General features: G+C 41.3%; 2 protein-coding genes across 2 annotated transcripts; one reads left to right on the top strand and one right to left on the bottom strand.

Moving 5' to 3' along the window:
• Window positions 1-29,226: 29,226 nt before the first annotated feature.
• On the top strand, window positions 29,227-29,646 carry LOC130884360 (small nuclear ribonucleoprotein Sm D2-like). The gene has a single exon (XM_057785456.1). The coding sequence runs from the start codon at window positions 29,266-29,268 to the stop codon at window positions 29,644-29,646; it is 381 nt and encodes a 126-aa protein (XP_057641439.1). The 5' UTR covers window positions 29,227-29,265.
• A 1,533-nt stretch (window positions 29,647-31,179) lies between these two features.
• Window positions 31,180-31,644, bottom strand: LOC130884242 (H/ACA ribonucleoprotein complex subunit 3). The gene has a single exon (XM_057785276.1). It carries the CDS (start codon window positions 31,589-31,591, stop codon window positions 31,397-31,399), a length of 195 nt encoding a protein of 64 aa, XP_057641259.1. The 5' UTR covers window positions 31,592-31,644; the 3' UTR covers window positions 31,180-31,396.
• Between the last annotated feature and the right edge of the window lie 40,445 nt (window positions 31,645-72,089).

The raw sequence follows: 72,089 nt of genomic DNA on the forward strand, positions 1-72,089 counted from the left end.
TTACCAATGAGGAAAACTCTACATAATAGTAAGATATTATAATTACCCCTAATCTATAAGATAGCTGTACACACACTAGACTTAAAACAGGACTTAACATGTTGAATATAATTTTTAATACTGTAAAATTCAACACCTCCACTTACCAATTAAATGAGCTACTGAAAAAAATCAGACAATTCTCAAAAGAATAGACACAAATAGTCCCTAAATATTTTAAGGCTATTGGACACTGCTGTCCATCAGGAAGATGCAAATAAATACTACTTTGAGATCTCATTTTTCCCCAGTCAGAATGGCTGCCATTGGGACAACGAAGACAGTAAATGCTGATAAGGATATAGAGAAGGAGAAAATTTTATTCATTGTTGGTTGGACTGTAAACTAATTGGTCCTTATAGAAATCAGTGTGGAGTTTCCTTTAAAAAATTAAAAATAGATCCATATGCTCCAGTTCTTCTCCTCCCAGACTCTTCACACAGCAAACCATGTTCATTAATGCATTATTCACAATAACGAGAAATTGAGAACAACCTGGATGTCTATTAACAGAATAATGGACACTAGGAAATGCGGAACATATGTACGGTGGAATTTTACCCAGCTGTAAAAGAAAATGAGATTATGAAATCTGAAGGAAAGAGGGTAGAGCCAGGAAAACACACTAGTGAAGTAACCCAAGCCCTGAAACACAAATGTCACATGTTCTTTTCACGTGTCCATCCCAGCTCTCAATGTGTGCATTTATGTATGTATGTGGGTGTGAGTGTAGGTACAAGTTAGGAAACTGGAAAGGTATTGCCAAAGGATGTGTTGAAGATGTATGAAGGGCAAGAACACACAAGTGACATGAGAGTGGAAGGGAGGAGTTGGACTTACAAGGTGTGGCAGGGGATAGGACCATAAAAGGTCAACAAGCAAGTTAGGTTGGAAAATGCTGTGATGAAATATATTGTATATTCTAACTAGAAGTTTAACGAGAAAAGAAAGGAGGAAAACCAAAGAAAGGAATGAAGAAAGGAAGGAAAATAATAATAATAAGGAAAGCTTCCACCAGATTTCCACATTTCACAATATTCATAGCTAGTAAGAAGCTAGTAAGCTTCTGCAGGACTGTCTGCTTTACCCCTTGGATATTCATTTTGTTTTCATGCATTATGAAATTCATGATTCCATTCAAGATGCATTTTGTTAGCCTCCTTTCAGTCTTTGAATATTCCCAAGGTTTCAGAATGGCAGGTATAGAATAACGCTCACAAGTTTTGGAGTTTGTGTTTTTGGATCTGTCATCAATAGATCACACAACTTTGGGTAGATGAATTAGCTTTAAGCCCTTCAGCATGCGGCAGCTGGATAAAGAAGTAAAAACTTTCTTACATAGTTGTTGTAGGATGATTTTTATATAAATACATATTTAAGTAAAATCCTTTTAAATAATAAAAATATAATAATAATTTAAAAATATTTTTAATAGTCCTGTTCACTGTGGAACTTTTCATAGACTTTATTAAATAGACAACACTTAAAACCAGGACCATTAATCGCCCATAGTTCTTTATTTGGGGCTGGGTGCTTGTGAGATTTTTCCGATCCACATTGTATGCCCACAGGTGTTTTGTCACCATGTGAATCTTGTTTAGATGTACATATTGCTAAGATTTCATGAGTACAGCTCCTTGTTGTCCACAGGGGACACGATCTCATAACAGACATCCCGGTCCTCGGGCTCTAACAATCTTCCTGTCCCCTCTTCCTCACTGTGGCCTGAGCTGTTGGTGTAGGGATTGGCTTACAGATTTTGCAGCCAGAGATGGGTACCCATGGTCAGTTTTCTTCATTGTGATCAGTTGTAGATTTCCATGATTATGTCTATGTGCTACAGAAGCAAGAGCCTTTGGTGACAAGTGAGAGCTACACTTGTGGGTATAGCACAGTTAGAAAGTTTAAGGAAGTAGCAGGAGCTGGATATCTTCTCGTGTTCATGACCTCATCAGCTATGGGTAGTTAGTTGGGTTTACAGTACCAGGCATGAATTCTCTCCTATTGAGCAGGCCTTATGCCCAATTATATGGTTGTTGGTTCCTTCCAAGATACAAGAACCACTCTATTGCACCCTTGAGTATATCTTGCCATGCTGGTAATAGCTGTAGTTTGCAAACTTTATAGCTGAGTAGGACTATTAATTGCTTTTTTCCCTGGGCAGCTTGCATAACACCTTTGGATACTGTGAGAGCTAGTCCTCAGGGAAGAGGCTTCCAGGTCAGTCCCAGCTTGATTATGCCAAGTCCTGTGTCTAAAGTGTGTGGTGTCTTCTTCAGCGATAGAATGTTACCTTCAAGTTCTAAGGCAACCAGGGACAATGTCAATATATTGCTTTTTTTGTACCTGAATGCTCCTGGAGAACCAAGGGAGGGGAAGTTTCCCTTGCCTGGTATTTTTTTTTTTTTAAAGACAGTCTGTAGTGCTTATGGTGGATATTCTTAAATTATTTTTGATCAGTGAAGCCATTTTCTCCACAACTAACACCCTGTGAGGCCATGCTCTGCAAACACATTTTAGGAATGTATAGAGAGCCAGTGTTCAAAATAGAAATGGTGTCTAATTCCTTGTTGTGTGTTTACCAGCTCCATGACTCTGGGATAGCACTGAGTTTGAATATCTTCTGTTATCAGTAAAGGCACAGATCAGATCTGGATCAGTAGTCCCCAGAACTATGGTCAGAAACATTTCCAGGTGTGATGACCCATGTCACAAGTTTACCCTGGAACCTGAGGGAAGAGAAAGAGGCACGTTTTCTTGGTATCCATTTGAAATGAAGTCTCTCACTTTTCTCATCACAGTTCTAGCCCTGTTCTCAGTTACCTGCCCTCCAACACACAGGCATCTCGAGAACAGACCAACGCTCTGCAGAACCTAGCCCGGGTTAGATACAAAGCCATATTTAGCAAGTATGTCTTCTGTGGATGTTCTCCTAAGATGTCCATCCGTGCGCTCCATGCTCAGCTCACCACTGTCAGCTGAGGGCCTGCTCTCTCTCCAAGGGGCTTATTCTCCTCACCACCTCAGTGTATCCTTATGCTGTTTAACTTTTACTTCATGGCATTTGAATCATCTGGCACCTTTTCTCTTGCTAGTTTTATTATGTGTTCTCCTTGACTCAACCTGCTCGATTGAGGGATCAGTCTGTTCTTGCTCTGCATTCTAGGATGATTCCAGTAAATACTGACTGAGTGGTTTAGGTCAGTGAAGAATGGATGAATGGTTATCTTTTTCCTTGAATTCACATCTATGAACAGGGCTAATGTAGCCTACCTCATCTGTTGCTGGGCTTATATAGACAGGTGTTTGTGGAGGGTCTTAGGTTAGAGCTTTGCCTATGAGTAGCATTCAACAAATGTACAATACTCACTCTGGATTTAGCTGATGAGTGAAACTTCCGTGGACGTGGTTTTTGAATAATGGAACTTCTATGTCAGATTTTCTGATACCATGAGCAGAATACTAGATACTGTGTGTCCTTTATTGAGGGGTGTTTTTATAAGTAGACTATTAATGAAGCAGAAGTCACACTTCCTTTTATTACAGAGTGTATATTTAATCAGAAGCCAAGATAATGTTTTTAAATCTCTGATCTCACATGTAACATGGTGTCAAGGAAGGCTGTGGCTTCCATAGTCTTAATATGCAGGCTTGAATCTGGGCTCTACCATTGACCAATGTCGCTTACTCTGATTTTGAGTCTTAGTATTTTTCCTTGTAGAACAACACTATCAATAGCTATGCCTTAGCATTGATGTAAGAATTTCAAGTTCTCGCTTTATAAAACACAGTAAATGCTAGCTGCTGCTGTTCTTTTTAATGATATTACTACAACGACCACCACTACCACTACCTAATATCTTCTGGGAGTTTCTAAGCCACGATATAAGGAAAAAGTCCACCAAACTATTTATTTATCTAATAAAGCTCTAGCAGATCTCAGAAGCCAAGGGGAGGCTGGAACCAGAACAAACTGAATTAACTGGCCACGTCTACCTGCAGAACACAGGGACTGCTCTTGCCACCTGTGCTTTGGGTCCTGTCCCTGCCATGACCACATCCCTTTGAACTGCTCTGCTGGATAAGTTGATCCCAATGTAGACTGGTGAATCTTTAGGACAACACTGTTCAGTTAATAAGCAGGTGGCTGTCATGTGCAGAAAGGGACGTAAATCACCCAAATGGCTGGCACATTGATGCATCATCTCTGCTTCCCATTTTTGTGTTTTTTCTGAGAGTAAACAGGCATTTTTACATGAATCAATCTTTCTGATTGAGCTGGAACTGTGTTAAGATGTCTAGAGGGGTGACCTCAGTCTCCTTGGAAAGGGAAAGTCAGTGAGAGGCTGAGTCTTTGAACGGGTGTCCAAGGAGCTGTTATGAAAGTGAATCATGAATCTTTAAAGTTATTTAAAGATTATACTGCTGAAAAAAAACAGTGTATTTGCTTATGCTATTTTTCTGAGTACTTAAAAAGCGAACTGCTTCCCCTGAGTTCTCTCTCTTGCTCATCTCTTCCTTTTACTACATTGTTTCTTCTTGGGGGGAGATCACAGAACTCTCTCTCTCTCTTTCTCTGTGTGTGCATGTGTGTGTTTGTGTGTGTGTCAGTAAGCACTGGAAAGAAATGATAGACCCTTAAAATAGAATTACTGAGAACATAACTCCTTAGAAGCCGAGATAACAGATTTCATTAAAACTGTGCTTTAATGGAATTGAAGGGAACTTCGTCATTAAGATGTGTTTGAAGAAGGTAAGTAGAAAGTAATTTTAATTATTGAATGTTTCTAAATATATCCACCCACTTCTCCCTAACCGCGTAGTGCATACCTGCAGTTCTAGGTGAAAGCATTGCATATCTTTGAAGCATGAGATAGATGTCCATACTGGCTATGGCTTTCTTAGAAGGTCCTCCTTCCATTACCTGAACCTGAAAAAAAAACCTAACATTTTCTGCTTGTAAATGGACTCTAGTGAAATGGTACAAGTGTGCTTGTAAGCTGACTGTGATCTACTTTAGCCAGTAGTCAAGGTTCTGCATCACCTGTGCTAGATCTTGTATTTAAAATGATGAAATAGACAATGTTCAGATTTGAGGATTCATAATTTATTAAATGAAAAAAAAATCAACTTTAGACACAGATAAGACCAAATAACAGGATGAATTCAGATTCCCAATCAATCTGTCTCTAGGCAGTCAAGCCCAGTAGGTAAGAATTCTTAAGACAACACTCTTTGGCCACTATGGCTTATGCTAGTAGATTTGCATCGTCCCATGGGGATGTGACATCTTCAAAATGTCCCATCTCTTCTTGCCACAGAGGGCAATGCAACAGTACATTGCTGATTGGCACTGGAGAAGCTCCCCAGTTGGAACAAGAACAATGATGGGAGGCACCAGATGGGCGCATGCATGTCTTAGCAGATGGATTGCTATGCATGATCTTGGTTTATTAAACTTCTCTTTTCAAAGGGAAGTCCTAATCACATGAATTTGTGACAACTGAAAACATATTTGGGGAATAATAGGAGATTAAATAAATCAATACAGTAGAATCTTGCATGCTTGATTTGATGCCTTGGCAAGAAGGAACGATTGCAGTTTTTATTGCAAGGGTATGACAAGGAGAAATGCTTGCATTGAAAGAATGTAGAAGATACCAGGTGGAGAAAAGACGTTCTGCTTTTTAAGAGTTTAAGGGGAGATTCTAACAATGGGGGTTTAATGTTTTCCAAACTTTCATCCCTGATAGCATCAAGTCTGGTATACAATTTATGAAGCACATAAACAGGAAAGGGAGTAAGAAAAACACTAATTGAAACATAAAAGGATTCCTGCAATCTAGGGGAGACATGAAGAATCCTTTTGTTGCTAGACATCATTTTTACATTGTGAAATGGACATTGGTGGAAAATGGGCAAGATCTGGGGACGTCTCCATGGTGTAGACTTGTTCTAGCCTAAATGTCAGAGGTACTTTTGCTGACTCTCCAACACTATGTTAAATATATCTGTGATGGTTACAGTCTATACTTGGTTTGATTAGGTCCTCTTCATCCTGGGATGTGCGAACTTCAATCCTCAGTGTGGTGATACTGAAGGAGGTGGGACTTACTCATTAATATTACTATCAATGGGGCAGGGCATGGCTCTGGGAATAGACCAGTGCTGATCCCTGCAAGAGTGAGTTCACAGCTAGCCTTTCTGTGTTCTCTTGCTCCATAAACAGAAAGTCTGGAGATGTGACTTATATCATTCTGGAAGTGGAAAGACAGACAAGAGTAATAGCACAGGACCAGTTACTGAAGTGAATCAGGAGTCTTTAAGAATAAAGATACTTCTGCTATGGAGGTGTGTTTGATTTTGCTCTTTTCCTCTCTTACTTATCCTGTGCATACATGACACTATAATGCTCTCTGCCCTGAGGTTGTAAAAAGAGCCCAGTAGATGCATAGGGTCACATGTATAGAGGTATCTGTACGCGTGTACGTGTGTGTGTGTGTTTTCTTTGATTTCTCTCTACTTGATTTATAGACATGTTCTCTTGCTGAAACATAACTCACCAGCTAGTCTAGCTAGCCAGCTTGCCCTGCAGATTTCCTGTCTCACTCTCCCAAGGGCTGGGATTAGTCGTGGGCCACGACAACTGCCCAGCTTCTGCATGGTTGCTGGGATCCAATTCTTGTCTTCACACTTGTAAAGAAGGCACTGGGTCCTCTGAGGCTCTTCCTAGTCCTCAAGACTGGTGGTTTTCCTTTAGCAATAATCAATTAAGGTTGTTTCAGCCTTTCTATGCAAGGCGTTTTTCTAGCTTCCTAACGGTTCTTTATAACAGACTTAAGTGAATTTTTTGTATTAGCCTGTTTTCTTTGTTATGGTTCAGATAGAACAATTATAATGAAAATGAATTTATCTATCTTAGCATTCTGAGGGCTCAAGGACATGGCACTGCTGAGTCTTTTGACTGCCTCACACAACACATGTACATATTAGAAAATGTATATAGAAAATATTCTATTCACAAAGGCTATAATCTATTTGATTCCAGTTCTATAGTATTCTGGGGAAGACATGATGACTAATCTTGTTTGTCAACTTGACACACTCTGGTAAGAGAGAACTTCAGTTAAGTAATTGCTTTCATCAGTTTGGCTTGTAGTCTTGTTTGTGGGGGCATTTCCTTTATTGCTAACTGGTATAGAGGATCCAGTCTACTGTGGGCAGTGCACTCTCTGCATAAGTAAGCCTGAATAGTATAGACAAGTTCGTTGAGAAGTCTAGCGGAAGTGTGTGTGTTAATAGCATGCTTCCATGGCCTCAGCTTCAGTTCCTGCCTCCGGGTTCCCGTTTGAGTCCTAGCCTTGGTTTCCCTCAAACAATATAAAACTTGTTTTCCGCAAGTTTGTTTTAGTCAGTATTTTATCACAGCAACAGAAAACAAATGAGGACAAAGATAGGAATAATTTTAAAATTCAGGGGTTTCCAGAGGTTGAAGTTGAAGAGATAAAAAGATGTTACAGAGGGGCATTTTAAAGCTGTAAGACTATTCTGTACAATATTTTCTGTCCAATATTCGGATGGCTGATAAATGCCATTATACATTTATCAATATTCTTAGAATTGGAAAGCATAGTCTGAAATAGGATGTGAGATATGGGTTCTGTTACTGATGACGTCATTGGTTCATCTGTTACTCGGCTCCCATCACTGTAACAATGGGAACCATTCTGGACTGACTGGCTTTCTTGCGCAGACCTGTGGTGTGAAAGTACATGATGGCAGAGGAACACTTGCTGGAGCAAAGCCACCCCACCCACAGTCAGTATCAGCAAAGAGGAGAATCAATGGGAGAGCACACCAATATCATTTTCAAAGGCATATCACCGATATTCAGAAGGGCTCTCACTGGGTACCTCCTGTTAAAGACTGTCACTTTCCAATAGTGTTATAAGCTAAAGAGCACGCCTTTCATACTGGATTCCAGGATACTTATGCAAACAAAAGAAGTTCATTCAATGGAGCATAAGCTTCCCACTAAGATGGTAACAGTTGGGAAACTGTGGGGGAGGGGGTTGTAGATAGAGAGACTGTAATGTTTTGCTCAATTTTTCTATAAAACTAAACTGACTCTTAAAGTCTTATCTTGATTTATGGACACTTAGAGGAATGTGGATGCTATTACTTTGGGGGATCATCTTGGCTTTATTATTGCAAGAGTAAGAACTGTTGCCCCTCCTTGATAATACTGCTTAGGAAGGATTCAGAATTGAGAAAGGAACCCACATTCTTTCTTGTTCTGTCACATAAATATAAAATAAGATATAGCAATCAGTTTCTTTCTACCTACTCTAAACTGATACAGGAAAAAAAAAAGACTATTCTTTGACTTTTCTCTCTGGCGTTGTTGGCTTGTGGTCTTGGCAGCTAAAACAACAGACAAGTGAGTGGCATACGAAAATCAAAGGGCAGGGTAGGGCTGAGTCCCATCCCCATTCAACATTTTACAAAAGCAAGCCTCAATATTCATAAGAAAGTGGAGATTCTCCCTCCCTTATCATGGTCTGTAGCTTTTGCGTCTGAATTTCCTTGGGATCAGTCCCAGGCTATCCTCATTCTTTGGATCCATGTTGGTTCTTCTGGTGATGCTCCAGCTGGCTGTATGATGCCAAATGGTGTTTCCAGTTTGTGTTTCCTTCTTGTCCAGCCATTAGAGTGGACCTAGCATTCTGTTCATTTTTAAAACTCTTGGAAATGGAGCAGATGGATGTGAATTCTTAATTTTCTTCAAAAAATCTGCCAAGTACTTGTTCCTTTGTTCCTTATTTTCCCCTTGACCAATTCCCATGGCTTTGACTATGTCCCTTTTAAAGGCATCTCACTAACTAGTTTTATCTCTCTCTGCTTTAGATGTGTCTTTGGAGAATGAACTCTCTACAGTTGACTCCACAGTTGTTTTGCCTCCTTGCCTTCCTAGTGTATGTAACTCTAGGCACACATGTCACTGAAGTAATTGTAAGTCAGGTTAAAATGCTAAAATACAAATCACACTTGTGATTGTTTAGGAAAAGGAGATCAAATATAGCCATTTGTCTGCTGCTTCATTGATACTAACCATAGAGATACAGTGACATTAGTAGCAGCCGACTTATATAAAGCCAGATAAATAGTAAGTAGACAGTCAGGAGGCAAATTCCTATTTATCTTACTTTATAGTCTCCTTTTCTTTTGATTGAAAGAACATTAGCTTTGTCATCTGGAAAGTTTAGGTATAGGTGGGGGTGATGAAGATAGGGCTATTGCTTGAACTTTAGTTTGTCTATAAAATGGGGGTGAGTTTTAATTTACTTTCTGTATTCTTTGCAAAATGTATTTATAATAAAACATCTGACTCTGTGAAATGTATAATGAACAGAAATGTCTCACAGTTCTGGAAACTAGGAGGTTAATGTGCCAGGCTCACATGTCTGGTTCTGAGACTGCTGCTTGGCAGTACTTTCTCCAGAGGGGAGGAGGACCATATTCTTCCATGGCAGAAGGCAGAAAGGGGTACACTCCCTGCACAAGACCCTTCTGCAAGAGATCTGACTCCATTCAGGGGTAGGAGCCCTTTTAACCATTCTGCTTAGCTCCAACATACCAGCCATCAGAGAAGCTTCCAACCCAGCATTTGTGAGCCACACGAGCCGTGGGTTCATGGCAGGTCGTGATTGTTGGGTGTGCAGTCTGTTACTGATAGCAGAAATCCCATTTCCTACCCTGTGACCAAAAAGTCATTTGCAGACCTGATTGCTTTGCTCTCTTCCCTTAGCAGCTGTGTTTTTCTGGTCCATGGCTACCTATAAAACATAACTTTCCGCTGTCAGACTTTCCTGTGCTGTCAGCACATCTGTCTGAAAGTTTCCTCTAGACTGAAACGATCTATTTTCAATCCGTAGACTCTCTTTGGATTAAAGGTCAGACGTCCGCATCGGCAGCTCCTGACTTTCTTCCACAGCTCTCTGTGCAAATAGTGCTATCTTGACTTGGTCTTCTCGCTTCCCTCTGCCTCTCTTGCTTCCCACAGACACTACTAACTATCACAAACAAGTGGCCAGTTCCCTACTTTCCTTCCGTAATATGTGTCATCTATGTTGTTTAAAAGCAAGCACATCTGGAATTTATTTATTTGTTTGCCTATTTACTTTGTGGTAAGGTACTGTTGCTTTGCATTCTTGAACTTGGAAGGTTGGCCTTATTTCCAGGAAAGAGAATCCGGAATCCGAATCTAACTGGAATAACGCAGTGCTATGGCAGGGCAAGGCAGAATAGGCTCTAATAGGTTTCTTTGTCTTAGCACTTTAGTTTTGTCAGGTTAAAAGAAATATTTGAATCACTGTAATGTACCAATGAAATTTGTATGCCACTGGGCATGAATTCACCAGACAGAGAAGATGAATTCACCAGACAGAAAAGACACACACACACACACACACACACACACACACACACACGGGTGGTGATGGCAGTGGAAGGAATTGTTTTGAAAAGGTTAGAAAGAATAAGTGTAATTAGTGGGAATAAAGGCGGGAGAAGAATACAGTTAAAATATATTGTATGCATGTACAATAATGTTGTAATTAAACCTATTATTGATGTGTATGATTCATGCTAATAAAAATCTCTCTCTCTTTTACTCTCTCTCTTTTCCTCTTTCTCTCTCTCTCTCACACACACACATACATACACACACACATGAACATATACACACTGAATTTTGATCACTGGCAGACAAAGAAAGAAAGATTCCACAATTTGCAGTGCGAATGTGACCATCGACATCATAGAGTGTGTTTTGGTGGTCTGAGAACAGAGAGAGAAGGAAAGACCATCCGGCTTAACCAGAACCAGGCAGATGCCATGCTGAGGCCCACTGGGGTAAGGGCTCAACCACTCCCTACTAAGTAGCTGTAAATTGGAAGGAGAATTATAGCAGATGGAAATACAGGTTTGCTACATATTGACTTTGCTTGTGCTAAGTAAATGGGGAATAAGCGAAAGATTCTGCAGTGAAAGCACTTCCCTAGGTTTTGTGAGCTGTGGCTGTTTGACCTGGGTGGTCCAGCTTGACCATAGCAGGTGAGGATGCTCAGAGGGCTCTCTTTCGTGCTTAGCCGTGGTGACATGATGTTCCTTATCAAGGTGGACCTCTGCTACCCTGCTCTTTCACAATAGCATTATGGAAAATCTGAAAGACACACCTCTTTCTCAGAAGAGCCTACTGGAAGTTAGGACTCTTTAAAATGTGACAAACATAAACCTTGCATTTAAAAAAAATTCTTATCAAAGGATTAAGGGTGCATAGTAAAGACAAAATGGAAAGAAAGCTATTGTCCTCTTTCTCACCACTCCAGCCTTGATACTAAGAACCAACCTTGTCAACTGTTCTGCTTTTATATGGTCATGGTGTTAGACACTAGAAAATACATGTAAGCCACTCTATCCAGGTTGATAAACAGTTATCTATTTCCCACTGTCTCCCACGATACAGCATCCAGCACATATGCTCACTTACTCCAAATGATATAATATTATTATTATACTTTTCAGATTACATTTATTTAGATCTCTATTTCTCTATTTTCTCAACTTTTCATGAAATTTTCTTTGTCTCATATTTTCTCAAACCTCCTTCATCTCATTGTTTAAACTCAAACCTTCACATACAAAGCTAAGTTTTCCTTCCTAGGAGGGAATTTAAGTCTTCCTTATTTGTATGTAGGTTAATTAAATAGCAATATAAAGTTATTTACAATGAAGTGCTGTATGTGTTGTCTGGGTTCCCTTAGTTACTTTTCCACTTCTGAAATGTGAGAAATCAATGTTGAGGACTGGCCTTGACAAAAATACTTCTTACCAGGATAGGGCGTGGGAATTGAAGAGATACAAGTAAAGAATATGAAGATGCATAAATATAATAAGACAGAAAACATAGAAAGCATCTGGAGGGCACTCCAGTGACTGAAATACTGCATTTATTTTTCCACAGCTTTTATACTCAACATGATGTGGGGGGAAGCAAGGTAACAAAAGACTTTATTAACATGATACAAAAGAAAAACTAATATAGTCATTGGTTTCATCACTCTGAGACATCAAATCATTAGCATTCTGTTGTCTAGGTAGCAAAGGTGTCCTAGATTGAGTGTGCTGAAGACAGCCCTTCCCTAGGTGACCTCATAGTTACAAAAGAAGGAACCGAAGAACAATTGCATATCCTGATCACCTGTCAAGATGGCTTTGAACTATCCCAATTTCAAAAGAACCAACTAATCACCTCCTAGGTTAGAACTTGCAACTATGCCTGTCAATTTCCAAACTCTCTGCCAGCAGGCAAGGTGGAAATGGGCCTGCGTTTTTCAGCCTCCATAAATCAGTAGAGGTAAACTAGATGGAGAAAAACTGGAAGAATTAGGGCAGGAACTGAGCCATGTAAAATTCAGGGGATTCAATGAATCTAGCATAGCAAGAAAACAAGACATTCAATGTCAGTAGGCAGGTGGCAGACATGTGTCCAGGCTCGCGAGGGGAAATCATGAGTGATGTTGAAAAGATAGTTGAGAACCAAATGATTACCTTCGAACTCCAGACTATTCATTCCTCCTCTAATCCCATTTATCTTTCTTTAAATTGTCCTCGGAATCACCAAAACCTCATCTAATTGTTTAAACTTATACCCTTTTTGTCTGTGGAACTTTATACTCTTGGCTACTGTGTGTGTGTGTGTTTATGTGTGTGTTTGTGAGTGTGTACACATGTATATATGGTTGCATATGTGTGCATGTGGAGGCTGGAGGTCAACCTTGGGCTTCCACTTTCAAGAGATAGCTATCCTTATGTATGTATGTATGTATGTGTGTGTGTGTATGTATTTATTTATTTGCTTATTATTTATTGAGATAAGGTCTTTCACTGGGACCCCAAGCTTGCTAATTAGGTAAGGCTGTCTGGCCAGTGAGCCCCAGGGATTCACAAATCTCTCCCTCCTTAGCATTGGAATTATAGCCACCATGCCTGACTCTTTCTATAGGTGCTGGGGATTGAACTCTGGACTTCGTGCTTGCAAACACTTTACTAATCAACAGAACCATCCTTACCTCACCTGTATAGCGGCCCAGTTCTAGGTCTGCCTCCTGTGCCTGACTCCATGACCTGTATTCTTGTTTCTCCTGCCAGCCCTGGCATCACTCCTCTTCTTTCAGTGTGTTTTCTTTGGAGGTCTGTGGTGTTTCTGCATCGGTGCTCACTTCTCTTTATGGGCTATATTAGTTTACTGTTTCCATATGCTACTGATACCCACATTTGTGCCTTTGACTCATATCCACCTCTTATCATCTCATGATAATGCCAGAATGGGATAGATTGGATTATACTGATTTTGACCATAGTTCTTCGGTGACTTCACATTTTTTGTGGAATAAAGGTCCTATGTTTTTATCTGGTTTCACCGTTAGGTAAGACCCACACTGATTTTACCCAGAACTGTTTCCTTACTATTCCCCCACCTCAACCTGTAGTTGAATAATAATGAATTTCTCCAATTCTTGCTCAGCTTGAATTTTTTTTATTCTTTCTCTGATTCTTATTTTTATGAACTCTTGACATCTTGTCTTTCACAAAAGGCTCTTTTAAATTGCTGCCTAAAAAGTCTTCTCTGTATTACAATATTTCCCTCCTTGTGATTTTCTTCCCACCGGGGTAACAACGTGTTCATTTCTTCAGTGATATAGATAGCATTTTCCCTGATACCACTGAAATCCTCTTCAGTGTATTGGAGCTGCTACAGCGAAATGTCAAAGATGGAGAAATTTATAGACAGAGAAAATTTACTTATCACAGCCCTGTCTAGAGGGTGGCAACTCCAAAGTCACGCTTTGTTGCTTCCTCCAGGAGGCATGAGTGTTGCATCCTTGTGTGATAGAAGGGATAGAAGGTCACACTTGCCCTCACCCCGAGACTCTATTATAAACCATAGATCTCATAACCAATCACTTCCTAAAGGTCCTACGTCTTAGTACTGCTGCACAAAGATCGAGATTTCAACACGAATTCGGGAAGAGGCACATGCGTCCAACCAATATCATGTGAAAAGAATCATAGATTAATTTTATATCATATATTCACCTACTTTCAATGTGAGTTTCTTATATAACACAATTCTACTAAGGTTAATTTAGCTAGCCAGGTATGCCTTGTTGAAGCTGTATATTTCATCCAAGCAGGATCCTGCCAACTATTGACACAAGTCCTGGAAGTTCCGTGTAATAGCTGATAGAATTTATACCTCTATTTTCTGAGCACTGCTGAGTCCATGTCTGTGGCAGAACTTTGAAAAGTCAGGGTTCCTCTCTGAACATGGCGGACAATGAGGGCTGCTGAGAAGCCAAGGACAATGGCACTGAGTTTTGATCCTACTGCATGAATTGGCTTTGTGGGAGCCTAGCCAGTTTGGATGCTCACCTTCCTAGACCTGGATGGAGGGGAGAGGACCTTGGACTTCTCACAGGGCAGGGAACCCTGACTGCTCTTCGGACTGGAGAGGGAGGAAGAGAGGAGTGGAAGGAGGGGGAGGGGAATGGGGGAAGGGGGAAAGGAGTGAGGGGAGGGGAGGCTGGGAGGAGGTGGAAATTTTTTCAATAAAAAAAAAGAAAAGTCAGGGTTCTATGCTTTCCTTCATGTCATCTTTCAAAACCTCGTTCTATAACACGGGTGTTTGTCACGAATTCTTAAAGAAGAGGAGCAGGAGAAAGGGAAGAATCGGCCTTACATTTATCTGATTATACAGCTTTCCTTCAAGAGGATTCATATTTGAAAGAAGTAAATGTGTTCTCTGAAACTTTTTTTAACCATGCTGAATTGCTTAGAACCACCGAGGCAGAACTGGAAGCCTGCACTGCCTCAGCTTCTTTCAGTCCAAACAGGTGCCCCCTCCAATTAGCCAGGAAGGTGTGACAGATGTGTTTCCTTCAGGAAAAGGGCTGGAGAGGCTTAGATTCAGTCTGAACACCTGCCTCCCAAGGACTGCTTCTCCCAGAGGCAGTTAGCTGTAGTTGCGAAAGGACATGGACACTTTCACTTCAGTCCTGTGGCCTTGGATTATAGAACACAGAAAATGGAGAATCCCTGATGTGCATAGTTGTGAAGATTTAATAACACCACATAGGCAGAGCTCCTGGCTGTGACATGGCATCTATGGAAACCCTGTGAGTTCTCCTTTTCTCTTTTGTCCTTCTCGTCCCTGTCCCTGACATGGAGTTTCCTCTCCTTGCCTGGGTCAGGGGATGATTTTGTGTGTCTGTTGACTAGAGCAAGACCATATCTCCTGACTTGTCTCCAGGTCCCCTAAATCTCCAGTGGCTGTTACTCTAAATTTAGCTTTTGAATTAACAAGAAAATGCAGTCAGTCAGCAGCTCCTAGTGGTTTCACAAAAGCAATTGTTGGCAGGGAGCCCACAGACAAGAATAGTACTGAGGGCTACTTCAGGGCTCTTTCTGCCCGCTTCTGCTGCTGCTGCACATGTGGGCAGAGTGGAGGATTCTCTCTCCCCTCCTTTATTTGCAGCACAGTGATAGTTTTTAAGTATGAAAGAGCTGAACCTCACCTCCTTGTAGAAGATATATTTCCCATTCTTGATAGAGTGTCACTTAAGCCCATCTCATTTATAGGGTCTTTATCGACCACCCCCAAATTGGAAGGAGCAATTGCAGGCCTCCCAGCTCGTTTTCTCTGCTGACTTTGTACAGCTGCTTGTGTGAATTTGTAAACATCACCATGCCACCGAAATGAAGGTAAGCATCTTGAAGATGCTCATGATCTTCTAATAGGTCCTTCTTTTTCTTCAGGTTGTGTTTTAGGGTGATTGATTAGTGCCACAGCCCAAGACCACTTAGCTTTCTATTTTCTTTCCCTGATGCTGAGTGGCAGTTGACATAGGTCACAAACTCTCTGTCGTTGTGTCTATTCTCATATGGAAATCTGAAAGTAACCTGTGATTTCTGCAGTCCAGTAGGAAGAGACACAGAATTTTAGGGGAGAGAATCACCCCCGTGACTCCTAAGAGAAAATATGAAACAGAATCACACTTCAAAGACCATTGAAGAGACAGACATCATGATGCACACCTGTAATCTCAGCACTAAGGAGACTGAAGCAGAAAGATCACATGGTCTAGGTCAGCCCGCACTATAGAGTTTGGTTTTGTCTCAAACAACAAAAACAAAACAAATACGAACAGGAAGCAAAGCAAAGAAAAAAAGTAAATAACAAAATATCCTGAGTGCTTATTTCTTCAACCGAGTAAAACTGAAGACTTGAGCTGATTCATCTTCTAAAAGTTTTAGGATTATAGGACAATGTTGACACCGAGATGACACAGAAGGCAGGACCACTGCCAGCCAGACAACTGGCATGGACTGACTGCCTGAGTCCCTTGTCTCTGTGATCAGATAGCCATTAAGAAGTAATGGGGAAGAGGAGTTTGCTGTGGCTCAATTTGCGCGTATACAGTCCATCATGGAGAGGCGGGTATGGTAATGGGCAGCTCCATGGTGTTGTGATGCCATTAACAGGGGAATGGCAGTAGCTGCTAATTCACATCTTAGTATGCTAGAAAACAGACAGATGGATGCTGGGGCTCATTCAGTTTTCTCCTTTTCTTCTTTGTCTCTGTCTGTGCCCTCAGTCTATTGGAGAGAGTAGATCCCATGTTTGGGGATGTAGATCCAAATACAGTCAGGCTTCTCTGGAAACTCCATCACAGATATGCCTGGAGTTACGTTTCCTAGGTGATTCCAAATGCAGTCAAGCTGACAATGAAGACTAACTGCACACCAGGAATGAAGACCAGGAAAGAGACTCACGATTCACACTTCCTAATACAAACTTCAACTACGTAAAGCATTTACTGTGCCAGGTACCACACAGATGCCTTATGCACCTTATTCGGTGCCAACCCTTAAGACAAGCCAGGGGTATGGAGGTTATTTTTATTTTGTCTATGACAAAACTGAAGTTTAAATAGGTTACATCACTTGACCAAAGTCACCCAGCAGTAAACCAAGGCTCTAGTGAAATCAAAGCACAAATCTTCTTTTTAACCAAAGAAAAAAATTAACCACTAAGTTATCACTTCTCAGGACTAGAAATAGGAGAGCAATGGGATTCAAACACCCACTGTTAAAAATGATCCCAACCCTTGCCCTGGCTCAGCTCTGCGTTTATTGCAGGAGAGATTTCTCTCACCCGTGTCTGTGGTCTGTCGGTTGTACCTTCCACCCTCTCACTCCAGCCATTTAGATCCCTCACTGCAATTGCCCATTTGTCTGATAGCCTCATTTGCTCTGAGTGACTATAGCAGGCTGAAATCAGGGCCTTGGTTCATCTGTTTATCCTAACACTGGCACCAGGCCTATTACGTAGTGGCTTCTCGATAAGCATAATGTTGGAGAGAAAGTACTCAGAGAGCTGGATAGCCAAACATTTTATGACAAATAAAATCCAGAGTATTTAAGTACGGCTAGGATGAACATAGGATGAACAGCTCCAATTTTGCATAGCTGCACAATTTCAGATACATATACAGAAAGGGTACAGTATACTTAAAGGGCTATGGAGCTCTATGGGCACAAAATGTAGGTTGTGCCATTTCACCATCTGACACATTTTCTAAGGCAATATTAGCCAGCAATCAGCAATAAATGCTGCCCCTGCATTCAAGATGTATGGAGGACTATTGGGCCCCTTTAAGATGTGTGCAAGGATATGACTAAAAACACTGTCTCAGAATGACCCAGATATCCATGTCTGTCATGAAGGCCCCTGGGACTGGGGCTCTGAACGTCTGTGTAAACCTTGCCAGACTCTGAGGAGGGAGATGTGCAAAGGGTTTCAGTTCAGCCATTTGTCACTCAGGTATCTCCATTCTGTCACATTGTGGCCCGAGGAAGTCATGAATGGGGGTGAAGTGTGACTTTCTTCTCCTTGTCATTTTGCTCAGGTGGCTGCTGGCAAGCTACTGAAACATGTATAGACTCTGGTCCACGGTTTGGTGCAGCATCTCTGCAGAGGGCTTGATAAAGAGGGTGGGCTTAGAATATTTCATCCTCACTAAGCGTCTCAGGGCCGGAGCTTCATATCCAGCTCATAAAATGTGTTCAGGATGGCGATGTCTTTGTGGTCTGCAAGGAAATTGTCTATTTCTCATAATGGTTTTTAAGTGCAGTCTAATGGCCAGTGTGTAGCCATGTACCAAGCAAAATGAAGAAGCTCTTCCATTAATGCTTTTCTTGGCCATCGCATTCTCTCTTCCTGTTCTCTTCATACCCATATTGAGAAAAAAAAAGTTTTGGTTCAGGAACAGGAAGAACTCTGACTCATGCACTTCTGATTTCTGGCTTTGTGATAGAGCTAGAGGCACTAGTCCTATAGATGTTGCCATGAGAGTCCCCCGCTCATCCATACATCTGCTTCTTTATCCATGTAGGTCTGTAAAGGTGCCATGAAGGTAATGATGCAGTGTTTTGTCTTCTACTGTTACATATGTCCTCCGTAGCACCAAGGTCATTCTGAAAAGACAAAAGAGCTCACCATGAATGTGCCAAGTAAGTGACTAAGCTATTGGGAAACACATGTTGGGTGGAGACACAATAACAATATAATATTTGTTCCATTATTGGGAACAGACATCATTTGACTACTACTTTTTGAAGATGCTCTGGTTAAGCTAATTTTTAATATTTTGCTCCACATTCTCCTGGCTTGTCCTCAATTCCTCTCATTCTTTGCTTTCTCTTTCATTTTATTGTCCTTGAATTGTTGTCTGAAGTCTTTCCTTTTCAAGGAACTATGTCTTAATTCATATTGATATGTTTTTGGAGAGTGTACAGAGTTTGTGGTTTTGTTGTATAGGAAGATACTATACAAAATGAACAGGAATATAACACTTTCTGGTCAGACATAAGACCCTGTGTTCAGATTTCAAGCATATAATGTAACCCCAGAACTGGGTACAGTTGGGAGATAAACTACAGGAAAGTGGCTGGGAGTTTTTGGCTATCCTGCAGAAACTGGTGAACTCCAAGTTTAGTGAGATACCTTTAAGGGAAAAAGGCAAGATGTGATAGAGGCAAGCTCTGATATTTCTCTTAGTTTCTTTGCACATGATGGGTAGACGCATCTATATAATATTTATACCCTTAGATATACCCCCCACCCACCCACACACGAGTTTCAGATACTTTACCTCTCTGCTTTTAAGTCTCACTTTTGTTATTTGTAAGATGGGTAAACAATGACTTAGCCTGGTCACAAGGGCAACAGACTTGGAACGCAACTTCCATTACTGCTTATTGATATGAAAAGACCAGAGAAAAAGTATGTTTTCTGTTATTTTTACACAAAGCCCTTGAAATTTGAAATTTATTCCTTTTTTTTTGTTACAAAGTTGAATTTTATGTTCTGTTTTTTTCTTCTCTCAGTCCTGGGGACTGAAATTTTTTTTTTTTTTTTTTTTTTTTTTGGTTTTTCGAGACAGGGTTTCTCTGTGGTTTTGGAGCCTGTCCTGGAACTAGCTCTTGTAGACCAGGCTGGTCTCGAACTCACAGAGATCCGCCTGCCTCTGCCTCCCGAGTGCTGGGATTAAAGGCGTGCGCCACCACCGCCCGTGGGGACTGAAATTTAGAGCGTCACACAACTGGAGTGAGAACTCTAAGAACCACGGCCTTACATTCTCAGTGTGGTGTTTAGTCACTTCTAGAAAACTCTCAGAAAGAGAGGGACTCATCATAAAAATGCCTCACTTCTTTCAGTCTCGAGAATGTCTTCCACTAATTTTCCCAGTCTCTAGAATCAAAACATGCACAACAAGCATGTATTTTCCAAGTTATTCATGAAGTGTTTCAGACTCTTAAAAAATATTTGATAAACCTATTTCTTTTTGTTCTTAGAATAAGTGTGTTTACTTGAACCTGTGATCGTAAGTGCATGTGGGTGGATTGACAGGTGGATGATAAATGTGAAGGTTATTATGAAATTATAGTTGGGTCCTTAACCTATAGTTAATGACAGACACTTGATGGAGAATGTCCTTACCTATCTGACATGCTTTAGCTTATGAAGGGGTAAACATGACAATGAAAGTTCTGAGTATAATTATTCAAAATGAAAAAAAAAACCCAACCAATTCCTCAAGCCTCATTTTCTTGATTACTAGTTTTTAGATTGACGTGACTTCGACACAATATATTTCTACTTTGCACATCTCAAAGTATCTTATGCCGATAGAGTCTTTCATTCAAGCCTTAATAAAATGTTTTTATTCTTCAGGAGGAAGTTTGACATAAGTAAATAACTTTTAGTCCATGTTATGTTGTTGTAATAAAGTACCACAGACTTGGGAATTCAATGAACAGACATTTTTAAAATCATGTTTCTGGAGACTGAGAAATCTAAGATGAGGGAGTCAATGGCTAAAGGTCTCATGTTGTGTCATTCCCCACATAGAGCATGAAAGGACAAGAGAGCATGCTCAGAAGACAGCCAGAAAGAACCTGAATCTACTCTTCCTAGAAACTCATTCCTATGAGGATGGTTTTATTTTAATCATGAGGACAAAGTCCCAGAGATCTATCACTTCTTAAATCACTCCCTCCCAGCACTGGTGCATTGTAGTTTACATTCCCAACACATATTTCAGGGACCATAGAACTATGCAATCCAGGGGAGTTGGGTTAGAAATGTGTCTCTACTATTAGCAACAATGCAATTTTGTCCTTCATCCCTGATATAGAATTTGTTGTTGTTGATTTGCCAGTAAGATGACTGAAGTGGGAAGAGATAGGCCCCCATGTAGTCATGTGATTAGATTATAGACTTCTAGAGAAGACAGAGGGACCAGAGATTGAGTTCAATCATCAATTGTCAGTAATGTGGTCAGTAATGCTTGCTGTTATATAACAGTTTCTCCTGGGGCAGAGGGAATCTTTCACTTTGGAGGGAAGCTCTTTAACCCACAGGATGTTCACTGCAAGGTGAAATAGGGAGAATGATCTAGGGAGAGGTGAAATACTCAATCCTGCTCATTACAACAGGTAATAAACAAGTCAAGTCAAAATAGCTTGAGGAAGTCCCTGAAACTGACCATATTTAGTAAGACGCTCCCTCTCCAAGAGCATATAAACAGTTGGCTTTCTGAGAGTCACTCTTGGACAAGCCAAGCTTCAAAGACTCTTGGACAGACAATGGACTCCCAATCAAGCTGAGTTGCTTAGAAGAGGCCCAGATTGAACAGCCTGGAAGAAGCATAGACCAGTCCAACAGGCCAAGAAAAACAAAGACCAGTTAGCTTCCTTGAAAAGGCTCCAATCAACTGAGCCACAGGAGAAGCACACCCTCCACATGGTTGAGCTGCCTGCAGGGTTTGCAGTACATTCCAGTTTTCCAGCTATTGTGAACTATCACCCATGCTTGGGTGAGCTTTTGTTTGTGTCGTTGTCTTTAAGTCATTTCTGTTGTTGTGAATAATTCTCACCCGTAATCCTGCAAGTAGTTCCAATAAAATACATTGGCTCATTTGGTGCTTTCCATATTTTTGTGTGTTGCTAGTTCCTTATCTAAGGTGAGTAGATGTTTTGTTTGTTCTTATCCCCCTAGTAATAGTATCACACAATGTCTACTCAGTGAGTCCTTTACAAATATCCCTTGATACCCTTAAATGATCATGTTAGAACTTCTAAGCTGGAGAATTCATCAAGTTGATCACCTAGAGAAGGCACAGTGGTCAGTGCCACTTCAATACCACCACAGTTCATTCAAAAATTTCTTCCTTTGGCTCTTCTTTCATGCCACTCTTTAAATACATTGTTTTTCTATATTCTGTCAGTTAGTCTTGAGAACTGTAGAAATTAAGGAGGGGATCGCAGGAAATCTTAGTGTATAGAAAACTTGACACTGTGGAAAACCTGAGAACCCCCATTTTCAGTTAGCTGCTGGGGGGTAGTCTTTTGACCTGAGCATTTACTATATTGTGTAATATCAGAACTGTATCATATTGTTGGACGTCCTGTTTAGTCAGAGACTTAAAGAGGTGGTGTAGAGAAAAAAACATGCATTTTTGTGTGTGTTGTGTGTTAGAAAAATAAAGCCCTACAGTTCCAAATACTATAGCTCCTAAGGTTCATTAACTGCAATGAACTTCAGTTTTCAATCTCTAAACAGTGTGTATATGGGAATGTGGTATCATCAAACCTTAATACTGTATATAAATCTCCTAAGGTACTGTTTTCTATGTAGAAGTTATACGTATTAGTGTCCCTGTCTCCTTTTTCCATTTTGCTTTCAAATGACACCCCACATCTGTGGTATACTGTTGTGATGGAGAATATGATCAATATAGAAGCTCTAAGTTACTTGACTGAGTTATGGAAAGGAAATTCTTGGGACCTTGTCATGAAATGGAGAAATACAGAGAGCTACCTTTTGAAGAACACTGACAGGCTAGCAACAGACCCATCTAAATGTTTATCAATGGCATAATAACCATAAGGGAAAGCTCTAGTTGCTTGGCAAAATTTTTCTTTTTAACAGTGATTTGGATGAAGTTATAGTGAACTTGTCGGGCAAATATGTTTGAGAAAGAATTTATATTTAGTAAGTGAGATTCCCAAATATTAATATAAGGCCCAGCATTGGATCAAAACAAACAGGTTCATTTTCTAGTAATTAAGTAGTATTGGCACCAAGGACATCTGTATCTGCTTGGAGATGGCCAGAGCCAATCTAGAGTACTGTGATATTGCAGGACCTGCAGAACAAAAGATATGCAAGAGAATAGAGATCCCAGTGGAACATAATAAATTGAAGGAGGAGTAAGTGGGAGCTATGAAGACTACATAACTAAAGACAAGTTCAAAGCCTGAATTCTTTTGCTAAGAAGACAAATGTGTTAATATTTGATTCATTTAAGGGCTATTATCTATAAAGAGGCCCTTAATTTTGGTCACTGGGAAAAATATAAATAAAGGGTTAATAGCATTTTTAAAAGATGACTGCTAACTCAAGTTATAACAGACATTATTGATGAAAGAAATAAAATTGAGTAAACTACTTCGCAACTATCTCCTTCTCACTGGGAATTTCAAACAAAGGCTACATAATATTATGAAAAAGAGGAAGCTAGTCAGATATTCTTCCAATTCCTGCTGTCTATGTTCTCTGAATTATTCTATGATATCATGCATTAAAACCAAAGGATATTTACAAATCAGCCATGTTTAACAAATTGAACTTGTTTCAATGTTATCAATCCAACAGGAAAGTCTGAAAATTTGGTTGAATTATGCATTCTCATATTTCTCAATTGATATCTCCTATAAACTACCTGAGGCCTTCATTTTGCCAAATCTCTGTTATCAATGACTGATAATACCTACAGTAAACATATATCATTTTCTTGATTATTTTATTATTATTGTTTCAATTTATACCTTTCTACCATTCAGATTTAAAGAAGATAGCTTACTGAAGGCAAATACTGCCAGTTGTCTGCATAGGGCTAATTTTCTGCTTTCTTGATAACATAATTCTGATTTAATTAGAGGAGGTCAGTGTATTCTCAGACTCCCTTGCAGCTAGTGGAACTCCTGCAATACTGCTAATGAGATTTACCTTTAGTTTTGCTGAGTCTCTTCAAAGTCTGTTCTTGTTTATTATTTTATTTATTAAAAAAGTCATTTTATTTATTTTATATTTATTTTAAGTGTATGAATACCACACACGTGTCTGGTGCCCACAGAAGTCAGAAGATTTCTATCTTTTAACTGCAATTACAAATGTTTGTGAACTACTGTGTGGATGCTGTGAATTGAACCTGGGTCCTCTGCAAGAGTAAGTGCTCTTTACTGTTGAACATATATTTGTAATTAGATCTAAAATAGCTGTGTTAGGACCATGAAGAAAAAAAACTGAGATAATTTTAGAGGCATCAGCCTTAATATTCCCAAACCAATAAATAAATATTAACAAATATTTGCTGAGTGAGAATGATAAACACATTTCTTTAAGTCATCACATTTAACTTTTCTGCTAATTGTAAATAAAAGCAAGCTAAGTGATAATTTTCCTATAGCTTTTGTTCAGTCGTCAATAAATGCTAATAGAATGTAATGTGCCTTATGGGATCCTAGTATCTGCATACAATGAGAAATGAGACACAGTCCCTCCTGCAGTCTGAAACCCAAGGCTTTGGTAAGAAGGCCAGCAGCCCCAAGGAGGAAAGATTGGGCTATGTCACTTCTTCCCATTTCCTTTCCCAGGAAGAGTAGTGGTCAGACCCCAGAGTGACAGGGGAACATCTGTGTCAGGAAGAAATGCCAGGATCCACTTTGCACCTGAATTCTAGTCTCACTGTGCACTCCTCTGAGGTTGTTGCAGCCTTTGGACTTGGCATTTAGATGGTGAAAAGAAATAATATGGGAGATGTTTACACTGGCTTGATGAGAATTTCAGATAGCATTAATTTTCTGAGTACTTTATTTAGCTTTGTTAATTTAAAAGGTACATTACCACAGTAAACTGTGACTAGGATATTTAAAGCAAAAAAAAAAAAAGGATATTTAAAGCAAATGAAGACTCCTCGAATCATACAAGTTTTTTTTTTTTTTGAAGTGACAATTTATCTCTGAATACCTTTGTGATTATATATTAATATTTTCAGGGATGATGATACTCATATTCTTTTCAAAACTACACAAAAGTATGCCTTTAAAAATAGCCCTTGCTTAAAAAAATAAAAAGGCTTTAAATAGGAAAAAAACCAAAAAGGAACTACACCAAATGTTCATCTAATGCCACTGAACATTGGGATTTTATGTGATAAAAAGAAACTTCTTTCTACTTTTCTGAATTTGTTATAATTTTATTGTAATCAGGAAGCATTATTTTTATACTCAATAAAAAAACAAGTGTGAAGAATTAAGTACCGAGTCATGACAAATGAATTGACATAGGAACAGCAGAACCATCTTCAATGTGTTTATATAAATAGATCTGTATAATTATCATTAAACATCATAAGCACACAGTGCCTAGAAAGAACAGTTCTATTTACTCAAATTGAAGTTGGGATGGAATTATAATATACAGCTCAAGCAAGACTGAGTTTTGAGAGAGACTGAGATAATAGTGACATTGAAGGCATTGTCTTTGCCATGACCGTGTGTTCTGTATCTTGTCAATGTACCTACCCACATTCCAAGCAGACAGTGATACCCACCCAATATGTTAGTGTCAGAGATCTGAAATTGCAGAAGCATGACTCTGAGACCATTAAAAAGGAGAAGGGGGACAATGTCATTTTTCTTTTTAAAGTTATTATTATTATTATTATTATCTAGACAGATCTTAGTATGTAAACCTGGATAGCTTGAACTAATGTAGACTAGGCTTGCCTCTGACTTAGAGAGATCTTCCTGCTTCTGTCTCTGGAGTGATGGAATTACAGGTGTGCAAAAGCATACTTTTATTTATCCTTTTTTATGATGGAGTATAGAATCTCTCCATGGCACTGTCTTTTCCTGAGTATAGGATATTTAATTTTTAAATCCATAGGATGTCTATGAGAAGATGACCCAACTGTTTATTCTAGATTTTGAGGTTTGATTTTTAACTTGCAAAGATGATGACATACACTGGGTAGGGCAGCACGCAGTAATTTCAACAAGTGGGAGGCTGGAGTAAGATCTGAAGTTTGAAATTAGCTTGGGCTATATGGTTAAAGTCTGCCTCAGAGATAAACAAAGAAGGGGGAAAGGAAGGGAAGGAGACAATACAGACAATTAAATTATTTCATTCAACTAGCTACTCAACAAGCATTATATTCTCTTTTGAAGTACAAAGGTGATGAGTTTTGCTGGCCTGACCTTTAGTACTAAAGGGATGGTTCAGTTGGAAGAAGAGCCGGAATGTTTCTTTATGGGACACTAAGGGAAGAAAAGGGACTATGGTAAGAATGAAAGTGCCCATTGAAGGTGTGCATGAAACTACGGAAGCAATCTCCATTTAAGGATGCTCATTAGACTATGGTAGTGGGGTTCACAGTATACAGAGAAGGAGGTGAGGAGGGCAAAGGCTTGAAGGATGTAGTCTTTCTCCTTAAGGATCCATAGGGCTACTGGGTCAAGTCTTCTAATTCCCAGATCATTACCCTTTTTCCAAAGTCAGGCTGAGTTTCACAGATACAAAATTCCATCGGTGTCAAAAGTTTTGTAATAGCTGGGCATACTGCATATGCTTATAACAAGTGTCAGTACTCGGGGAGTGGAGGAAGGAAGGGTGTGCTTTCAGGCCAGCCTGACCCATGCTCAAGACTCTCTTTTAAGTGATAAAAAGCAGAGTTGCCATCTTCTGCCCCCTTTGCACAATGATTCCTGAGGATTCGGAGGAGAGGAGGCGATACAAACGTTCCTTTGAGGGTTGTCTATTCTGTGGTCTTTCGTTTTCTGTTCTTTGGCTAGCGATTTTCCGTGTTCACCTCCATAAAGTACATAAAGCTGCTTCTCTGATGAGGCCTGAGAGATGCCCTGATCTGTGGGTATAATGATAAGTGGTTAGGAGCTGGTTTAGCATTGGGTCCATTCAGCAGAATAATAGCAGGAGGCTCTCCCCTAAGGCTTACGACTTTTAGAATATAGGTTCTGGGCCCTGATAATAATGCCTGATACGGGTTTTATCTTACAAAGGTCCTGAAATCCATCCAGAAAGTGATTAGTTATACCCATGATATCCATGAACTATTCGACTGCTGTGCATGTCTTGCTAGACTAGAGGTTATTGTAGCTCTTGGAGATCACATGTGGGTAAAACTGATTACTCTTCTCTGGTTGTGTGCATAGCAGCTTTCAACACTATGAAGGCTAGCTAGTAGGAGGAAAGCACCGTGGTGAGTGCTGGCTTGGTTTCTCCATGTTCTGTGTTTCAATTATATTATGTCGGCAGCAATAGGGCTTACCATCATGGTCTAGAGGATAACTAAGAGCACTTGTAATAACCTGTAATGTTTCAGGGTCTGTGGACCTTCATTGACCAATGGCTCCAGAATGAATAGCCCATGCATGGCAGTGGGCCATTCATGTGATGGCCTGTGATGTAGGACTTTCCCACCATGTTTTAGGGTAAGTGACTCCATTTAAACTCATTTTATATGTCTATATATGTATTTTATGAAAATTCTATAGGCATAGATTTCCATATGACTTCTTGAGAGGTCTTTAGTGTTATGCAAACCTTCCCATATTTCCTCTACTACCTTGTCCTATCTCCCACCCCAACCCTTCCTGTTCCATTATTCTTTAAAAGAGAAACACTTTATAACAATGTATATCTCCCCCTTCTTGAAAGTCATGACCGTGGCACCCCACTAATTTCCCGACCTCAATGAGTATTTTAAATGAAGTACACATTTCTGAATAGTCAGAGCCAACACCCACAAATGGGAGAAAATGGGAGAAATTTATCTCTGGGTCTGGGTTACCATACTCAAAAGAATCATTATGGAGAGGACTGAATGGATTGTGAGAGGCAGAGGTGGTGTGTAGCTTCACAAAATCAGTGCTTCCTGTCAATAGCAGGGCAGCTGAACTCAGGGCACTATGGACAAGATGCTTGAAAGCTCAAGGCAGACAGAATTCCAGCCTGGAGAGGGGGGAAGGATACAAAGTCCCACTGCTGGCTCGGAAGCCATTGGCAGTTAGTTGGCGCTGGTGGAGCCATTCCTCCTTAAGGACAGACATGGCCCCTGGTATGTGCAAACCTCACTTCCGTGGATGGCCACAAACCCAAAAGTATATGGGCTGCACAGATTGGGCTTGATGGATTTAAACAGAAAAAAAGAGAGGACACAAATTTGGGTGGCTAGAGGAGGGGTGGATCTGAAAGGAGTTGGGGTGGGGGTGAAGGCAATCAAAATATAATGTGTGAAATTGACAAAGAACTAATTTTAAAAAGGCACATTTAGTAATAATACTCTATAAGTCTTAGTAAAAGTGGCAGTTCAGTTTACAGTACTTTGATGGGGCTCATTGATGAAATTCCTCGGTCTTTGCCAGGCTCTGCTGCCTTCTCTGGGCTGGACGGAAGGGCTGAGTGTGAGTGGAGACTGTAGTGGTTCTGTGTGCTTTTCATGCATGCGTCTGTGCATGTGTATGTATGTTTGTATGTGTGCTTCTGTGTGTGCTCACCTGTCCTTGACACCTGTCAGCGATTTCTTTCAGAAAGAGGTCACATATTTGAGCCCTCTTTGCTGCCCCTGAATACATACACCTGCCACACATATGGCACCTTTTGCTTTTTCTTTCCTTTGCTTTTGAAAACAGTGAGGCTAGTAAAGGCTCATCCCTTCTCCCAATCCATGCTCTTCCACTCTGTCTAAACTCTCCTCTGTCATTTAAGTTCAAATTCCTGACTACTTTTTGGTTACAAGGAACATTATCTCTTCTGAACCTTTCCTCTCTGAGCTCAGAGAATTTCCTCAATGCATTGTTAAAACACTATTAAGCCAGAATTAAGGACTTTTGTTTCTCTCAAGATGCTTTCCCCCAGATTGTTCTTCAGTGAGGGTGATTGTCTCCTAAATCCTATATTTCATGGAGTCAGAAAGTGCTTCTCCATTGTTGACCACCTTTTTTTCTCTGAGGGTTAGACCTCTCAATTCTAACTTTTTAACCCCCGTTCACTGGTTTTCATTCAGATATTGGCACATGGGTGTGGTTTATGCTCTCTGCTAGCTCTCTGAGAATAAGGATATCCCCAGCTATGATTAAACCTATGGTAAGAAATTAATGCTTCCCCTGGTATCAACAACTCCCACTTTGAGATGAAGCCAAAGCCAAGCCTTTTCTAAGGGAGGTGTGTGTTTCTTTCAAGAGCAAGTTGTATGCTGAGTGACAGATCCCAGGACACTTTCCAGCACAGCTCTGGGGCTCCAGGGGAACAGAAGACTTCTCAGACAGCTGCAGCTCTATTCAGGAAGGATCTTAAACTCCTGGACCACAAGCAGGAGAAAAGGGTTGTGTGTTTCAGGTTGCCCTCAGGGCTTGGGTGCAGTAGTGCTGTGTGACAGCAGGCTTTAAAGACAGCTACTATTGGAGACCTGAGCAACGCGCTGGCGGCGGGAGTGATCTGCAAGCGAAACCTCCACCATGAGTCTCCTCCATAAACCCAAGAGTGAGACGACCCCAGAGGAACTGCAGAAGCGGGAGGAGGAGGAATTCAACACAGGCCCCCTCTGGGTGCTCACACAGTCGGTCAAGAACAACACACAGGTGCTCATTAACTGTCGCAACAACAAGAAGCTCCTGGGGCGGGTGAAGGCCTTTGACAGGCACCGCAACATGGTGCTGGAGAATGTGAAGGAGATGTGGACTGAGGTCCCCAAGAGCGGCAAGGGCAAGAAGAAGTCCAAGCCTGTCAACAAGGACCGCTACATCTCCAAGATGTTCCTGCGCGGGGACTCAGTCATTGTGGTGCTACGGAACCTGCTCATTGCCGGCAAGTCGAATAGAGGCCTCTTTCTTCCATGAGAGCCTGCTCCCTGCCCTGCCGAGCCCTGCCCAATGGGATGGAAATAAAACCCTGTGTTTTTTGTTAAAAAAAAAGAAAAAAAAAGAAAAAGAAAAAAGACAGCTACTATTCTACCTTATCAGGAAATAGCCATCTGCAAATGAAAAAAATACATTCAAGAATAAAATTATTAATAAAGAGAAGCTAGATAGTTCCCAAAGGCTCTGGTAACAGAGCACAAATACATCAGGAGTATATATATATAAAATAATTTTCTCTTCAGTTTTAACTACTGACAAATCTCATTTCTCCCCTAGGTTAGCGCTACATCATTTAAGTCAGGTACACTTGACCTGTGACGGAAGATTTTTATCCATCATTTCTGCCAGCTGCGGGAGTTTTTTGTAGGGAAATGCTCTGTTTCATCCTTTTTAATGGCAAATCAAAGAGGTAAGTGCTGAGGCTGAAGGAGAGGACTAGCTCATCCAGAAGCCAGGGTAACTTGGATCCCCACAACGGAGCAGCTGAGCCAAAGGCCTGCCTTTGTCTTTTCCTAGCTCTGCTTTTATAAGTCAAGTGTCAGACTGGGCTCAAGGTGGAAAATGGGTGATAGAGAGTGGGACGTATCATCGTTTCTCCATGTTGGCTTTACCTTTGATGCGTGTAGCAGTTGCTAAGAAAATTGTTCTTTAAAATGTCCTACACAGACAACTAAAAATCTCCAACTTGGGTTCCGATCTCATCTCTGATTTAATTTATGAAAGTTATGAGCAGATGGTCACAGGGTTGACTCTGTATTTTACAGATGAGCACATCAAGACTCCCTGGGGGCACAGCTAAACACCCCAGGTGGTGAGACCACATTCTTCATCACTGTCATTCCGGCCACGTTTTCCCTCCTGGGCAGACTCATCCTGCTTTTGAGGTAAAATTCTTTTTTGGGCCTGAAACCTCCTAACACTTCTACTGCTCCCCCTTAAAGGCCGTATTTGTCTCCACTCTGCAATCTGTGACAATATTAGTGATCTGTTAAGTTCTAGCAACTTTATATCTCTTGGAGATAGCAAACATTTTTGGCATGCATTAAATCTTATACGGTTTGGCCTTCCTGGCCTACTACTTACTGCTCCCACTTGCCCCCTTATGCTACCTAGAGAAATAAATATGAAAAGATAGCCTTCAAATCTCTCTCTCTCTCTCTCTCTCTCTCTCTCTCTCTCTCTCTCTCTCTCTCTCTGTCTCTCTCTCTCTCTCTCTCTCACACACACACACACACGTAAACACATCTATCTATCTATCTATCTATCTATCTATCTATCTATCTATCTATCTATCTATCTATCTTTCATCTATCATCTATCTAGATATCTATTGAGTCTTCTCCCAGATTTGGGCATAGGGTCCGAATACAGGTTTCTTTCTCAAAGACATGCCAACAGTCTATGTGTATTTCCTGGATGATTCCACCTACACTTCTTAACTATTTGAATCCCTTTTACTTTGATCTCCAAATTTGATCCTTAAAAACCAACACTGTGGTAACTTTTTTTTTTTCAAGTCATTCTATCTTTAATAACCTAGCATTAATTCAAAGCATGAAAAACAAAAGTTAAGACTGTTCCTTTTACGGGAGATGCCCATTACGATACTCAGTCACGTGGTGAGATAGGATTCCAAACAGTGCGGGGAAGGCGTCCCTGCTCACGGATTGCTGCATTTGGTTACTGATAATCAGCCTGCGGGCGGGCAGCAGAGGAAATTAACGAACTCTCAGAGAACAGGACGCGGTTGCTGGGTCATGAGCACCTTGAAGCGTTTCTTGATGGTGATTCGGTGTCTTGAGTATTTGTCGTCAGGGGAAAAGCGAGCAGGATGGGCAGAGCAAGTCTGTTGTCCCATTGGATCAAATTTCTTTAACGTATAGACGCGATCTCCCTGTTCGTTGAGGTAATACTGGAGAAACATGACTGCACTTCAGCAGGAAGACGCCAACCTGTCTGCAATCAGTCGCCTTTGCCAGGAGTCCACTGTGGTAACTTTGCAAAATGATTATTCCTAGCACCTTCCTCTTATTCGGATCAGAAAGTATAATGGGATTAAAAACCACCAAGGCAGATATAAAGCTGCTGAACCCTGATGAGTTTGTAATCTTTAAGACGAATAAGAAAACCTTGTAGTGGAGGAAAAGAAAGCAGTTCCAGCAAGTGTGAGAAGACCGGCTCTTGAGGCTTGCCGACCCACTGCTAGGACTGAGCCAGTCTTCCTGAAGGGCTTAGTCATAGAAAACGGGTGTGGTTCACGACCCGTCACACGTCACGCCACTTCCAGATTCCCTAGCATATCCATTTTGAAGAACAGAATCACAGTGACATAGAGTTCTCATCTGGCTTTGTGTTTTATTCTGGAGTAAAGGTAACACTTCATTCCAAAGCTAGGTAGTTTAAAACTAGTGAACTGTGTAGAATCTGATTTTATAGGCAGAAAAGGGCTCAGGAAAGCAGATAATAAAAGCAAAAAGTAATTGGTGTTTGCAAAGTTAAAATTTGCCTTGCAAGGTAGGAACAGGGAGACAGAAAGGTAGAAAAGCAACTGACCAGTTATTGTTTCTTCAGGTTGCCCTCTTTTGTGCATGAGAATAAAGGCAGAACAAAATTTCACTGTAACAACAATTACGACTTAGAAATTTGGCTATTATTGCTCTAATCCTGATTTCTTAGATGTTCAGATAAAAGACTTGGTTTCAGATTGTTCATGTGGAATTTGAGAGTTGAGTAACTGCAGTGTGATTTTCAGCCAGTCCTGTTGGGGCCTGGTGCAGGGGCTTAGTCCCACACAATGGCCATGTGTAACATTTATTTAACACAAGTCAGACCAGTAATGTGCTCTGCAGTTTCTTTTAAGAGAGCCCTTTGGTTTCTTCCTACCGCCTTCTGATATGAAAAGGTCATTTCCCACCACTGGAGGTGACAATATTGAAGTGCCTTCTTTTGTTTATTTCCAGTGGCCTGTCTGTGAGCTCTCCAAATGACTTACAAAAAGCAAAATATTAACATCACAGTGTTAGAAATTTTCTTTCTTTCCTCTTAAAATAGTTATTTTTTTTTTAGTAGAAATGGCTCCCAATTCTCTAGTGTGACTTTGTGTGAATAATTACTATAGAATACTGCAGACTTTCCCCCTCCCTTACCCTGTAGGGTGATTGATTTTAACCTTTCTCCTCTGCCAAACCTTTGTTCCATGCATGACATTTTAACCCCCACTACTTCCTATGTTCTATTTTGCTAAAGAAAATTGCATTTTCTATTTCTGGACAAAGCATGGTTGTTTGTGTCAGTCAATTTAACACAATATACCAGTTCTTATTTGTGCAGAGGAAGCACTAATGATTCCAGCAGGAGGTGGATCCTGAGCCCATGACCAAACCTTCCGTTGGGCCCGGAAGATGGAAGTCACAGTAATCCATTACTGACAGGGGCTCTTAATGGTGATGTAGCACCTTTTGTCTCAGAGACTTCCAGGGAGTATGGACTTCTATTTCCTGCTCTATACATCCTGAAAGTTTAACATAGGGACGAAATGGCTCTGTGGTAGGAAGGAGCAGTTGCTTTGGCGATTGCACCTCACCCTTGACATGGGTTTTTCCGTTTCTGAACTATGAAAAGATGATGGCAATGTTTATACTTCCTGAGCCTCTGCTACTTGATCTAATGGGTGGTGGATTAGACACAGGGTTGGTGGGGAAGTTTGATAAATAGTACACTAAGGTTCTTACAGGGGAGTCACTGAATAAGCAGTGGTTATTGTAGTGAGTTTAGGCCTATATCATAATGCTTTTTAGTCACGATTATAGGCATCCCTCCCTCCTTTTGTTCCACAGAGTACATGAGCTATGGGAAAAACTAAAAATACCTCCACTAACTGCCATTCACATTAATTCATTAGGCAAGTATTTAATAAATACCTATTGGATGTCAGGCACTGTCCTGGATGTTTGTATCTGGAATTAACACAGGAGATCATCATATTAAGCAAATTAAGCCTGTCTCAGAAAAAAATCACGTTTTCTCTCATTTATGTTTTCCAAATTACACACACACACACACATACACACACACACATACACACACACACATACACACACACACATGCATGTGCACTATGTATACGTTTTATGAAAGGATGAGCAAACCATCTAGGTAAGCATAGAGGACTAACAGAAGGGAGAAGCCTAACAAAAGGCAAGATGAAGGACATGTGGAGAATGCACTCAGGATCGATACTTAGTTATACAAAATTAAAAAAAATTAATTAATTTAAACGTAAACATATTAGAACTTGCAAAAAATTACTAATCAAGTTTGTTTGACATTATTTGAAAGAAAGAAAGGAACCCAAGAGCAAAGAGATGCGTGCATTCTCAGCATGAGCAGGCAGAACTCACCATCTTCGCTCTGCTCTCACCAGCTGCGCCATTTGGGCAGCAAACTTAACTTCTGTGAGCCTAGTTTCTGATTTTGTCAAATGGGATTTACTAACTATGGTTAGCAAAATAGGAAAGTAGAAGGACAGCAGATGAAGAACTAGTGTGTGGGCAAATATCAGCCTAGCTTCCAAGAGGACACGGAGCATAGTGAGAAGAAACCTGGGTTTTAGTTTGGAGATTTTATTGTTCATATATTTTCCCTATATATACTAATATATATTGATATTCACAAACCTCTTGGGGTTAGCCATTCTTAGAGATATTCTTAACAATAGCACAGGGCTCATCCTGAATCTCCCTCTCTCCTTCTCTCTTTCAAACACACACAGACACACACATACACACACACACACACATACACACACACACACCAATCTACACCCATATATCATCTCTCTGGCCTGTGTGCTCAAGAGGCTATATTCTTATTCCTTAAATCCCCCAAGATCAGGCCTAGGAAATTAGACACTACTCAGCAGTCTAAAGCCCACCAGAATTATTTAGTCAGTTATTAAAGCTTCCCAATGAAGGCTGTGGTCTAGACTTTTCCCTCAGTTCCTCCAGACAAAAGTTTGTTTCTCAGTGACCCTCCATGGCATGCTGGTATGTCTCCCTTTTCTGGGACCTGTCCATGTGGTGAATTTTCTTTTCCTGAGCCTCTTCCATGTCCTCTTGTGACTGTTCCTGACTAAGGGTACATACACATGTCAGAACAGAGAGGACAAAGAGATAAGCATGCTTTCTATACAGGCTGGAGTGTATAAAGGTATGAATACATGAAGGTACATATAAAGGACAAAGAAAGCAGTGTGGGGAGCTCTGCTCCTACCTCGGGATTGAAAAGCATAATAAAGAAGAGATAACATTTGACCCAAAAGTGGAAGGATGCTTAGGAGGGTTTGTCAACACAGAATAAACTCTGGTTAGAAGGAAGAGAAAAGCATGTTCAATGGTGAGAAGGTATGTTGCAGAATATTTGTTTAACTATGCAAAAATGTGCTGCATTTGTTTAACTATATAAAGTGTGTTGCATTTGTTTATGTTGTAGACTATTTGTTTAACTACGTAAAGATATGTTGCATTTGTTTAATTATGTAAAGATATCTTGCTGTTTTACCTTGTCTGCATAAGGCACCTGATTAGTCTAATAAAAAGCTGAATGGCCAATAGCAAGGGAGAAGGTATAGGCAGAACTGGGTAGGGAGAGTAAGTAGGAAAAATGACAGGGAGACATCAGGGGCTAGCCAACTAGACAGACAGGGAGGATTCAGGAAAGTAGGACATACAGAATGAAAGAAAGCTAAAAAGCCCAGAGACCAGATGCAGGTGACTAGAAACAGGTTAAAAAAAGAAAACAAACAAACAAACAAACCTAGTTGACAAGTCTAAGCCTGTAGGCAGAGACTGCTCATTTGTTTCCTGGCCATCCAGACCCTAAATAATCACACAGAAACTATATTAATTAAAACACTGCTTGGCCAATGACTCATGCATATTTCTAGCTAGCTCTTGCATCTTGAATTAACCCATTTCTATTAATCTATGCATTACCACGAAGCTCGTGGTTTATTAGTAAGGTTTCAGCTGGCAACTCATGTCTTTCTCCTTCAACAGCTACATGGCATCTCTCAGACTCCACTTACTGTCTCTCTCTCCATTTCTGTTTGGATTTTCAGCCTGACTTTACTCTGCTAAGTCATTTGCCAAAAAGTAGCTTCTTTATTAAACAATAGCAATGCAATATACTCACAGCTACAGAGGGGAATCCCACATCATAAGCTAAGCTGAACAGTCATTGTTAATAATAAGTCTCCATGTCTTTATTTGGGAGCTGGTTGACAGCCCAAAGAAAATGCCAGCTACCAAGGTGCACACATACACGGTACACACATTATCTATTTCTGGAAGTTGGAGGGGTGATGAAGCCTGAGGGGCTTCATGGAGACTGGATAATGAATGAAATTTAGAAGAGAGGTAGAGATTGGATATTAGGTGTCTTCAAAATCTTGCTGTTGCGGTTCGAGGAGCAATGGCATATGGAATGGAAACCACCTGCAGGGTGCAGCGGTCATATTCAGCAGAGTTAGGAGCTACTAAGCCGCCGAGGGAGAATGCAGCTCAGGAAGTATATTAGGATTGGGATGGGTGGTACTCTGTTAGGGATTCCCAGTGGTGAAGGAAGTAGGTCACAATAACCCTGGAGCCTGACTCAACAAACAGGTCTACTGTGGACATTAGAAATCCCAGACCCATTTTAGGGCAGAGTGCTTCCCTGCAGGTCAGTTTATACTTGTACCTACCTGGCCAAGTAAGGCTTTCATTTTCTTTGTCTCCCAGCTGTAAGTGTTTCACACTAGTGGCCATGTTTCTGCTTTATTTCGGGAATAGAACTTTAGCTGTTTCTTTCTGTTAAACGACCTAGGAACTGAAGGGCCATTTTTGTCCTCAGGGATGTGTTTGGTGCTGATGATGGCAGACAGTTGGGTGTGGGTGATGACAGATAACACCTGAGGTCTCGCTGCTTAGAAGTAACATCTTGTTGTTTGAGGATAACACTGCCAAAGGTGTGGATGTATCTTTGAAAAAAAAAAAAAAACAAAAAAAAAAAAACGGAAAAAGCATGACCAGCAATCTGATCTAGGTGTCTATAAAAGTCATGGTTTTATTTACCACTTTACCGTTTGTGTGTGAATCTGACTGGCCCCAGATGGACCTGTTACTCTCTCGGAGTTACTGATTAGCCCTGCAGTTGAATGTTTTTTTTTAAAATCACTGACCTGCAGTGCTGGTGCCAGGGATACAATAATGCCTTGGGCCACTGCTCTAGCACACGAGGGAGGCCACAGACATACTGAACATGCCACTGTCCCCTTACTGATATGATCGCCCTGAAGTAAGTGCAGTGGAAGGCGGGATCACTGGATTTCTTTCATGTTGTGTAATCAATGTCTGTCTAACATTATGGTTCTAAAGAAGTTTGCATTTTCCAAAAGAAATCTGGTATTTTCATGACAGTATTTATGTCAGTTGCTTTTTGTTTAAAGCTGGCTAAAAGTAAGACCCTCCGTCCCAATCTCACCATTCACTGTACCCCATCATTCACTGTACCCCATGACCTTATGGAGCCATGTTTATTTTGTTCTTATGTATGTCAGACCCTATACTACACAGAACTTTGCATAGGTAATCTAAACTTTTCATAACCACTCTTGATGGCCGCCGACTCCCTCCCTTTCTAGAAGAGGAATCCTGCCTTCGAGAAATAAATCACCTTCTGAGGTTCCCTAAGTTCTAAATGAATCTCTTAGGAATCCAATCAGAAACTTGGGCAAAGTCTTGGCTTCCGTCATTCTGTGGTCTGAAGGGAAATCGACACAAATGCTATCACTTTTAAGTGTGAACCTGGGAGTCAGGGCTACAAACCCAGAACCCAGGTCTCTGAATTGAAAGCCCTCCTCATCTCCCAGGCCACACTTACCTCTGCGTGTCCTTGGTGGCCGAAGCACTACCTTATATTCTGTCATCACAGGTAGCTGACCTTGAATCTTGGCACCTTCATATTAAGTGGGTGAAACTGGTATTGGCTTAAGATGCGATAGCATTTCTGCACTAGTATCTGATCACATTGTTCTTCCTCACCCTCGATGGCGAGAAGTACATTACATTTGAGAGTAATTTGCATTATAAGTTATCATCTACGAAATCCCAGAAAACTGACGATTGCTGACGCCTCACAAAAGCACTGTGCCATTAGGCTGATAGATGAGGATATTCATACCTTTTTCTTTGCAGTTTATAATCTTTGGAGAAATACAGGCCATCTATTTATTTTTGTATTTGGGGAAATTATATTCACATACAGAGAAGCTAAAACATAAAAACAACATATGGTTTGGGAGAATTTCTGTAAGTGCTCCAGTCTTCTTCAAATACAGAAACAGTGTGGCTGCTAATAACATGGTTTCCTCGGCAGACAGAGATCACCGCACTTAGCCCATTGGCCGAAACCAGGTGAGCTAAATGGCTCCTCTGGGGTGGGTCCTGTGTTTATCTGAATCTATCAGCTTTTCAGTCTGGTTCGTGAGAAACATGGCTGTTTCAAAGGACTTTGAGCTGGAGGGTGGAGGAGAAGCCTGAGCTACTTGCGATGTCAGAACAAGATAGGGCCAAATTGTCTTGTAGAATGTAGCCTCTCTTCGAGGACTGAAACCTGCCCCAGACACTAAGATGTGTCAGTGGCAAATTTGATACGCTTCATGAGTCCTATTAGAGATCAGAAATACTTGGAGGGCAACGCAGCTGTTAATTAATGAGTCTCGTTGGGGCAGTGGATAACATTACAGCAACTGAAGCCTAGGAAACATAAGGAGGAATGGATTTGAGATTACAGACCCTCTTGCCTGCCAAAGTTGTGCTTCCCTTCTGTCTTCCCAACAACTGTGAGGGATGGATACGACCTTAATTCTGTGTTTCACAGCAAGGCTAAGGTTCCAGTGGTTAAAGGATTTGCCTGATGTCGTGCAGCTGCTAAGTGGTATCCTCAGAGCCTGTGCCCAATAGTTCCAAGATGGTCTGCAAGCCTATACATTCTTACCCTGGGGACAACCTCCATGAAAGACTCCTGATTCCTGCCAAATGGCATTTGCAGGCTCTGGGTACATCCCACATTGATATTTAGCTGCAACCGTGGTAACCAAAGGTGAGCGGTGTGGCCAGAGCGCAGCTGGGAACTCTTCAGTTCTTTTTCCTTTTAAGCTGCTAGGTGATAAGCAAAGTCTTTACGGTACACACAAGGCTTCATTTGTTCTTTGTACTACAATGCAGCCCTGGTGCCTATAGTGCAGAAAGCAATTAATTTCCCCAATATTATCTAATTTTTGGCATGTACTGAATGCAGCCAGAGTGACTAAGCTAGGATCGTATCAAGGACTTATGCCTGAGTCTGTTTAGAGAGATGTGCAGTTGCCATAGCAGCAATCAATCTGCTAAATAACTGGGAACACAAACTGATTCAAAGGCAAAGACTGATTCGGGTCAGGGAATTGTACTCCATAAAGAACAACTTCTCAATGACTTCTGAAAAATTTTTAGCTTTTATGGATGGCCCTGGAAATGTATAGGAGTGACTCATTCAGTTCCAGGAGGGTGTGTGTGCCCCAAGAGGGAAGCTGCATGCTGCTTCTGGAACATCAGAAAACAGAATTCTGTGGAACATGCAACGCAACTGCTCTCTTGCTGCCTGTCTATTCTCAGAGGCTCAGAATGGGGTTGCAACAAAAGCAGCAGCATCTAACTTCAATTCGCACAGCCTCTTGGGACCCCTGCGTGTGCTTTATGAGCATTCCTGCAACATGGGACTCACCCTTATACAAAGGTACACTGATTTATAATGCCTAGACATGTACCACTTACCCAGGGGTAGGTTCAGGATTCACATGCCAGCTGTGTGGGTGCTGATATGGAACCTCTCTTCCCCACCGTGTCGCTTCCCTGTCTTGACTCTTTCTTTACAATGAAGGCACATTTTGTTTTGATCACCCGCATGGCAGGATTTGGGTATTCTGTGTCTGCGTTGTGTAGTGTCGAAGGCTCCTAAGAATTTTCCATTTCACATGGGAACTAAGCTTCTAGTGGAAGAACACTCAGCATCTCTGGTGGTAGCACCAACCTTTTTGTGTGATTCAGGTTTTCAGTGATTGAAAGAAAGTCTCAAAGTTAGCTCTGGCCAGGTGGTGGTGGCTCACGCCTTTAATCCCAGCACTCAGGAGGCAGAGGCAGGCGGATCTCTGGGAGTTCGAGGCCAGCCTGGTCTACAAGAGCTAGTTTCGGGACGGGCACCAAAGCTACAGAGAAACCCTGTCTCGAAAAACAAAAAACAAAACAAAACAAAAAGTTAGCTCTGGGGCCTGGGAAGGTGCCTTAGTGGCACTCGTGTATGCATGAGGACCTATGTTAAAAGCTGGGCATGATTATGTATATGCTTGTCACCAACTGAGTGCTATGGAGTCTTAGTGCCAACCTAGCTCTAGGTTCAGTACAGTCTCCATCTCAGAGGAATAGGTAGGGAGGGATAGAACAGGACACTGGACATCCCTCTCTGGCTTCCACATGTGTACATGGATGCAGGCACCCATACATATGTGCACAAATGCACACACACGCATATGCACACACACCATGTGGTTTACATTTCCTCAGATTTTGTAATAGTTCTATACATTTCATTGTAGCCTATGTGCAGTTCTCTGTGAGGGTTATACTCCTGAGCATAATACATGTTGGAAGGCAGAAAACAGAAACCATAGGTTTGGTAGTTCAAGTTAAGTTGGAGGTTATGTTCATTTCAATTTCTAAATATATGATCTTGTGCAAGTTGCTCCAATCATTGTATTTCTCTATTTCAGTTCTGCAATATGGAAATGATGGTCACGATACTAGCTAATTCTCAGCCATTTCAATTTCTTCTGGGAATGAGGCAAATGGTAACAGTGCTCCAGGTTTAAAGATTCCTGCAGGTTGCCCAATCCACACATCCAGACTTTCCTTTTTATATTTGTTTCTATTTATTAGCTTAGGGTTGCCATGTTAGACATTCATAGATTGAAGAAAGTCCAGGAAAACACTTAATAGAATGCTTGTCACATGGTCACAGTTTAATAGATTCATTCTCTGTGTATGAAAATGCTGAAAATTGTTAAAGACTTCTTCAACTTCACATGGGTCTCATTTCTCGCATAATTTAGTACCTTGGAGGAAACAGATTCAGAGCCTGGAAAGCAATTTTGGCATTTGTCTCGACCTTTATTTGTCCTGTTCTTTCTTTCTGATTGTGTGATTTGGAGTCCAGCAGTACGGCAAGTGCCCCTAACTAAGTTTTCTGTTGGAAACCTCACCTTTCCAGGGCCTGAAGCCACCGAGCCTAGGTCACCACTGCTGGCAATTAACTTGATGAAATAGATAATTTGTCAGAGCTGCGCTAGCTGGAAGACACTCATTTGGAGGATCCTATTGTTTCTGTGTCTCTCAGCCAAAAGGATGATGATTTCTAGTGAAAATGTAGTCACTAAGCCAGATGGTTCCAAGTGGACCGTCAATGGGCGGTGAGCAGCAGCATATAAGCAGGGCTGGGTTGCATTTTGAGTCTGAAGCTTGATGGTAAAAAAATTCTGTACCTTTCCATCATTCTTTCTCATAAGGTGGTACTTTTGCATTGACCTTCTGGTCCTCTATTGGGCTTCTGGGCATGTCACTGCTACAATCTGTGGCTGTAGAATGAGTACTCAGTTAGGATATATACTTCGCTGCTCCCGTATCCACCCTTCCTATATCCCAACCATCCCAATCCCCCGAGTTCCTCCCATCCTCCCCTTCTCATGTTTCTCATCCCATTTCCCCCTTGCCCCATGCCACCTCACCCGCAAGTTCCCAGTTTTTGCCCTGCAATCTTGTCTACTTCCCCTCTCCAGGTGGATGACTATACGATTTTCTTTGGGTTCACTTTCTTATTTAGCTTCTCTAGGATCACAAATTATATGTTCAATGTCCTTTATTTATGTCTAGAAACCGATTATGAGTGAGTACATCCCATGTTCCTCTTTTTGGGTCTGGGATACCTCACTCAGGATAGTGTTTTCTATTTCCATCCATTTGCACGCAAAATTCGAGAAGTCATTGTTTTTTACTGCTGAGTAGTACTCTAATATGTATATATTCCACACTTTCTTCATCCATTCCTCCATTGAAGGGCATCTAGGTTGTTTCCAGGTTTTGGCTATTACAAACAATGCTGCTATGAACATAGTTGAACAGATACTTTTGTCATTTGATGTGGCATCTCTTGGGTATATTCCCAATAGTGGTATTACTGGATCTTGGGGTAGGTTGATCCCAAATTTCCTGAGAAATCGCCACACTGATTTCCAAAGTGGTTGCACAAGTTTGCATTCCCACCAGCAATGAATGAGTGTGCCCCTTTCTCCACAACCTCTCCAGCAAAGGCTATCATTGGTGTTTTTGATTTTAGCCATTCTGACAGGTGTAAGATGGTATCTCAAAGTTGTTTTAATTTGCATTTCTCTTATCGCTAAGGAGGTTGAGCATGACCTTAAGTGTCTTTTGGCCATTTGAATTTCTTCTGTTGAGAATTCTCTGTTCAGTTCAGTGCCCCATTTTTTTATTGGGTTAATTAGAATTTTAAAGTCTAGTTTCTTGAGTTCTTTATATATTTTGGAGATCAGACCTTTGTCTGTTGCAGGGTTGGTGAAGAGGGAGCCATCTTAGGGTTGACAAGAGACTGGTACCTTGGGCATCTGAGGAGAGGGAACCTGAAATGACCCTATCCTATACTGATGAATGTCTTACATATCACCTTAGAACCTTCATCTGGCGATGGATCGAGGTAGAGACAGAGACTCAATTTGGAGCAACGGTCTAAGCTCTTAAGGTCCAAATGAGGAGCAGAAGGAGGGAGAACATGAGCAAGGAAATCAGGACCACGAGGGATGCACCCACCCACTGTGACAGTGGATCTGATTTATTGGGAGCCCACCAAGGCCAGCTGGTCTGGGACTGAATAAGCATGGGTTGAAACTGGACTCTCTGAGCATGGCGGACAATGAAGGCTGATGAGAAGCCAAGGACAATGGCACTAGGTTTCGATCCTAATACATGAACTGGCTTTGTGGGAGCTTAGCCTGTTTAGACGCTCACCTTCCTGGACGTAGATAGAAGACCTTCGTCTTCCCGCAGGGCAGAGAATTTGGACTGCTCTTCAGTATCGAAAGGGAGGGGGAATGGTGTGGGGGGTGGAGAAGAGGAGTGGGGATAGGGGGAGGGGAGTGGGGGGAGGGGGCAATATTTGGGAGGAGGGGAGGGAAATGGGAACCGGGGAGCAGGTGGAAATATCAATTAAAAAAGAATAAAAAGAAAGATTAATTAAAAAAAAAGAATGAGTACTCAGCTTTATTCCTGTGTGTGCATTGATTTTTTTCTCTCTCTCTTTTAACCTAGAATGCAAACGGAACCTGTGCTTGCTATCTGAATATCTCTAATTAGACTACCTGCACAAATCTACCAATTGACTTTAATAGATTGAATCCAAGCCTGTGACAGTGTTGGAGGGGAAATGAGATTGCTTGGCCTCCTCAGTTATCTTCAGCACTTGGACTGAATGCAGATAGATTTTCCACGTTCAAGACACAATGGTAGGCAAGGGTTCCCGAGGCCCTGGAGGCAGGATGCAATCATCACACAGGTAAATTATCCCTACTGAGAGAAAATTGGACCAGTAAATGAAACATTAGTCCACTTCACTAGGAGGTCACGTATGTTTCAGCGCCGTGGCAACCTGCTTGTGTGATTAGAGTTAAGTCTGAGACTGCCATTCATGTTTTCAATTCTTCCCTTCTTTTTTTTCTTTATATTCTACTGAACTTTGTTTTACTTCAACTTCTTTGTGTTCTACCAATTAAGCCCAAAATTGGCAGTTAAGACAAAATATAAATGAAAGGGAGGATTCAGTGAGAAAGAAGATAAAGCCAATGGAGAATAAAGTGAGAATTGCTCTTTCCTCTCTCCTTCTCCTGGCGGCTCTGAGGTTTTTGTTAGCAATAACTCATTGGAACAAAGCCCAGAGCTTCCATCAATAAAGTGTGTATGAGGCCAAGCTTGTCTGAACCTGTCTTCGGGTCTTAGCTGGTTGCTTCCCTTCCAGAGTAATACCAGGCCTTCTCCACGAGCAACCAGGCTGGATGTCATTTATCAAGACCTTCCCTATGAAGAAGGCCTTACCATTCCCATTCTTCGTGGTCCTATGGTCCCACATTACCTAGTAAATAGCATAGTGCTGTCTCTATTTACAGATGAGAAAGTTGAAGCCATAGAGCAGTGCCATGCTTACGTGTCAGTCACAGTTACCAAGATGTGGAACAAGGGCTCAATCCCAGGGAGTTTGGCTCGAGTTCATTCCTGTATTGGTTTCGAATTAAAAGAACATTTTGTGTTTAGTATAGGAAACTAATGTTAGAAGGCATGTGGAAGAAAATTCAACCATTTAATCTGCTAGAATAAAACCACAAAGTATACTTTCTTATAACACCACCTCCGTTCACCCCCATCTGAAATAAACAGACTTTAAAAATACACATTGCTGAGCTTACAGTTCAGAAAGTGTCTGATTCTCTTTCTGTGACCATTTATTTCCCTGGGGGGCTCCCAGCCCTTCCGCTGAAGAGGATGGTGTAGTTAGCTATCACAGCTATGATGGGGTATGTATGATAATATTTATAATATCAGGGTTCACATTTTCATGATGAGCTAAAGTCGTTTGCTTTAAAGGACTATAAATGATGTTTTTAGGTGTGATGTTATCAAGGGATGTCATTTCTGAGAATAAGAAAACTCTTCCTCCAAATTTACTCTCCTTTTTCAGACTGCAATGCTCACATTTTGTTGTTGTTGTATGCTGCAAATTTCTATGACTCATGCCTGCTTTCTCTTGACATATTTACAAAAGAGTTTAATTTAGACTCAACGGTGACTTACTGTAAAGTGAATCTCATTCCAAAGATAGATAGCTTCTTCCTCCTCCTCCTCCTCCTCTTCCCCCTCCTCCTTTTCTTCTTCTTCTTCTTCTTCTTCTTCTTCTTCTTCTTCTTCTTCTTCTTCTTCTTCTTCTTCTTCTTCTTCTTCTTCTTCTTCCTCCTCCTCCTCCTCCTCCTCCTCCTCCTCCTCCTCCTCCTCCTCCTCCTCCTCCTCCTCCTCTTCTTCTTCTTCTTCTTCTTCTTCTTCCTCCTTCTTCTTCCTCCTTCTCCTCCTCCCCCTCCTTCTCCTCCTCTTCCCTCTGTTATATAGGAGCTCACTTTGTACTCCAGTATGGTCTCAAAACATTATGTAAATCTGGTTGGCCTCTAATTCATAGCAAACCTCCCACCTTAGCCTCCTAAGTGCCAGGATTATGGTTGTGAGCCACTGTGCCCACCTACTGGGCTTCTTTTAAAAAATTAATTTTATTATTTTAATTAATTAATCAATCACGTGTGTGTGTGTATGTGTGCGTGTGTGCTCATGTGAGTACAGGTATGCACAGAGGCCAGAAGAAGTCACTGGATCCCCTGGAGCTGGAATACAGGTGGTTTTGAGCCAGCCAATGTGGGTGCTAGGAACCAAACTTGGGTTTTCTGCAAAAGCAGTGTATATTCTTAACTGCTGAGCACCACTTCAAAATTAGTTCTTGACTTGTGACCTATGTGACTAGTCGTAGGTCCTAGGATGAGCGTGAAGACAGCCACTGTGGCTTTCATGATAAACTCTGTGATACATGTGATTGTGAAGAGAAGTGAGCTCAAGAAACATGTCTTCTGGGAATAATAGGTATCACTCAAAGTTCTGTATAAATGGGACAGTGTTTAATCTCAAACCTAAAAGGATGATTATGGGTTGAGATGATCAATGGAGATATATGGTTCACAAAGCTAGCATTATACCCAAAAGCATAGAAGTAGCGCTTATTTAGGAAGCATACATACTGCATGATGGATCTAGCAGAGTTGGACTATGGTGAAGACAGTTAAATACATAGCAGGACTGAAATTTTGAAGTGTGTTAAATGCCAGGTTCAGAGATTTCAGACTTTACTCTGTAGATGCTTGCTACTGTATGTATCCAGCATTTGTACCTACAAGGATATGATCTCCTTTAATCCCAGCACTTGGGAGGCAGAGGCAGGCGGATCTCTGTGAGTTCGAGACCAGCCTGGTCTACAAGAGCTAGTTCCAGGACAGGCTCCAAAACCACAGAGAAACCCTGTCTCGAAAAACTAAAAAAAAAAAAAAAAAAAAAAAAAAAAATTATATTATAATTATATCATTTACACCTGTCCCTTTTCACCTTCTAGTCCCCCAATGAGCTGTCCTGCTTGCTCTCATTCAAATTTGTAGTCTCTGTTATACCTTAGGATCTTTATCTTGGAGGAAGATGAATCTTAGATGGTTCCATGCTTATTTCCTCATCTGTTTACTCCTACTGTACATAATAATTTGGTGTCTTTTAAATATGCTGACCTCCTAAAAGCTACTAAAATATTTTAAACATCAGAAAACGAAATTTGTCAAAAATCAGTGTCTAGAAACATTTAGAGCTATTTAGAACTTCTGCTGTTGGATGGGGGAGGCTGTTTTTGTTTTTTGTTTTGCTTATATACCATGCTTAAAATTGAGCAGATGCCATAGAAAATCCACACAAATCTCCACTTTTTAGTACATTAGTTCCTTACTCTAATGTATATTAAGACAGATGGGGGACATGTGAACTGAAGCTCCCATATGACTTCCATTCACACATCATTGACCAGAACTCAGTCTTAAGGTCATACTTTATTCAATGGTGACTGGAAATAGAGTTTAGATGGTTGACCAGAAAGAAAAGGTAGCAGGATTTGAGCACACAGCTACTATATATATCCATGTAACTATATTTATGATTTTCACTCGGCGGCAGTCATCACTCAAATCACAAGACAGGCTTTTCCATTTGGGAGTATCAATATCCCATTCTTATGACTATCTAATCACTGATCTGTTTAGATATATAGTCTTACTTGCCTAGCTTTTTATTTCTATTTTCCATCCAGAATTTATTTTTCATCTTTGTTCCTACTCGGAAAAACTCTTGTAGAGAAAATATTCATATTGGCTTTTATATATTTTCATTGTGTATTAGTTGTATTGGTCATTTGTCAAATCTTTAGTCCTATTGGTGTGATTTTGGAAGGTTCAGGAAACTTTAGAAGATTTGACCTAATTGGAGGAAGCAGGCCACTTAGGTCACCCACTGGGACCATGCTTTGGTCTGTATCTCTGCTTTCTTTCTGCCTTAATGCAAATTGCTCTGTGCTCCACAGTTTCTCTGCTAAACCCTTTAAAGACTAAACCCTTTAAAACCTTGAGCAAAAGTGGGTATCGCCACCCTTTATGTTGATTATGTCAGCATTCTACCACAGCAATGAGTCCAATAACCAGTACAGAAAATTGGTACCAGACAAGCCATGACCACACATACCTGACCACATGGTTCTTACCTCTTTGGAACTTTTTGGTGGGAAAAATTTGGAAACATTTGGAGATGCAGGCCAGAAGCCCTAGAATGCTGATAGAAATGTAGGACATAAACAATGGGGGATGTAAAAAGGAGTCACAAGATTTAACGACTGTCCTACAATACTTTGGCTTTCTTTGGTCTTGCCTTTCCCGCTACTCACTTTCCTCTCCATTTTGAAAACTGGATAGCTACTCTGTGCCTTTATCTTGGAGGACTTAACTTGCTTCTGATTTTACAGACGTCCACATTAAAGACTTTACCTTGAGTCTTAGAACCGACTTAGAATTTGAACCTTGGCATATTGTTGGAAATGCTGAGACTCTGCAAACTCTTGCAGATACACTAAAAGTATTCTTGCATTATGAAATGGTCATGGCCTTTTGAGAGCTGAGCATCGAATGTTCTGATTGAATATGAAGTGTTTCTATAAGCTGATTCTAAATGCCTTGTTCTCACTTAATGGCACTACTTTTGCAGTCGTGCCAAGTTTGGGAGATGGGGACCGGCATGAAGAAATGAATCAGTGGCTGAGGATCCTTGGGTACATGTTGTGTCTGGCTCCTTTCCCATTCTCTGCTCCCTGTGACATATGTTTGAATCACAGTGACTTTCTGTCCAAGAACATGGGGGCCAAACAACTCTGAACTGACCGCAATTTTTTCCTCATTACAGTCATTTCCATCAGGTGTTGATCAAAGAAAGGTGAAAGCTGCCTACACCACTTTCATCTCGATGTAGCGGGAAGTGATGATTGTGATTCAACCTGTAAATATACTCTTATCAAGCCTGTTTTCTCTATCAACTTCATTGCATTTTAAGCAGGAGACAAATCGGGAGTCCATGAAGGGATGGAACACAGCAAGGCAGTGTGTTCAGACTGTGCTTATAAAAGAAGTAGCTGGTTAAAATGATTTTTAAATTGATTTGATTTATCCTTGAAAAAGTATGACTGCCGTGTCTTTCCCTAATCTCCATACATCATTTTCTATTTTTACTCTGTCCCCTCTTAAACCAATCAGTCTGTCATATAAGTCACATAGTTTGTTTTATTTTGCCACCTCCACACCTGCCTTGCTTAATTCTGTGCAATCAGGAATGTGTTATGGGGAACATAATTAGCCTGCCAGTAGGCCAGAGAGGAAGCTGTGTGGAAGGGAGAGATGCATTTGGGTAAGGAGGTGGATTTTAATTTCAAATTATACAGGAGCTATTGTAAACTCAATGGCTAGGACCTGTTGAAATATGAAAAATATACTTTTGTCAAATCATTTGACAATTCTCTCTGTATCCCATTCACCCAGTATCTCTCACTTCTCTCCTTGGTCCATTCGTCCAAGAGATTCAGCGTGATGTTTAAAGCATCATGTAGATATTCAGCCACCAGCACAGTATCTGTGATAGACAGTCAGGCTTCCATTCCTGCTCAACCTTTGCAGAAACTCAGCACTGTCTAGGGAAGAACGCTTTATGAATCTGTCTTTCTCACCTCTCCATCACCTCTTCATTCATCCCAGTGGCACTGGGGGCTCAATGGATCGTGTAGTGCACCCTTTTGTTCAAATTCTTTACTTACGTATTTTCAGTGTATAATGAGTTGTTAGTCAGATTCAAGGCCTCTGACTTTGGTACACCATCAGTACTAGACCCTCACTGACATTCCTGTCTAATATCCTCTGTGACCCTGTCATGGCACTCCTGTGGCTATTTGTTGGGGGCCATTTGTTGTCTGGATTTCTGTCCTGCCTGGTTTCTGTCCTCCCACCAGGTCCCACAGCCATTTAGCCCCAAAAGAAATCACACAGAGGTCTACATTAATCATAAACTAATTGACCCATTAGCTCAGGCTTCTTATTAACTCTTATAACTTATATTATCCCATTATTCTAATATATATTAGCCACATGGCTCGGTACCTTTTTCATCAGGGTAGGCCACATCTTCCTTCTTCTATGTCTGGGCAGGACTGGGGAGGAATGGGCTTTCTTCTTCCCAGAATTCTCCTGTTCTTATTGACCCACCTAGTCTACTTCCTGTCTGGTTGTCCCGCCTATACTTCCTGCCTGGCTATTGGCCAATCAGCATTTATTTAAAACATAATTGACAGAATATAGATAATTGTCCTGCACCAGCTATGGTTCTACAGGAACATTCCTTTCACATGCTCCAGCAGGTCCTAGATGGGGTAGATCTCGGGATGTACCAAATCCAAGCCCTTGGTATGTGCTCGGGTGGCAGCTGAATTAGTTGGTACAGGACCTTGGGACCACTCCTCTCAGGTAAAAGATTGGACCATCTTTCTCAAATGTGTGTTTGGGGCAACTTTCCTAGTAAGGGCAGGGCCATCTTTAAGTGGCATATGGAAATAAAGTTTCATTTAAAACCCTATTGAAATGTTAATCATCTTGCCATTGGGTGCTGGCATTGGTTGGCTGAGCCCATGTACAAATGAGGAATGGTGACACTGTCAGGCTTTCTTGTAATGGAATTTATCTGAAGGAGATCTAGCAGTTCACTGCATTTGAAAATGGAAGGCAGTGAGAATTCAAGACTCTGTCGCTCTTGATATGTAAAACCCCTTCAGAGGTACAGTGCGTCTGTTGCTATTTACTCTTCTGCTGACAGTTTTTAGACTATTCCAGTCCACATGGTAGCTAGCTGTTTGTCTTAGTTCCCATCTCCATTTATAGAGTGTGCTTTGTGCTAGATAAGCTCATGGGGTCCTCAGTCTGATTGGAAATGAACTTTGAGTCATTTTGTTGTTGTTGTCTTTTTGGGGGTGGGTGGTATTTATTTTGGCTTTGTAAGGAAGGTTACAAGACAAAATAAAAATGGACACTGTGAATGATAGCTAGCATACTCAGGATGGATCAGTGGAGAGGGCAGTACTACTTTCTTAGTACTATTAGAAGAGCTGGTCCTCAGGACTATTAGGAGGTCATGGGCCTGATATGATGGGAGGGACCTAGAGATACAAGCAAGAAAAAGACCATGGTTTCAGAAATACACAAAAGAGGAGATGGTATAATCCAGGAATGAAAACTGCAATCAATAACTTTAGAGATAACCTTGGTGCCTACTGTGCTCCAAATGCTATATTAGGTCTAGAAGACACAAGGTTCGAGAGAAGAGAGCTCCTATCCTTTGTAGTTAACAGGTGGCTGTGAAAGCTTAGAAAATATGGAGATAAATATAATGCACACAGATATGATGGAGCACCAGCTGCACCACCTTATGGACAAACACCTTAGCTACCATCAGCCTTGGTGTTTTGACTCCCTTATACTGAGTTCTGACTATTGGATTATAAGAGCAGCAAGTGCATCTTCTAGCCATGGACCACAAGAATTTCCAGTTCTTTCCCATCATCACCTCTGTTTGTTTTTGTGTTTTGAATCACTGCATAGAGGAATACTTCCCATGGTAAAATGTTCCATTGTTACGTCAGAATGGAACAATCTTGGACTGTGCTGGTTCTCAGAGTGGGATCCCTAGGTTAGAGTATTCGCATCACCTGTGGTTTCAGTCTCAGGCTACTTCAGTAAAATACCTTAGGTCGTGACTTACAATTTATGGAAATTTATTTCTCATAGTTCTGGAGTCAAGAAGATTCAAAATTAAAGTTACAGCGTACTGGTTGACCAATTCTCATTTCCAAGATGACTCATTGAATGCTGCCCTTACCAGGCAAGGGGGAAGGGCAGGTGGAGGAATCTGGCTGTAAGGTTGCTAATTCTACTGATTAGCATGAAGTCTATGGACTAATCAGCGCTTTAAAAGACTAATATTGTGGAACTGGGTATCAACTTCAAATTGAATTTTGGAGGAGATACAACATTCATACAGGCATTACTGAGAACCCACCATCTATAGCAAATATTAGGCCCCCCAACCCAAGGAACCAAACTAGAAACTTTTGAGAGTGTTGAAAGGTGGTATCTAGCAATCTCATTTCTAAAGAACCTTTCAGTTGACTTGGAATCACTCTACAATTTAGGACTGATTTAAATCATTGAAGTTGTTAGGGTTTTGTATCAGCAAGAATCCTCTTCACCAATATAGAGAGCAACTGGTACTGTGGTACCCACAAATGCCTTCTAAGGTGGGATATCTAATAGATGAAGGATGGGAGGCTTGTGAAAATTTAGAAGCACATTTTAGTCACTGGATAGCAACTTTAAGGAATGTGAGAAGGAAAAAATCTAATGTCTTTGCAGAAAAATCAGGAGGCCAAAAGAGGAGAGGGGATGTTCTGGGGGGGAGGATAGGTAGCGGTGCGCACAGATTCAGAGCCACAGGTATGGCTTGACATCTTCTTTAAAGTGCAATGTGATTATTTATATATTCAATAAACTTTTCTGTTGTAATAAGAGCGGTAGGGCTGCGTCCCCGGCACCCGGCCGCCCACATGGCTAGCTTATGCCCCCAAATAATTACACGGAAACTGTATTCTTTTAATCACTGCCTGGCCCATTAGTTCCAGCCTCTTATTGGCTAGCTCTTACATATTAATCTAACCCATTTCTAATATTCTGTGTAGCACCATGAGCTGGCTTACCAGGAAAGATCTTAACCTGCGTCTGTCTGGAGTGGGAGAATCATGGCGACTCCCTTACTCGGCTTCTTTCTCCCAGCATTCTGTCTGTTTACTCCACCCACCTAAGGGCTGGCCTATAAATGGGCCAAGGCAGTTTCTTTATTAAATGAAAGTAACTCCTCCATCACTTTTCAAAATATGTTTGTGAACTACAATGTACACAAGAGAAGTTTTACTACTTTAATAATTTTTAAAGTGCTGCAAAGTTATGCAGCCTTCACCATTAGCCGTGTTTTCCCCCGGCTGTTTCACGAATGAACTCTATTCCTGCCTTACATTGCTTCATACTACTCCCACCCTCTATCCCTATTCCTCAGCAGTCATTATCAGGTCCAATAAATTTGTATGACCTATTTAGGGAAGGGGTTCATATAATATTTACCTTTGTATTTCAAGCTTATCCATGTGACAGAATCCCCTTCCTTTAGAGGCTGAATGAAAAACCTCTTCTACCTACACCATTAGTTTGCTCATATGTCCTAGTTAGGTTTGTGTTGCTATGACAGAACACTAACCAAACCTACTTTGGGCAGGAAAGGATTTCTTTCAGCCCATTACTCTTATAGTTCTACCAGAAACAACATGTTTGGGGTTGTCACAAGAATAACCTAATCTCTCATACCAATTTCTGTCTTAGTTGTTTCAGTGTTACTGTGATAAACAGCACAAACCAAGAGCAACTGAGAGAAGGAAGAGTATATTTGGGCTTATGGTTCCAGGGGGAAGTACAGCAGCAGGTGGTAGGCATTGGTGGGAAGCACAAACCAGAGACTGCATCTCAACTGCAAAAACACTAAGCAGGGAGTGAAAACTGTCTCTCAACTCTCAAAGTCCACCTCCAGTCTCCTACCTCCTCCAGCAAGGTAGCACCCCCCAAAATTCCACAAACAACAGCTTCCACTGGGAACCAGGCATTAAATGCCCAAGACCAGGGAGAGGACACATTTCTAATTTAAACTACCACACCATTCATCAGTTATTAGAGAGCTGATATTTGGGTTGCTTTTCCCATTTGTCTGTTTGGACAATGTTTCAGTGAACATCTATAAGGCATACATGTATGAATACATTTCCAGCTTTCAATTCTTTTGTGTCAGTGGCTCCATGTACCGAGCATGGCAGAGCCACAGACTCTGGTCTGATCCTGGTACTCCTCTTAGTAAAGGAAGAGATATACAACAATCTATGGTAAGGCATTGCAAAGGTAAAGGCATGCTCATACTGAGTACCCAGAAGGAACACTGAAATGCTATCAAGAAAGGCTCTGTATGAGTTTGGTCTCCAGGCAGGTAGCAAAGAGATGTTAGTGTGCACTCCTCTTCAGAGCCCGAGGGAGACAAAGAAGGATGAAGGATGGAGGATAAAGTGGGAGTGGGTGAGGGAGAGCTCTGAGGACTTTCTCAGAGCAGAGATTTCTAATTTTGATGGCAAGGTAGGATCAGTCAGCAGCTTTCAAAAGTCCCCTATACCAAGCCTGAGCTCCGCCCCCACAGATCTTGTTTAATTGGTCTGGGTTGTGGCCTGGACAGCACCATTTTTGCAGTTTTTTTCCAGGTGATTCCATTGTGCACCCAGATTGAGAAGCATGGCCCCAGGCAACCGGAGAGTTTTGACACGGTTTTAGATCCAGAAGTAGCAAGATCAGATACTTTTTAAAGTGCTTGCAAAAATTTCAGTATAAAGTGAATTTGGTAGCCGAGAGGACATCCTGAAGGGTGTTCTTGTCTCTCCTCCGAGACTCATTTTGTGTCACTATGAAAAAAAGGGTCCCACCTACACACCCCCAGGGCTGTTCTAAGGGCCGGACAACATTGCCTTTGTTCCAAACCTAGAGGAAGTGAGGTCAATTTTTCTGGACAAGGGGTACAGAGCTAAGGAAAATTGGGCAGAGCACTTTATGCACAACATCCTGAGGCCCACACTAGGGATGTCACAGGGATGCTACATTCCTTTCACATGTCTCTCCCCTAGATTGTGAAAGTTCCGCCTCATTCCCAGCCAGGAAGCAGACTGGGGATTTGAATGTCTCTGGCCCTGCACTCTACTGGGATTGCCCTGGAGTTTCATTTTTTTAAAGGGAGACTTCCTGATGCACAGGATGAACCGACAGTGCAAGGATTAGAAAGTAAAAGCCTCTGGAGATGCAGCTGTGTGTGATAAGGAGGAGGGAGAACAAGGAGGTGCCTGCCTGCTGACTTCCTCCAGGCTCTGTGCTGTGGTAGCAGTTGTGTGCTCTTTACTCCTTCCCATCTCTCTCCTAGCACAAATGTGGTTGCAGAGCCATTGTTTCAGCTCCCTGCTCAGATCTTCCCAAGAGGAAGACACACAACTAGTCTCTGCCAAAGAAGAGTAAGAGCGATGCATCTGGTTTGGATCCTTTCATAGGGTGTGACAGTCTTTGATTTTCTGGGAGAGGTCTTTTTCTCCAGTTTTCCCATTCCTCAAGTCATTCCATGGTCATACTTCGCTTTGAGCATGTGATGTGGGAGAAGGTATGGGTTCTGCTGTCTATCATTTAGAGTAGGTGTTATCAGAAAGCAGGGGTAGAGGATGTGAACCTGACTGATAGATCTTGGGTTGTAGAGAGAAATTGGATGGCATCTCTTTCCTTGTGCAGATTAATAGAGGTTTGTTAAATGTGCTGTTTGTGCTCATTATATATAGTGATATTTCATTTGTATTTTAATAAATAAAGCTTGCCTGAAGATCAGAGAGTAAAACGGCCCCACTGATCAGTCTTACAGACTGGGCAGTGGTGACACACACCTTTAATCCCAGTAACTACATTTTTTTTTTTGCCGTAGAAAACGGGGGCGGGGGGGGGAGTGTGCATGCTTTTAATCCCACCCCTAGAGAGGAATATAAAATGGGAAGAGACAGTTCTCAGTCAGTCTCTTCTGAGATTCCTGGAGGCAGGATCACCATATTGGACTGAGAAAGAGGTAAGAGTCAGTGAGTGGCTGTTTTGCTTTTCTGACCTTTAAGTTGAACCACAATATCTATCTCTGGGTTTTTATTAATCATGCTACAATTATATGTTAAGGTTGTCCCAGAACAGTGAAATTCTACTGAGTAAATCTGGGTTTGCCAGGAGGCCATAGTTGGGGGAAACTGAGCACTGGTGTGTGGGAGCAGCCACTAAGGTTTGCATACCCTTTGCAGCTCTGTTCACACATAAAATCTAAACCATCACATTGATTGTCTGTACCTGTAATCTTACCCATTCATCTGGATAATTGTACTTGGTGTTAATTCTGCACATCCGAAATCCAAAGGAGACCTTGAATTGTTGCCTGGGTTTATTTTTAGGCTTTGTACTCTCCTATCCCAACAAGCTGCTTCTTCATTATTTTAAAATAGTATCACGGTGCTAATGGAGCATCCAGGGCAGGGCTTGCAGCCGAGACCTGTCTATGGAGCTGTTCTGGACGATGTGCCCAATAGGAGGCCCTATGATTCCTAACCTCAGTAACAGAGCCTGGCCATGCATGCATGCTCAGATGATGGGCCATCTGTGGCCTGCCTAGTGCCAACTTGGAAAGTGTCTCACTTGATAAATTAAAGGTGAGGAAGCCTTGGGCTTTCTAGATTCTTGTGAATCATCCTCTTTTTACGCCCGAGTAAGGGACTAAGAAAAAAGACCCTACTGAATACATGCCAGACAAGTTTTATATATTGCTTCTTTGTATCCCTCTCCAAGCTACTAAGTCAGACATTTTTTTCCCTGCTTTACAGATGGAGAAATGAAACTTCTAAGTGACTGACACTACCTGTGTCAGTGATCACAAAGTTAGACTGTCCCAAGAATGGGACTCTAGGTCTGATGTACAGGACTTTGCACCTGGGTATCTCAAAAGGCCATCTCCTGACATTTGGTGATGGTCATTTTTTTATCAGGAGGCTGCTCTGTGCATTGTGGTATATGCTTCAGTGCACTTGGCCTTTGTTTTAGGTGATGGTCACTCTTCCACATGTAACCCATCACAACAACCAAAAATGTTATCAGGCCTTGTGACTTGTCACCTGGTTAGCAAAATCATCCCATTCCAAGCTCATCACTCCTGTCTTTAGTGCCCTAGTTTAATATACGTTTTCTCCTTTGTTTCTATTATTTATTTAAGCAAGGTGTCATACAGTCCAGGCTGGTCTCCAACTTGCTAAGCAGTCAGATATTGGTGTGGGAAGTCCTTCTGTATATGTGTTGCTTTTATTGGTTAATAAATAAAAAAGCTGCTTTGGTCTATACAGGGCAGAATAGAGTTAGGTGAGGAAAGCTAAACTGAACGCTCAGAGAAAGTAGGTGGAATCAGTGAGAAGGCATGTAGCCACCCTTCTCGCCCTTAGGAGACAGATACCTCTGCCAGAACCCGCTGAAACTTTGCCAGTAGGCCGCGACCTTGTGGTGATGTACAGATTGATGGAGATGGGTTAGTCTAGGATATAAGAGCCAGCCAATAAGAAGCTAGAGCTAATAGGCCAAGCAGTGATTTAATTAATACAGTTTCTGTGTGGTTATTTCGAGTCTGAGTGGCTAGGAAATCAACAAACAGCCTCTGTCAACAAATTGGCACCCAGTGTAGGCTCCTATTTCTGTTTACAATATTTGTATGCCTCGGCAAAGTTATTTTGTCATATTGTAGATATCCCTGCTTCTACCTCTGCTTAAGACATTTTGCATATTCATACAAGTTTAGGATCTATTTATCATATTGTACTTACATTTCTACCTCTGATCATTTTGAGGTCATTGTCCTCACTTGCTGCATAGTTGTTTAAAGATTGTTTAATATTCTAATATGAAGTCTTTTTTAAGCTATATAGGTATTAAGTGTTATAGGTCTATAGTCATCCATGCTTGTCATACTTATAGTTAGACTAATCAGATTCTTTAGATACATACAGACTGTATTCCACATAGATAGGTAATCTTCAACCACTTCAAAGAACTGTAGAATATGGCATTTAAATAACTTGGGGCTCTATTGACGTGAGACACAATTGTTTCTGGCAGCACTGATCTATTTCCAAGAGACTATTGAGCACCAAAGACGCTCCACTTGGAGCTTGTTTTCTTCTAGACAAAACTGGCCTTTGGGCAAGGGAACTGCCCATGCCTCGATGACTGACAAAATGCACAGTGTCTGAACTGGACAAGCAGAATACAAGAAAAAACACTGCCAAACCTTGCCAAGACAGGGTAAGACAGTTCTGAAAAATTTCCTGCCTTAAAAAATGTAAAGCCCATGCTCAGTCTCTCTCCCAGCTTTTGCATTCGGTTCCTGTTCCCCATTCATACAGAGGACTGTGATCTGTGAGTCTACCCCAAAATAAATAACCCCTTATTATACTCAATTTGGAGCAAGTGTTGGATTGTTTTATAATATCCATCTTCAAGATATGGCCTTGAACTTTTGCTCATCTAGCTTCCAGCACACAGATGCTGAGATCACAGGTATGTGCCACCACTCTTGGGTTTTCCTCACACATTTCTTTCTAACTTGTATATTAGGTGCTAATGTCATTTCCATTTTACAGATTGATAAATGGACCCGTGAGAAAATGTGAGCTGATCAAGTCTCATGTTTGATAAGGTGGAACTAGTGAAGGTAAGGCTGGTCTTAGTCATTCTTGACTCAGCTAGCTCAATGCCAGAGTCATTTCACAAGGCATTTGAGTGGGGCATGGAAAAGTTCTGGTTTGTGATAGATACAAATCCACTTGTTACCTTGTAGGGACAGAAATGTGTATTACAAGCTTTACAACATGGCTCAGTAGGTAAAATTACCTACCTCAGGACCTGAGTTCCATTCCCAGGACCATGTGATGGAAGGCTAGAACCAACTCCCACATGGTCAGTGACTTCCACATGTAAGCTGTGGTGTTCTCATGCTCATAAATACCACACACACACACACACACACACACACAGAGAGAGAGAGAAATACATGAATGCATTTAGTTTAAAAATTAGAAAAAGCAACAAAGAGAAACATATGCTGTTTTGGAGGTGTGGTGGCCCAAGGAACCTAAATCAAGTATTGTGGATCATGTGATTGAACCTTACTGTGATTAAAGTGATTCCAAAATAAAGCCTCAGGAGAAAGAATGGAAATGCTGAAAATGTTGTGGGAGGAGAAGAGTTTGGGGATGATAGCTTCATGAAGCTACTTGCAGAATTCAGTTAAATTGGTAGGCGGACCACGTGCCAAAGGTGGCTGGTGCCCAGTGACCTGCAGTGCATAGAAGAAGGAGCTATGCCATGCTTTGGTGGGTGTCTGGTGTTCTTAAATAAATTCTCATCTCTGACTGGTGTTTAATCCCCAAGCTGAGTGGGCTGCTTTGCTTGGAAGCTTAGTGCATCCTGAGCGTCTAAAAATGGTTACAGTGAAACAAAAAACAGCTGTGTCAATTTCCAATTTCCGCTCTATTCAAATTCACACTCTACCTCCTCTCCTCCCTCAGAGGCCCTGGGACCCAGGCACATGCACACTCAGACACACACGTGCATATTCTCTGCCTTCTTCCTAAGGCGTTGGAGCCAGGGACACACAAACGCCTGCATCTCTGTCACTTAAGTTCATTTCTCTATAGAGAGGGAATGTTTCTAGTTTTCCAACTAACAAGGGAATTCACAAGAGCCCCGACTACAATAAAATGCTACAATATGCTTTCAAGCTGAAGGGACTAAAAAGCTGGCATGAGAAAGCAGCAATATGTCTATTTTTATCTTCAACTATAATCTGCCCACTTGTAGATTCAGAACTGTCAGGAGGTAGAAAAAGACATGTAATCAGCCCACCATTCTCTGGTCCTGTCTTCCACCTATATGACATGGTTGTGTGTGTGTGTCTGCATGCACACACATGTGCACATATATACAGGTATTTTAACACAAATGTGACAAGATTTCACGAAACTCACACCTGAAACTAGATAGTTTGGAGACCTGTTTTTTGCCCTTTATTTCTTGGTCATACTCAGAAGATATAGAGCAGGCAACAAAAACTATATTTGGGGTGTCTGGGGATCGTGCTTGTTATTGCATAACCAGAAGGGACAGCTGTAAATCTGCTCATCATTTTTAGTGTTGACACCAATAGCTTAGAGATGCCCTTACCTCAGCATGCAACTCATTCAGTGGTAACCTATCTTTTTGAGAGAACCAGGCATGGACTGGCAGAAAAGCAACACCTGAGCATATGGCATCATTCTTTTGTGTATAAAATCTGTCGCTCCTATTAAGTTATTTGACCTCTCTGGCCCTCAGGTCTTTATTTGAAGGTAGAAAAAGGTACCTGTTTAATGGAATACAAGAGTACTAAGGGCAGTGTAGACAAATGCCATGTTATCACATAGTAGATATTGAAGAAATGCTACTTGCTGATATTATTTTTGTTACTGATATTCCATCTGCCTCTTCATGAATAGTAGCACTGGTGGAGCGTAGTAGGAGCAGCTTGGGACTTGATGTCTACCTCTGTTTTGTCTTCTTTGCTTTGTGTTCTTTGCTGCTGTATCATCACAGGTCTTCTATATTGGTGGAACATTCCATGAGGATCCCAGATGAAGATCTAGGCAGAAAAGAACTCTGGAATGCTGTTAACAGAAACAATTTGAAAGTCTTCTTTCATTTTCTGGTAGACAGGGACTTCATGCTGTAATGAAGACAGCCAGCCTTTTAGAGGCCCTTCTGTCAGCAGCTTCCTTTTTGAAGATGGCAGTGAATGGTCAGCTTGACTGGAGCAATGGGAGGACATGTGATAAATTCTGCAGAAAGCCAAGGCTTTGGTGTCCCTCAGATTCAAGCACTGCTTTTGGATTTTCATTACCTTCCTTGCACATGCATGCGTGTGTGTGTGTGTGTGTGTGTGTGTGTGTGGTATATTGATAGATGTGTATGCCCATGCTTGTACATGTGTGTGTGTGTGTGCAGTCCAGAGGTTGATGTTGGGGTCTTCCTCAATTACTCTCTACCATGTCTTTGGAGTCAAGGTCTCTTGCTAAATCCAAAGCTCATCCGTTTGACTAAACTGGCTGGTCAGCGGTGTCCTGAGATCTCCTGTTTTGGTTTCATCCCTCAGTGTTGGGTTTGCAGAAGTACACTGCTGCCCTTGGCTTTTGTGTACCTAATGGGGATCTGAGCTTCGGTCCCCATGCTTCTGAAAAAGCACTTTAGTCAGTGATCCAGCTCACAAGCCCTTGTCCCTGCCTTTTCTTAGTGACATGAACTTGTGCATGGGACTGAACCTTTCAAGGATTCAAACTTGCTCATTTGTATATATAAGTACAGTATATTTTTAGGGATGCTGGAGGTTCAAATGAGGCTGAAAGTGTGAAAACAGTATAGAAGCTTCCGAGTGCCAAAGAACTCTGAGCTTGCCATAGTATAGTAAAAGATGGCAGAGGAACAACTAGCATGTCTAACTCCTGAATATCAACACACATATTAATTTCTCTGAGCCCCAAGCCAATTTTCTGTAATGGGGGTCATATGCTTTTTTGAGTGCAGGTCTCCTTCTGGGCTTTGCTTTCAGTCTGTGTGCAGAGCCATACACCACACAGACACTTCTTTGTCTGCAAGCTTATTAATGCAGTCCCAACTTCAACAGAAGAGCAGCTGTTTGGCGGAGTCTGGCTCACTGAGAGAGGCACCCAGGTACCGCCGCTGCTATTAAGTGTTCGCAGGATGACAGATTGCCTCAATGAAGTGTCCCTGCGCCACTCTATTATGACGCCTCAGGTCGAGAGAAAGCCTGGACCCACCGAAAAGCTTTCACAGATTGGAAAGCGCAGTTTGGGGATGTTTAGCACTTCAGCACATGCTCTGTGACTGTGCATTCAAGGCGGCACGTCAGAAGAAATTAGGCTGCAGCAGGCCACATATGTCGGGCAGCCGGTGCAGTCGGTTGCCTGACACCCGGGCTAGGGACTCAGAAGAAAAGGCTGCTCACCTTAAGGCCCCTCAAAATCAGCAGGTTTGCGAGAGAGTCCAGATTCTTGTACTTGGGCCAGGTACTTCTGAGAAAGAGTCTGAGCCCAGAAAGTAACCCAGGGAAAAGTGAAATCCCTGCCTGCTCATTCTGTGCCAGGTAGGGAGAGCCTTGCATTGTATATGCTGGCACACGGTAGACTACCCCTGCCAAGTGCGCATTATTCATATCTGAATTTTCAGGTGGGAAGGTCTTGTGCCTTGAAATTAAACTAATCGGATAATTCGCAAGTGATGTTTCTAAATCTAAAATATACCCATGATGCTTCCTTTTCAGTGAGCATGAGATAATGAGGATGATATCTCTGTGATGATGGCGATTTTAGTTTTCATTTGCTATATTAATTCTTGATTGAATTTCATTTTTTTGTAAAAATAGCATGCCTTTCCTGCTTGGACTTATCATTTTTTATACTTATACTTGATTAATAAAAAATTCTTAGTTGTGCAAGATTGTTTAGCATACGAAAAGTTATAACCATGCATAGAAAATTACATTCTGTCTGGTGATGAAAGCAGGTCTTATTTCTATATACTACCCTTTCTATAACACAGTAAAATATATTCCTTCTCACTGAAAGCATTTGGAGATAAATTCTTTCTTAAAAATTCTTTCTTATATTTATTTTTGAGATTATAATATAGTTATATACTTTCCCTTCTTCCCAAACCTCCCACATATGCCTCCTTCTTTTTCAAATTCGTGCCCTTTTTATATTCATTGTTATTACACACACACACACACATACACATCTACATACATAAGTACAACAACTCAGTCTGTATGTTTGTTTTCAAGACTGAATATTTGGTATTAGACAATCAGTTGGTGTCCTCTTCTCTGGAGAAGACTGTTTCACAGGCTCTCGCCATTCTTTGGTTGCCTGTAGTTCTTTGTGTAGGGTTAAGGTCTCCTGGCTCCCCTTTCACATTAACATGGCTATTGTTGTCCTTGTTCAGCTCCTGTTAAGACAGTCATGTTGGTCACTTGGTATTGGTTAATGACTGTAGCTTCAGGTATTCAAAAGGAGACACAATCTCACAGTTAACCCCCCTGATTCTCTGACTCTTACTGTCTTTGTGTCCCCTCTTCCACAATGATTTCCGATCCTTAGGTTTGGGAGTTGTTTTGTGGAGGTATCCATTGATAGTGGGCTCTGCAACTCTCCATTTTGTTTGACTGTGGTTTTCTGTAATGTCTCTGCCTTTTGCAAAGATCATTCAACAAGAAGGAAATCATATCTGGTATCAAAAACCTAACCAACTACCTGGGCTAGTGAAGTCATGGATCTTGGAGGAAAAGTTACAACTGCCACTTTACTAACCCAGCATAATCCTTAACTGCATTCTATACATTTATTCTAATATCCACAGATAAGTGTAGTCCTTACCCAAAATCTTTTTTTTTTTTTTTTTGCAGAAGATGGTCTTTGTGAACAACCTATTGGTCCTTGCTCATTTAGCTCTCAACTTCTTTGAAGATAGAAATGCTGATGGAAAATAGTTCATGACCAGGGCAAGCTAGGACAGCTTATACATTCGAGCTTTGCTGCATTCCTGTTTTCAAATCCCCCTAAAACAGTTGCATCTTCTTCCGAAGAAAATTAATAATGATGAGCTGTTACTTCTCGCAGTGGGTTAACAAAATGATAGGGAGGATGATGAGGACTGTCTTAAAGTCTAGGCAGAAGGTGGACTAAACAGACTTGAGAAAGAACAGGAAAGACGGTGACTAATTTGAGAAGAGGAGTGCAAGAGGAACATTAACAACTTGGGAAATCATGAATGGAACTGCAGCTTCTTATCCAAGTGTAAGGGATAAGGTTTTTTTTTTTTTTTTTTTTTTTTTTTTTGAATGAGTCAAGAGGTCAGATTAGGTAGGTAACAGGCAGGTTATTCTTTTAAGAGCTGTGAGCTGCTCTAGCTAGATGAAGCTTAGAGTTGTTGTTGAAAAAAAATTGGGATCTGCTGGTGAAGAAACACCCAGAAAACCAAAAAGGGAGCTCCAAGGACAAAGACTAGGAAAGGAAGGGAGAAATTCCAGTAAAGCCAAATGATTCTCCAAGGGTTCAAGAAGTAGTGGGAGAAGTAAGGCCTGAATAGCTAGCCTTACTTTTACTTCATGTGTATTTTTCATAGTGGATTTAAACTCACCACCCATACATGTGTGCATGAGCACACGCACACATGCACACACACACTCAGAGAGAGAGAGAGAGAGAGAGAGAGAGAGAGAGAGAGAGAGAGAGAGAACGAAAACATCATATCTTATAGGCCTATCATTACATCCAGATGTAAAAGTCATCAAAGCAGATGAATAAAAAAAAGTAAAAATGGGCACTTGCCTGCCTCGTGTAAATGAACACACATGCACAGTATCCCTCTTCCAAAGAGATGATTTAGTCTAGTTTGACTGAACTCTCTTTCAAAGGATAAGTTTTGGAGAGAAAGTTTCAAGGCAACATCCCACCTGCCTTTGCCTACTGATGGGACTTCCCTTAGATTCTGAGAGGACAACAAATTCCTGAAGATACATAAAGAGTTGGAAGAATTAATACTGTCACAGGATAGAACAAGAATAAAATGCTGGGGTGTTGCAGTCAGCCCCCATTTTAATTTTGGGACTATGAAGACAACAGTTCAGAATTCTTTATTCTTCTTATTTACCTCTTTTTTCCCTTTGAAGTTCATGTTTTCTGCCTATTCTGTATTAAATTATGTGGACTCTGTCAATGAGGAAGCTGTAAAATGGCCAGGAAGAACTCAGATAATGGAAGAAGCCAGAGCAAGATCATGGTTTCTGAATAGCTATGCATACGTATCAATTCACTTCAGTGTGAGGATGCTCAAATATTCCTGGTTAAAGCAGTGGTTTGATGTGGATTCCAAAGTTACCCTCAGTGTCACACCAAAGAGGATCTGTGAAGCTCAAGGGAACACACAACCCATGGATACTTCACAAATAAACACTCAGAATAAGTCTGTTGTTTAATTGATGACTGATTCACAAAAATTTACCTCCATTTTTTTTTCCTACCTGACTTTCTCCATGGTCCCCAGAAATACATATGGGGGAGTTGGCATCCTCTATGTATCTGGTCCCTTCTCCCAGGAAGATTAAAAGTCTGGTGCATGTGCCCTTGAAGCTCCCTATAGTCAGTGTGGGCCTCTAGTCAAGCTATTGTGTTTGATAATATCCACACAGAAACACTAGAAACCTCAGAGAGATCAAGCCTGAGTAAATGTCATGCCCCAGCTTTCCTAGGGCCTACGTGGCCTCACTGTACGCTTATGCCACTGCTCTTTGAATAAAGCCCCATTAAGGCCCTCAACCTTACTTCTATCTATGTCTACATCCTGCTTTCTGCCCCAGGCATTCTGGCACTCTTACTATTCTTTAGCATGCTAAGCATACTCCCACCTTAGAGCCCTTGCTTTTCCTTGTTTCAGTGTATAGGAATAGTTACTCTTGTCTGATAGCACATAGGAGGTTCCCTGTTTTTTAAAGCCTGTGCTGAAATGTCCTGAATGTCCTTGACTTCCTCAAGATGTCCCGGAACACGTGACATGAAATGCCACAATCCCCCTTTCCATACAAAGCTTTATTTTTCTCCTCTAGACATTGTTATATGTATTTGTTGACCATCCCTTTAGACAAGGATGAAAGCATTAGGAAGAGAAAAAAATTGTTTGCTTCTCTATTGCCAAACACAATGGTTGGCAAAGAACATGTATATAATAAATGAGTTTTGGATGAATGTAAGAATAAAGCCATAGTAGAGAATGCCCCTGTGCTCTCTGAACTGTCTTAATTGATGGAATAACTTTTCAGTTCGTTCATGTCTTTCAGGGAAGACGAGAGTGCCTTATGCTCTAGAAGGGGTGGTGAATAAACACCATGTGGACACCCTTTGATATCACCTGATGGCCAGTACTGTGCAGTCTAGCAGTCTAGAGGGGTCTTGGAAGAACAGTGGCTGAGTTCAGGTTGTAGGATTTCTTTTAGCTGGAGTAATTGGATCTCTGGCTATTTCAAAAGAGGTATGCAGGAGAAGAATTGACAAAATAGCAGAGAGAAAGCTGGTGAGGTGGGAGTAAGTTCGGGGGAGCAAGGAATCAAGGCTACAGCTGAGCTAACAAGAAAGAGCACATGGGAGGCTAGTCTGGTAGGCAGAGGCCTAACCATTAAGGTTCCGGCTGGCCCCAGTAAAGGACTTGGGTTTTGTTCTAGAGGTACTGTACAAAGAAGACATGCATTAAATTAGGTCAGCAGGGACAGAGGTGGCTGAAATTTCAATGTATACCATGCCTTCTATTCTTCTAAACTTTTTCTTCACACAGGGTTTGGGAATACTGAGTCCTAACCTCTACACATTTCCTTCCCGAGGCCTCGTGGAGTCTTATTTCTTTAAATGTCTTAGTTTTAAAAAGACAGTGCATCATGCAAATATTTAAGTAAACACATTGCCATTAATTAAGAGAATGGCTTCGCTACCAGTGTTATACGTTTTCCGAGTGTTAAACAAACGGAGTCTATCTTCTTTCTCCCATAATGCTAGTAATAATGACATTTCAGTGTCTAAACTCCTGGCTATGCCCTTAAACTACTTAAAAGAGAATTCCTACCTTTGCTTGTGCACGTGCACATATATACCTGTGCACGTGTGCGCATGTGCGCGCTCACACATACATGCACACACCACACATTCTTTCACCTCTATCAGCGAAATTCACCAATATATCTGCTATTTTGAGCCACTTATAAGATTTTTGGTGGAGAACTCTTAGAGGTGTGTAGTTCAAATAATCTGTTTTGGAAAAATCCTTACTCTCATCTTTAGTGGTGCTCCTTGTTGAGGTAGGTTGTTGGATGCCAGGTTATTATTGTTTTCCTGACTTTTAAAACATTTGTTAGGTATGAAACTTAATGCTCTCTGAAGTAATATAATCTCCTCCTGTGACCGCAAACTGTTCAGCAGAAGCTTGGGCTGAGGTGGCCCAGTGTAAATCCAGACAGCAGCAGCAGGAAGGAAAGAATTGTCATGTGAAAGAAGAGGGTTTTCTCGCTATTTTTCTCCTCCAGTTCATTCTTTAGCTTTGGTGCTATCACTTGTCTGGTAGTGAGCACAGCTGATAGCAGAGAAATGAACAAGCAGCAAATGAATATTAATGGACACTTTGGAAACAGTTGATCACGCTTGGTTTGACAGCTTTGTGGACATGTGGGATCCACTCCTACATGTAGGAATTTCCTCCTGATAAATTGGTCATGTTTCACATGACGTATTTTACATGCACTCCACATTCTTCTCTTTCATGAGTTGGAGAACCATGGATTTGTAGTGATCCATTATGGTACATCTTTTAGAAAATCTCAAGGTAAGATTTTTTTTTTTTTTGCCTTGTATCCATTGTTATCTTGGTGTGAAATTATACTCATTTTTAAGTGGTTGAGTGAAACTCGGCACCTTAAAGATAGTCAGGCATGGAGGTTTATGTTTAAAATACTCACAGAGGATATGACTTCTTTGTGTTGTGCTGTTAGTTGATTGTTGTCAGCTTGAAATCAGCTCCACTAACATGAACCAAGGATGGGCCAGGAAGCCTACTTTCCAGGAGCTCTTTCCCCAGTGGTTCCAGTTAGAGTCCACCAATGAAAATCTCTCATATGGTAGTTGGGGTCCATTAGGTTTCAGAGGTGGTTCGGGCATACGTATGGACAGCAGGAGCTTGTGGCAAAGCTCCTGCTTTGTGCTCCAGTAGTAGGCAGGCTGAGTGGGTTCTTTTGCGTCTTTGATTGGGTGGTACCACTAGAGGTGGTTGGGTTTTTAAGCAGCTTTTTGCGGGCAGCCATCATTTGTTTTGCTGCAGGCAGAGCTCTTCAGTAAATGACATTCTTGTTTTGTTGACTCAGCCCTTCTGATGGTTATTCAAACCTGCAACTCCCATTATCAAACTCTCTGTACATTAGAGATGGAGAGTCAAGGAATTAGCTTGTGAGGCTGATTGTCTCAGCATCTTTTGACTGCTACCAACACCACAGTTTGTAGGTTACCATCAGATGGGTCAGCTTGTCCTTCATCAAGCCTTTTAATCCTTTTGACAGCACCATCCTAGTAAGAACACAACCTCTCTCTATCACATAAATCTCAAAAGACATGCGATAATAATAATCTGCTCTGATTTTTATATCCACGGACTTATCAAACCCTCCTTGGACCTGTGTGCACTTCCAACATTATCGGTACTTGAGAGATAATTCTGCTTGCCTCTTATTTTTCCCTCTAACTATGATATTTAATGTGAAACCTGGCTGAGCTCACTGCAACAGTTCTTTCGAGACTCCAAGTTACACATGCTAGGCATGATGAAATCAAACTTTTCCCTGGGAAGATTTCCGTGCCCAATATCTGTGTTAATTATTGTACTTAAAAGTGATTAAGAAAGGGTGCTGAAAGCAGCGATGAAACAGGCATCTTCTACATCCTCCAAGTTCGCTCAACATGCACTTGATTGTATAAAAATATTTTCATCTTAGCTGTTCCACAGAGAAAAAGCAGCATGGAAGTTCAAAGAAAATAGAATCTAAAATAGACAGGGAAGGAGAGCGAATTAGTTATGTAGCTTGAATGTTAATGAGAACATCCTCACGACTCCAGATGGCCTGTTTCCACCATGGCTGACCACTGCTGCATGGACCTGCATCTCTTCTGGAGTAGTATCAGTGTGGGAACTACTGTTGGTATTGCTCTCAGATTCTGTGCAATGTGGTAAAAGCTTCCACCACTTCTTGTCATTGTGCCCTTCTTGATGTGTTAGAAAATGGTTTAGGAAGTGCATTCAGGACTAGTTTTCTCCTTTGTGCCATTTCTTAGACCTTATCTATCTGTTAAACATTGATGAATTTATACTGCTATGTGATCACTACTTTAATTCTTCTCATGGCATCTCACTACCCTGCCAGGTTTCCTTACATTTTGACAATCAAGGGGTTCATTATGCTGACACAGCAGGAAAGCTTCTTAGCCTGCTTATTCTCATTGATTGATGCCTGTTTCAGACTAGATGTTAAACATTGCTAATAGTACAGCAGCACATATTCATAGAGGACCTGAAATCTCAGAAAAAATAATCTTTTGCTGATAGTGAACCTATTGGTATTAACCTTGACATTGACCCAGACATAGCACATGAACCAATCAAAATTAGCTAGGGAAAGAGAAGACCCTGGGAAGCTCATGCCATAGAGGTAAAAGGGTCACAGATAGTCCCTAATTTCCATTTAATTGTCTTCTCTTTATCAGTGAAATAGCTTACACAGGGTATTTATAACTTTAATGTAGTCATATATAATTGTGGCTTAAAACTACCATTGACTGCTCAAATGTGATTCCTCACAGATTGGTGAGGTACTCATTGCATAGGAGAAGGGTTGTGCTTCTTCATGAGGAGAGTAGCTTGGATATTATTTTATCTGTTGCTGATGGTGAACCTATTGGTGTTGACCTTGACATTGACCCAGACATAACACATGGACCAATCAAAATTAGCTAGGGAAAGAGAAGACCCTGGGAAGCTCATGCCATAGAGGAAAAAAAAGGGTCACAGACAGTCCCTAATATTATAAATGCTTAGGACATTTACTCCTGAGATGGATTTATAGTAGGTGGTCAAAGAACTGACTTTGTTGCCACCAATGTGAACTGAACTCTAATTTGGCCATGTCAGTATCTGTGATTAACTGAATCTTGGTTACCTGTTTACCAGAGGAAATGATTATGAAGATTGGTAGGACAGAGGAGAGAATAGGAGAGGAATAACTAATACTAAGGACATTTGAAAAAGTCATATGGAAATCTGCTGTATTATAAATCTCTCTCTCTCTCTCTCTCTCTCTCTCTCTCTCACACACACACACACACACATGCACTTGTGCACACACATGGGTTTAATTGTAGTTATCCTATAAAGAAGATAATGCTCTGCCCAGAAGCTGTAGATTAAAGAAAAATCCTAGTGTCAGATGTAGGCTACTTCTTGAGCTATTATTGGTCAGAATGCCCTGAAGACTGACAAAACAATACAGGCAATTTCCATTGCTCTTGGCTGTTGTTCACTAGAATTTGATGGTAAGAACCCATTGCTGAAGATACCACACACTTTGGGCAAAGGACATGGAGAAACCAAGTTGATATTGACAGGGCAGTTGCCTGCCTGTTGGTTAACTTTCATTTTACAGGAACGTACTCTGAAGTATTCTAGGGGAGCAAGGGCTAGGAGAAGCCATCAAGACTCCTACTCAGCTGCGAAGCCTGTGGGCTACAAAAAAACGAGTGCTGTGGCAAGGTATGCACATGTGTATAGCAGTAGTACAAATGTTACGGGTATAACCAACCACTTTCTGACTGGATTAAAGCTCCAGGGCACTGGAAAAAAATATATGCCTGGCACTAGGTTTGGAGAGCTCATAGACCCAAGTGGTAGACCTACTACTTGTATTTTACTAAATGGACATACTATCGAACTGCCCTCTGAATTAATATCTCCATTCCCAGAAGATTAGCCCAGCTCTCAGATTTTATCTGAGAAAGTTCTTTGTTGAGGGGACAGTAGATAACAGGGAAACTTTCAATTGGTCAGAGAATAAAATATGTGTTAATGGAGCCCTCTGCCACCCTTGGGGCATCTATGTTACACCCTCTAACCCCAAGTATCTGGGAAAATCCAGGAAGAGTGTAGGTCAGAGATGGGAAAGACTGATGTGAACAGTAATTTTTGTACATGACAGGACCTCTGCACTCTTGAGCTCATGTCTACTGACTGTCCTTGCTTGAACAGGACCAAGCCAGTCAACATTCTAGCATGTAGTGGGAAGGAGCTCATGAGCTCCATAATAGCTAAGGACCTACTGACAGTTATTGGCTGCTGGGGAAGGAGTAAGTATTCTTTAAGGATGTAGCCATTGATAGGTTGGCCACATTCCAGTGAATGGCCCCACTAGCAGGAGTAGTGCGAGAGAATTGTCTGTATTCTGTCAATCATGTTTTAAATAAATGCTGATTGGCCAGGCAGGAAGTATAGGTGAGAAAACCAAACAGGAAGTAGAAATAATGTAATGAGAACAGGAGAATTCTGGGAAGGAGGAAGTTGATTCCTCCCACTCCTGCCTAGACCACCGAAGCAGCAGGATGTGATCTGCTAACATGGCTAACATAGATCAGAAAAATGGGTTAATCAAGATGTGAGAGCCGGTTGTGGTGGCGCACGCGGGTAGGATTTGCTGAAGGAGGCAGAGGCAGGAGGATCACGAGTTTGAGGCCAGCCTGGGCTACACATTTAAAAAAAAAAAAGATGTGAGAGTTAGCCAGTGAGCGGCTAGAGCTAATGGACCAATCAGCTTATAACTTATGGAGACCTATGTGTGATTTTCTTTGAGACTTGCTGGCTGTGGGATACCGGGCAGGACAGAAACCCCAATAAACAAGCCAGGCCCCTGTTCGTGTTACACTTTAGTTCTTTGTACTGCTTCACTATAAATAAAGGAATGCCCATCATCTCCACAGACACACACACACACTGAAGCAAATGTAAACTTATTAAGTTGTCACTGATTCTTGTTCTTTGTCCCAGGATCCTCCCTACCCCATCCCCCAGGCTGTAACTTATGGCTGATAGTAAAACAAGAGGAAGTTTCTGATAGAGACATGAATGCCCTTTTGATGATGAAGGCTGCATCATGGAATCTCCTCATTGCCTTTTGGACACCAGAGCTCATTTCCCGTGTTTTTATATTTGAACTATCTGATTATTACCTTCAAATTCAAGGTGACAAATGCCAGCAACCAAAAATACCAGCATAGATTGATTACTTTAGGCTGCTGGTGTGCCATGAGGAGCCAAGTAGAAGGCTACAATTAAGACCTTGATTGATTAGCAATGCCTGTGATGCATTTGGGAGGAGAAAGTGGCTGTTTGCCCTGTAACATGTTTGCTGATTCTATTTTAAAGTGACTCCTTTTATTCTCATTCAAGTGAGAACTTTTTCTTTTTGACAGTACATTAATTTTTTAAAGACCCTTTCTTAGAAAAATTATAAAGCTGCATTGATGGATCTGGACATCAGAAGAAGACTGTAGGAAGCAGCCATGATAAGCTAAATATAAACAGATCACCCCAAGGAAGTTCTTTACTTCCAGCCATTATCACCTGAGTAGGACTCAGTCATCAATAAATTTAATAGAGGTCTGAGTCTCAGTAGAAACTTGCATAAAATAAAAGCTCTTTGCTTTTACATACGGGACTTGGTCTCCTTGTTGGCTTTTGGGGGCCTTGCGGATTTGGGCATAACAAAGATCTATACCAATAAATATTACTGGCACAGTTTCTACATTTAACACTCTCATTATCTGGGGAAAGGGAGAAAAACGAAGGACGAAGATCCAATTGACTGAAAAGTGAACAATGGAACAGGAAAACATTCATGCTCAGAGTATAGTCAGGGAAAGAAACTCCAGCGAGGGGAGGGGTTTCGAACACTTCTTCCTTTGAAGTTGTCCCCCAGTTGCAGATACCAGTCTCTCAGCTGAGTTGGCTTCATTCAGATGATAGGAATATCATTAGTTAGCACTGGGCTAACCATGAGGCTTACGAAGTATCACATTTAACAACATCCTGAGCTGGAGGGAATCTTAACTGAGCTGAAGGGATGGAAAGCTACCTCGGCATAGTCTGTGTGTGATCTTAAAAGGGAGCAGGTTTGGGGAGCCAGATTTATATTCAACCGCTAATGCTTTAGAAACAAGAGTCTTATGTATGGAGCTTACTCTGTCCCTCCCCGATGCAAGAGTTGAATCTGTAACTAGGCTCTTACATATTTATTTTTTTTAGACTTTGTCGTTTTTTATGGAAAGCTAATGGAAGACTGAGCAAAGTCTGTCTTGTCTGCTCACTCCATCCCAAGGCTGCAGAGGAGGCAAAGAGCATGTTAAGGGGTTGGTTAATATTACATGCCCATATTCTTAATGAGGACGAGTAGTTGGTTAAGTTACTGAATCTGCTGCTAGTCAGCAGCTGCTGGGCAATTAGAGACAAAGGAAAACGGTCTCTCCTTTGCAGTGGGCCCTTGGAGCTCCTAAGTAGTTGATCCAGAAGCAGAGAGAGGGACCATAGGAAAGCAGTGTGTGGCGGTAGGGGTGGTGGGGGATGGGTGGCTGGGTGGGGGAGTAGACAACTGTGGGTCCTGGAAGTCTGAAGGGTAATAAAGAAAGACCCCCCCTCCTCTTTGCCCACACTGAGCAAACAC

The sequence above is a fragment of the Chionomys nivalis genome, chromosome 11 (assembly GCF_950005125.1).
Source record: "Chionomys nivalis chromosome 11, mChiNiv1.1, whole genome shotgun sequence".
Lineage (NCBI taxonomy): Eukaryota > Metazoa > Chordata > Mammalia > Rodentia > Cricetidae > Chionomys > Chionomys nivalis.

What these genes read in the sequence shown, in the direction of transcription:
- LOC130884242 (XM_057785276.1), bottom strand. Translation starts at nt 31,591, where the DNA reads ATGTTTCTCCAGTATTACCTCAACGAACAGGGAGATCGCGTCTATACG.
- LOC130884360 (XM_057785456.1), top strand. Translation starts at nt 29,266, where the DNA reads ATGAGTCTCCTCCATAAACCCAAGAGTGAGACGACCCCAGAGGAACTG.